The 61,827-nt window shown below is 38.3% G+C and overlaps 2 protein-coding genes across 5 annotated transcripts; both read right to left on the reverse strand.

Moving 5' to 3' along the window:
* Positions 1-25,686: 25,686 nt before the first annotated feature.
* On the reverse strand, positions 25,687-35,341 carry LOC141500034 (lymphocyte antigen 6H-like). 3 transcript variants are annotated; one of them, XM_074202903.1, is made up of 4 exons: positions 35,318-35,341; positions 31,650-31,720; positions 31,169-31,285; positions 25,687-26,533 (listed from the first exon to the last, which is right to left on the reverse strand). In XM_074202903.1, the coding sequence occupies exons 2-4, from the start codon at positions 31,699-31,701 to the stop codon at positions 26,298-26,300; spliced, it is 405 nt and encodes a 134-aa protein (XP_074059004.1). In that variant the 5' UTR covers positions 31,702-31,720; positions 35,318-35,341; the 3' UTR covers positions 25,687-26,297. The 3 variants fall into 3 exon arrangements, with proteins under 3 accessions (XP_074059004.1, XP_074059003.1, XP_074059002.1); XM_074202902.1 differs by lacking the exon at positions 35,318-35,341 and adding an exon at positions 34,970-35,172; XM_074202901.1 differs by lacking the exon at positions 35,318-35,341 and adding an exon at positions 34,395-34,591.
* A 7,656-nt stretch (positions 35,342-42,997) lies between these two features.
* LOC141500056 (lymphocyte antigen 6H-like) lies at positions 42,998-58,692 on the reverse strand. 2 transcript variants are annotated; one of them, XM_074202942.1, is made up of 4 exons: positions 55,932-58,692; positions 54,753-54,844; positions 53,860-53,976; positions 42,998-51,438 (listed from the first exon to the last, which is right to left on the reverse strand). In XM_074202942.1, the coding sequence occupies exons 1-4, from the start codon at positions 56,078-56,080 to the stop codon at positions 51,224-51,226; spliced, it is 573 nt and encodes a 190-aa protein (XP_074059043.1). In that variant the 5' UTR covers positions 56,081-58,692; the 3' UTR covers positions 42,998-51,223. The 2 variants fall into 2 exon arrangements, with proteins under 2 accessions (XP_074059043.1, XP_074059044.1); XM_074202943.1 differs by having other exon boundaries at positions 54,753-54,822; positions 55,932-56,008.
* Between the last annotated feature and the right edge of the window lie 3,135 nt (positions 58,693-61,827).

A 61,827-nucleotide genomic window follows, 5' to 3' on the forward strand; every position in this document is an offset into this window, starting at 1 on the left:
GCTGTGTACTTTCCAGTCTTGGGTCCTTTTAATTCCAACCCAGGCTCCTCTTCTGTCCAAGATCAGATTAATGATGTGTGTTGAACATCAACCCATCCTGAATCCAAATAATTCAGTTCATCCTTGAGTCTAATCTGTGTCTAGCCAAGCTCTAGTCTCACCTCGTATTTGACCTTACCTATCCTATATCCCCAAGCTCTTCCCAGGTCCATCCTCTGCCTATTAAATCTTCACCTTCTGCTATTCCTATATCGTCTCAGTTCATTCCATGTTCAAACTCAGCCTGTTATTTATCCAGGTTCAGGTATCTAAACCTGGTCCCTCCTCTGTCCAACTTTGATCCATCCTATGTTTAGCCTTGATCCCTCCTTTATCTGACCTTAGACGCTTCAATGTTCAATCTCAGCTTCTTCAAGGTCCAAACTGGTCCCAACCCCTTTTCTTAATAGTCTGATCCTTGCTCAACAACATAACTGTCTCAGTCTCTACCTCCATGTCAGGAAAGTTCCCCTATTTAATCTCCAGATAGCAGTGCATGCCACCTGACTCTGTTTAACATTTAGAACTAAATGCAAACTCATACTTATCCCAAAGGTTATGGGTTCCATATATGAATATTCAGGAAAAATGTCAAGCTCTTTGTTATGAAGGCCTATAAATTTTGTGTAACAACATTCTTTCTGCTTTCATTTTTTTAAAGTAAAAAGTTATGGGGCAAGACACTATTAAAATAATTTATGCAAAAAAGGCAAAACAATTTATGCAAAATTCCAATAAATTTAAGAATTTGTAGTAAACAAAAAATCTTAAATAAGGAAAAAACAGTGTAACATATATTTATTTAGTGATAAAAATCCTTTACATTTTCAATTTTTAGAACATAAAATATTGGTCATAATAATAAGATGAATGTAATGAATATGTTTTTGAATAACACAGAATTTCTCAGATTGTGGTGATATAGCTGATATTACTTCCAATTAATAATGAATGGTATTGTGTCTTTATAACAGGAACAGAAATATACCCTATTCTCAAAAAATAAGATGTAATGTATAAAATGTATAGCTTTTTTATCCATATGTTGTATAAACATAATATTTTCCATTTGAAGCATTTTGCTCCCATGTACTATCACAAACAAATCTATCAACCATTCTTATTGACATGGAATAAGATCAAAAGTATTTGTCAATGGTAAATGAGTTCTTGAACCATTCATATTTAGACATACATGTTTTTAAAATAAAATATTACTTCTGCATACAAAGTGATTAGCCAATTTTTGCTTTCTCCTAAGACATTTTCATGGAAAATATTTTTGAAATATTTTAAAATTTTTATTTTATAAATATATTTATAAATATATTTTATAAATATATTTATAAATATATCATCAAAATTCTTATTTTTTAACTCAAAAACCTTTTGAAGTACTGGGAAAGAAAATCATCACACTTACAATGTAGATATGTCATATGCTCAGCAGCTTGTCACTGAATTTTATTAAAATGACTTCTTTTTAATGTGATTTTAAAAATAAAATTGGTGATCCTTCCAAAAACTTTAAAACTTCTTATAATACCTTGATTCTATGCTTTCATATAAATGCTCTATTGAGCACTGGCCTTGGAGTCAGGAGAACAGAAGTTCAAATCCAGCCTCACACAACTTACAAGCTGAATGACCTTGGGCAAGTCACTTAACCTTGATTGCTTCTCTTCCAGGGCAGCTCCAGGCATCCTGATTCATACCTGGTCATTGGACCCAGATGGCTCTGGAGAAGAAAATGAGGCCAGTGACTTAGCACAACCCCCCTCACTCAAATTCAATTCATGTGCTTGTCATGGCATCATCTCCCTGATGTCATGGTCTTCTTCAAGAATGAAAACCAAAACATTAATCATATAAGTGATCATCTATGAAGCATTCATTTGCCCAAAGTGCATGAAGTGTCACATTTTTAACAGTACTTACAAACAGGTATTTCATCATGATGGCAATTGAAATCTTACAGTCCAGAATCCAAATAATTTTCCTTTATATCATTTTAATTTTTAAAATCAACTTGAGGGGGCAGAGCCAAGATGGCAGCGTGAAGGCAGCATTTCCTGGGAACTCCTTCCCCAGGGAACTCCAAAAGCCATCAAATTATGACTCTAGCCAAAATTTAAAGGGGCAGAACCCACAGAAAGTCTGAGTGATACATTTTCCCAGTCCAAAATAACTTAGAAGTTCTATAGGAAAAGTGTGTTTCACCAGGACTGGGAGGTGGAAAAATCCCCAGTTGCAGCGCAGATAGGGAACAGCTTGAAGGGGTGGGGAGAGAATTCTGCTAGACCAGAATGAGTGTGGAGTGAAGAGCACCAGTGGCAGAACCTGCAGTGAGAATTGGGAGAAAGTCTGCACCTCCAGAGTACAGCCCACAGATGGTAAGGGGGTCAGAGGAAACTGCAGAAATTTCTCTGCTCTCCCTGGGGGCAGAACTGTGCTGTTTGCCCACACTCAGATCCAGGTTGCAGTTTGGGCTTCCATTCTAAAATAGCCCAGCAGGGTTCCTCCTTAAAGCTCCAGGGCAGAGCTGTGGTCAATCACATATCAAAGCACAGGCAAGAGAGCTTAAGACCTTGGAGGAATAAAGGTCCCAGTGGGGTGTCCCAAAAAAAACCCAAAGCCTTGGAAGTGTTGTAGATTACTTTTGGCCAGAGGAAATGAGTAAACAGTAGAAAAAGAAGAATCTGACCATAGAGAATTATTTTAGTCCCATAGAAGATCAAAACATATACTCAGATGATGACAAAATCGAAGCTTCCATATCCAAAACCTCCAAGAGAAATATAAAATGGGCTCAGACTATGGATGAACTCAAAAAAGACTCTGGGGAGGTGGAGGAAAAATTGGGAGGAGAAATGAGAGTGATGCAGAAAAATCATGAAAACCAAATCAACAGCTTGGTGAAAGAAATACAAAAAATACTGAAAAAAAATAATATGTTAAAAACCAGTTTAGGTAAAATGGAAAAAAGCAAAACAAAAGGCAAATGAGGAGAAGAGTGCCTTAAAAAGCAGAATTGATGAGCTGGAAAAGGAAATAAAAAAGAAAATAACTCCTTCAAATGCAAAATGGAACTAAAGGAAGCTGATGACTTTTCAAGAAATCAAGAAGAAATAAAACTCTTTCAAAAAAGTCAAAAATTAGAAGAAAATGTGAAACATCTCATTGGAAACACAACCAACCTTGAAAACAGATCCAGAAGAAATAATTTAAAAATTATTGGGTTACCTGAAAGTCATGACCAGGAAAAGAGCCTAGACTTCATTTTTCGAGAAATAATACAGCAAAATTTCCCTGAGATCCTAGAAGCAGAGGGTAAAATAGCAATTGAAGAAATTCAGCAATCACCTCCTGAAAGAGATCCCAAAAGAAAAACTTCCAGGAATATTATTACCAAATTCCAAAACTCCAGAATCAAAGAGAAAATTCTAAAAGTTGCCAGAAACAAACAATTCATAGTCAGGATTACACAGGATCTGGCAGCATCTACATTAAGGGCTCATAGGGATTGGAATATGATATTCCAGAAGGCAAAAGATCTTGGTTTACAACTGAGAATCAACTACAGCAAAACTGAACATCTTCTTTCAGGGGAAAAGATGGACTTCCAATGAAACAGGGGACTTTCATACTTTCCTATTGAAACAACCAGAGCTGAGCAGAAAGCTTGATCTCCAAGTACAGGACTCTGGTGAACCATAGAGGGGGTGAATGAAAAGGACTAACTATGAGGAACTTGATAATATTGAACTGTTTGTATTCCTGCATGGCAAGAAAATATTGATAACTCATATGAACTTTCTCATTTATAAGAGCTGAAGGAATGGAATATAATGGTACAATATAGTAAAAAGATAGAGTAAATGGGTGATAAAGGAAAGTACTGGGAGGAAGGGAAAGGAGATGAAGAAGAAGCTAAGAAATTTCACATAAGAGTCAAGAAAAAGCTTTTTCAATGGAGTGGAATAGGGGAAGACAAGGGAATAAGTGAGCCTTGATTCTCATCAGAAATGACTCAGAGAGGAAAGAACATACACATTTAATAGGGTATAGAAATCTATCTTACCCTAGAGAAAAATGAGAAGAAAGGGATGGAATAAGGGGGAATGGGGGGAGGGAAGGGGGGAATAGGTGATAGAAGAGAGGGAAGATTGTGAGAGAGAGTACTCAGATACAACACACTTTTGGACAGGGCCGGGATGAAAAGAGAGAGAGAGAATAGAATAAATGAGAGTAGGGAGGAATAGAGTGGAGGGAAATACAGCTAGTAATAGCAACTGTGGGGGGAAATATTGAAGCAACTTCTCTGGTAGACTTATGATAAAAAAAAAAAAGCTAGGGGCAGCTAGGTGGCACAATTGATAAAGCACCAGCCCTGGAACAGGAGTACCTGGGTTCAAATCCTGTCTCAAACACTTAATAATTACCTAGCTGTGTGGCCTTGGGCAAGCCACTTAACCCCATTTGTCTTGCAAAAACCTAAAAAAAGCAACTCACCCCAGAACCCCAGAGATAGAGCCATTGAAAACTGAACACAGACTGAAGGACATTTTTTCTCTCTCACTATTCTTGAGGTTTTCATCTTCCTGGGGGAGGGGGATTTATGTCTACTCATAACAAAATTATTGCAATAATATAAAATAAATCTAGGAAAAAATAAATAAATAAAAGTAAATATTAAAAATCAATTTGAGAAGTACTGCAAGTAATGAAAAGAATTTTTGCAGAAATTCATTTTGGACAAACACTTTATATACCAAAACAAATTCAAAATATATATTTGACCTGAATATAAAAGGTCACACCATGGAAGGAAGGAAGGAAGGAAGGAAGGAAGGAAGGAAGGAAGGAAGGAAGGAAGGAAGGAAGGAAGGGAGGAAGGAAGGAAGGAAGGAAGGAAGGAAGGAAGGAAGGAAGGAAGGAAGGGAGGAAGGGAGGGAGGGAGGAAGGGAGGGAGGGAGGGGAGGGCAGGGAAGGAGAGAGGGGACAGAGGGAGGGAGGGAGGAAGGAAGGAGGAAGGAAGGAGAAAAGGAGGATTTATTAAGCATCTACTACATGCCAGGCACTTTATAAATAATATCTCACTTGAGTCTCACAATACCCCAGTGAGGTAGTACTATTATGGTATTAATTTTACTGATGAGGAAATAGGCTAAGTGACTCACAGTTAGTTAGTGTCTGAGGTAAAATTCATATTCAAGTCTTCCTGAATCCAATTGCAGAATGCTATTCACTATGCCAGCAACTTTTGATCCTTTAATGGTTCCATAATAGAATATCAGTCCTGGAGTCAGGAAGACCTAAGTTCAAATGTGGCCTCAGACACTTACTAGCTGTGTGACCTTGGGCAAGTCAGTTAACCCTGATTGTCTTTTAACCAGGGTCATCTACAGTCATCCTGATTCATATTTGGTCACTGAACCCAAACGGTTCCAGGGGAGAAAGTGAGGTTGGTGACTTGGCATAGCACCCCATCTCTCAAATACAATTCATGTGCTTTTCATGGCATCACCTCCCTAATGACATGATCTTATTCAAGAACAAAAGGAGCAGGTAAGTGGCACAGTGGAGAGAGCACTGGCCCTGTAGTTAGAAGGACCTGAGTTCAAATCTGACCTCAGACCCTTAATCATTACCTAGCTGTGTGACCTTGGGCAAGTCACTTATCACCATAGACTTGTTAAAAAAAAAAGAATGAAGGACAAACAACAACAGTGTAAGCTATATTTTCTTTTGTGTTATTTCCACCTGAGCCCTTTTGCAAATCCTCGGAAGGACTTGACTTCAAATCCAGCATCAGATTCTTATTGGTTGTGTGAACCTGGGCAAGTCATTTAACCTTTATTTGCCTCAATTTGCTTAGTGATAAAATTTGGTATGATAACAGCACTTCTCAGAATCAATTAAAATATTTTTCCCTAGCACAATTTAAGTGACTAACAAATGCTTATTTCCTTCCTTCCTTCCTTCCTTCCTTCTTCCATAAAGGTCAACACACAGGAGACCTTCTCTTCTTGGGAATAGGCTATAAACATCATGTTTATCCTCCATTTAACTCTCAGATTTACTCTATGCTTAGATCTTGGAGCACTGACAAGAGTGCTAGAATTGTAAATTGGGAATTGGGTCATTACCTTAGGTTCCTTAAGAAAGTAACTTCCCCTTTGCAATACCAAAGATTGAACAACTAATCTATAATGTTGTTTCCATCTTCAGTTCTTTGATAGCAAGCCAAGCAAAGTTCACAGCAAACATCTCTGGATCCTCTGCTACCTCACCCAGGTACCTTCTCATTTGTCTTTCCTCCTCGCTTTTAAACTTGGTTCCCAATCATTCTTAGCCCCTACACTGAGTGTTTACACAAAGCAACATGAATCGCTTTTTATCATCTTTTCCCCTTTTTGCCAAACAACTACTTGCTGAGGTCAGTTCTCCACCAATATGGAGGCTAAGTGCTTCAGTTCCCCCATTTATTTTTTTAGGTATTTTTTGTAAGGCAAACGGGGTTAAGTGGCTTGCCCAAAGCCACATAGATAGGTAATGATTAAGTGCCTGAGGCCAGATTTGAACTCAGGTACTCCTGACTCCAGGGCTGGTGCTTTATCCACTGCACCACCTAGCCACCACTGTTCTCCCATTTATTAAATAAAGAGATAGGAGTCTGTAAAATAAAGAGATATTTCTAAGGCTTTTTACAAATCTATACCTTATGATCCTATAATCCTAGGATGTGGTAGGGAGGAAGAGAAGACCAACTCCATAGAGGTTGGGTGTTTTAAGATTGTTTGAAATAGGAGACCAGAAGACAGAATATTTCCATCTAATCACCACAGAATATAAACGTCAAGATTTTGGACAGAAGTTTGAAAATCTATGTTGCCAAGCATTATTTCTAGTTCTTAGTTCATAATTCACTTCTGAGAAAAATTCCTTTTTAATAACTCATTCTCAGCCCTTTGACACAAACACACAGGATGTTTGGGTATTTTCACTCTAAAGAGGCTTTCCCCCCGCTTTTTAGAGAAAGAGTAGATTTCCAAGATAGAATTAAGTTGTGGGAGAGAAAATTCAGGTTCAAATCTCAATTTTTCCACCTATATTCCTATATGACTTTGGGCAGGTCACTTACTTCCCTCTGGGCCATATCCTCATCTGTAAAATGAAGGCACTGATCTGTATGACCTTAAAGATTCCTTCTAAGTTGAAAAAACTACTTTTCAATGTAGTGAGTTTCTTATTATGAGTATATTTAGCAGAAGGATAGATAATCACTATTATGGGGATATCATAAAGGGTTTTTCTCACTTAGATAAAATGTCTTTCAAAATCTCCTCCATCTAGAAGCATCAGTCAATACCAGTCTTCTAGTGGTATACTAAAAGTGGTTCCTTCCATCAAAGTTTTTCCATAGTATCTGATGCAGGCAAAGTCTTAGACTTACAGGGAAAGTTGTTTTGCAACAGAGAATCACAGACTTTCAGAGCTCAAAGGAACCTCAAATGTTCAGACCTGAACAGGAATCTCTTTAGACAGGTGGTCATACAGTCCCCACTTTTAACTCTGTAGTGATAAGAAACATATGTCCCCTGAGGCATCCTATTCCATTTGTGCATACATTGAATTAGACATTATTCCTTATATCAAGCCTCTTTAAACCTGCAAGCCATTGCTCCTGGGTCAGCCCTCTGAAGCCAAGCAGAATGAATTTAATCCTCCTGATCCTTTAAAGCTAATCCTTCAAATACATGTACGGAGGGATCATGTTCACCCAAGTCTTCTCTTTTCTAAGCTATACATAGCAAGTTTCCTTTACTGATCCTTCTGTGTTACATGAGCTGTAATAGTCTCTTTCTCAGAGATTACAGATACTGTTACTGTATCTTTAAGAAGCAATCTAATAATGAAAGAATGTTGATTTAACTTTCATTCTGGAGAGAATGTTACACATCATGACTAGAGAAAGACTGTGAGATTACTGTGAGAATTGAATTTGACCCTTACATAGTGAATAAATAAAATAAAAAAGAGGATTCTTGAGATACTTTGACTATCCTGAGAACCAAATAGTAGGACTGTGCTCCAGAAATGAGAAGTCGAAAATAGCAATGATCATTGGAAATGACTGGTTAGAATCAGTCTTACAGCTGAAAAGTAAATATTCATGCCTTAGTTTCATTATTGCTACACTGTTAATAAAATATATACAAATATCAATTTTGATGTTTATTTAAATCTAAAAGAGGTTTTGATATATAGAAAGCAATGAAAACTATTTATTAGACAACTATTTGCTGCTGCTTGTTGATGTTTTTGTTGGACTCAACATTGCCACTCTCTCTACCTCCTTCAGTCAGTAACCTCCCCTCCTCTGAAGTTCATGATACTCATGTTCACTAGTCAAACAAAATTCTGGTACTAGTTATCTACTGACTTCCAAGATACTTTCCATCTTTCCTCCATGAGTTCAGAACTTGGCTCACAGTCTCTCCTCTTCACCTCCTACCCTCATATTAGGTTCTTCAACATCCATTCTGAAATGTCTTCAAACACCCTAATGAACCACTTATTCAACTTACCTATTTCCTATGACCTACTCCACTCTGCCTAAAATAATCCCAGAGATAGTCATACCCTTGATCCTGCTGGTACCTACAAATGTCCCACTTCTATTCTCATGAACTCTCACATTCCTTTATCCAGTCATAATTGATTGTCTTTTCACATCTATCTCTTCCTTGAAACCCCAATCCCTGTTTTTAATGCTCCATACAACCTTCAATTGCTCCACTACTCATATATTTCTCAAGCTTCTTCATCTTAACTCCTTTGTGAGTCACTTCACCCTACACTATCTTCTCCTATGGAGTCACTTATCCCCTTATTCTTTCACTGATCTTGCCAAGTCAAGCCTTAGCCTTGGTTTATTCTGATCATCTATTGTCTTTGCTCTTACTCATGGACTACTGAATAAGACTGGAGAAAATCATGAAACCATGCTTACTGTCTATTATAGCTTTATGCTACATATCCTCAAATAAACCTTCATGCTTTCAAGGCAATCCTTTTTAAACCTCTGTAGTAAACTCAATATCATTCCCCACGGTGCCTTTTCTAAATTTTTTTCATTTCTCCCCACCCTTTCATGACTCTCAGTTACTAAATTTATCTCATATTTCAACATCAACAAAAATTAAGGTACTTTACCATGAGCTCCTTCTTATCCCTCCCCTTTTATCTCAAATCATCCAGATATCCTCCTTTGTCTCACAAAAGTAATTCCATATAAATACACAAAGCTATCCAGCCTTCTCCCCTCTACCTTTCCTACTCCATCAATTAGCTTCAATCTCCCTCTATCTAATGACCACTTTCCTATTGTTCATAAACACATCTCTGTCTCTTCCATTCTCCAAAAAAAAAAAAGCTCACTTAATCTATCCATTCCCACTAAGTATCATCCCACATCTCTCATGCTTTTTGTGGCTCCACCCCTTGAGAAAGATATCTACAATCAAGACCTCCACTTCCTTTCTTCTCACTGTCTTCTTAACCCTTTACAATCTAGCTTCCAACCTCATCATTCAACTGAAACTGCTCTCTCCAAAGTTATGGCTGAGCTCTTGATCTACAAATCTAATGGCCTTTTATTCATTTTCATCCCCTTGACTTCTCTGCAGTCTTTGATACTTTCAATCATGCTTTTATTGTCCCTTGATACTCTCATCTCTCTAGGTTTTCATGACATTACTTTCTCCTGGTTCTCCTCCTTCTAGTTTGACTACTCCTACTCAATCTCCATTGTCTAATCTTTATCCAGGTCATAAATACAAACTGTAAGTGTCCCACCCTTTTTTCTTCTCCCTCTAGACTATTTCACCTGGTGATCTCATCAACTCCCATAGATTAAACCATCCTCACTGATAATTCTTAGATCTATTTATTCAGTACTAACTTCCCTCCTAAATTCCAAGCTCTCATTTCCAACTGCTTATCATATAACTCTAAATAAATGTCCTTTATACAGGCATCTTAAACACATGTACAAAATTGAATTCATTATTTTTCTCACCCTCTTCTGAATGAGAGTGGGAGATTGTTCTCATCCAAAAGGGAAAATGAAAAGATGACATTAAAGCACAATCCCTTAGGGACTAGTATTAAGGTGCAACATGGGTCTCACAATGAATTTTGTCTGAGAAAAAAGTCACCCTGAGAGTCTGCCTTCTTTGAACAAAGATTTTATTTCCTAGGATTGTATCTCACCCCTGGAAATACAGATAATCCTAACCAAGGCTAGAAAATGACCATTTCTAAGGATGTGTTGTCTCTTACCTCTCTGTTTAGGGAAGAAAGCAATGAATATAACCAAGGACTCAGATTCACCTTACTTCCTATCGCCACCATTGCCAAATAGAATGAGAAAAGGAAGAGAAATTATTTCTCAACCCTGACTGGACAAACAAGGGAGAAGTACTGAAAAAGTTCAGAAAACAGAGTTATCTATCTCTCTTTAGGTCTTCTAATATCTATCAAATAAGCAGTTTTTCCTGACCCTGAGATGAATCATCTTCAATGAAGCTCTCATCTCACGGATCAGACAAAGGCAAATCTCCTGATTTTCAAGAAGTAGAAAAGAATTAATTCTATAGTCTATTTACTAGTGACCCCAGTGGCAATTTCTAACAAAATTTTAGAATGTAGAGACAGCTACAGGTGGCACAATGGATTGAGTACCAGTCCTAGAGACAGAGGACCTGAGTTCAAATCTGAACTCAGATACTTGATACTTACTAGCTGTGTGACCTTGAACAAATTACTTAACCCATTGCCTTGCAAAAAAAAAGAAAGAAAGAAAGAAAAAGAAGAATTCTATAATGTACTATTAAGGGGATGTTTAGAAAACTAGAAAAGGAAGCAGGTTTCACAAAAGGCGACTAGCATTGTTTTATCAAAAATAGGTTATGCTGGACTAAAATGATTTCCCTTTTTGGATAGGGTTATTAGTCTGATAGAACAGAGAATAACTTCAGTGATCATTTGCCAAACTTTTAGGAAAGTATAAGGGAAGGAAGGAAATAAACAATTATTAAGTGCCTATTACTAAACTAAGTCAGGCAGAGGTTAAGTGACTTGCACAGATCACATAGCTAGTAAGTATCTAGGTCAAATTTGAAATCAGGTCTTCAGGTCTCTAGGCCCAGAGTGCTAACTACTGTGCCACCTAGTTGCTAAGTTAATAATTTACATTTCTTCCTTTAAAAACTCAAAAGCATTTAAGGCTTCCCAGTATTTAAAACTGTCTGACCCACTCTATAGGAGGGGGAAAAAATAAAACAAACTAAAAATAGTTGAAAGAAAAAATGTTATTTTTTAAAAACAATTTATTTCTCTCAGACAGAAAGTCTGATCCCAAAGGATCTCTGAGAACATGTGGAACTCTCCCAACTGACACTGGGGTCTTGTCGCCACATTACTCTCAGGAGAAAAACTAAAATGATCTGGGGAAAAAAAAAATGTCTCCAATTTAATCCCTTCAGCACACAGGACAACCCATACATTTGCTCAACAAATACTCTGCAAATTCATAGAGAAATTCAAAAGCAGATCCAAATAAAATTCCTTCAGGGATCCCTGCAAAAGAGAAGTAAAACAATCCTTCTCCAATGAATCCCTATAGAGTAAACACATAGTAATGCTTGTGGACTGACTAATTTACTTCTGAGCACATCTAGTCAAACTTGTGTCTTAGTAGAAATTCTATTTACAACATAATTGACAAGTTGTCACCCAGGCCTTCACTTAAAAAAGTTCAATTACTAGTAACCCACTATCTCATAAGACTGTCCATTTCAATTTAGCATAACTGTCAAGGAATATGGTTTTTTTTTCCTTACATCAAGATTAAATCTACATCTCTGAAATTTCTTTTTTTTTAGGTTTTTTTTTTTTGCAAGGCAAATGGGGTTAAGTGGCTTGCCCAAGACCACACAGCTAGGTAATTTTTAAGTGTCGGAGACAGGATTTGAACCCAGGTACTCCTGACTCCAGGGCTGGTGCTTTATCCACTGCGCCACCTAGCCACCCCTATCTCTGCAATTTCTATCCATTGCCCCTTATTCTTCCCTTGGAGATCTGAAAGCATAAGCTTTATCCTTCTATCATATTATAGTCCTTTATATTTATTAATAAAAACAATTATCATGTCACCCCTCTATATTTCCAGTTCCTTCAACTGATCCTCTTATGGTAGGGTTCCATTCTGGTGCCCCTATACATTTGAACATGCTCAGCTTGTCATTATCCTTCCTGAAGGAGGAAACATCAAGACTGAATCTAATCGTCCATGTAGGGGTTTGACTGGTAAGTAGAGAGCTGTACCTGTCTCAGGTACTATATCAAACTGTTATCTCATAGAGAGACAGCTAGGTGGTATGGCAGAGAAAGTTCTGGGTCTAGAGTCAAGAAAAATCCAATTTGGGGGGGCGGGGCGGCTACGTGGTTCAGAGCCTGGGTCCTGAAATCAGGAGAACCTGAGTTCAAATCCAATCTCAAATGAACATTTACTAGCTGTTGGACTGTAGGCAAGTCACTTCACTCTGCTTGCCTCAAAAAATAAGTAAATAAATTCATAAAACAAAAAAAACTCGAGTTCAAATTCATCCTCAGAACTTAATAGCCATGAGACACTAAACCATTCATTTAACCTCTGCTTGCTTTAGTCTTCAACTGCAATATTGAGATCATAATAGATAGGACCTGCCTCCCAGGGCCATGATGAAGATCAATTGAGATTACATTGGTAATGTGCTTCACTCTGTGCTTAGTTTATAATAAGCACTAAATAAATGATTGTTTCCTTCTTTCCTTCATCCCCCCAAACTCCCCTAATACTGTTTATAAGCCTTGCCTTTCATGTGATTATTTTTTAATTCATATGTAAGGCTTTAGATTTATAAGCAATAAATTTTACCTTATGAGATTTGGTCAAGGGTCCTAACTTGCAAAGATCTTTTTGGTATTCTGATTCTATCAAGCAATATTTTGCCTATTCTCCCTAGTTCATGGTCATTTAAGAGGTGGCTAGATGGGGCAGTCAATAGAGCATGGGGCAAGAGGTCAGAAACCAAGTTCAAATCCAGCTTCAATTAGCTGCTTGACCCTGGACAAGTCAATTAACCTTTGTTTACCTCAGTCTTCTCATCTATAAAATACATATAATGATAATAGTACCTACCTGCCAGGGTAATTCTAAGGATCTAATAAAATATTATCTGTAAAGCCTTTTTATTATTGCTCAGTCATTTATCAGTCATGTCTGACTCTTTACACAATGATATTGTTAATGTGTATAACGTTCTCCTGGTTCTGCTCATTTCACTCAACATCAGTTGATGCAAGTCTTGCCAGGCTTTTCTGAAGTCCATACACTCAATATTAAATATTTTTAAAAAGAAAATAGCAATCATGAATCTCTTCTCACCCTATTCTTCCAAAAATATTTTCTTCACCCAGTATAAATGGAGCCAGTTTTTTTTGAGCAATCATTTAGAGAGATTAAAGGTCTTTCCCAAGAGTGTAAAACAAGTCAGTATTAGAGACTAGACTAGACTCATTGCAATGTCCTTTACATTTCATCTCAACCAAACAGTCTCCACCATCATCAGCAGTTTTGAGTTTGACTGTGGAGATACAGAGGAATTGATGTAAAGAAGACATCTTCTTTATAGGGAATATATGATAGGGAAAGAAGTGAAAATATAGAGTCATCAACAAATTAAGTGACATATATTCCAACAAATTCTAGAGGGTCCCTATCACAACACTTTAGAAACAAATATCAAATCCTCTAATTGGCACTTAAAGATTTTTATAGCCAACCCTTACCTATGCTTCCAGTCTTCCTACACTACTCCCCTCACACATTCTATGACTACTGTTCCTCAAGAATGAGAATCCATCTCTGGATTCTATGTATTTTTTTTAAATAAAAGGAAGATTTTATCTATTTTGAATTTTAAAATTTTTCCCCAATCTTGCTTCCCTCCCCCCACTCCCCACAGAAAACAGTCTATTAGTCTTTACAATGTTTCCATGGTATGCATTGGTCTAAGCTGAATGTGATGAGAGAAAAATCATATCCTTAAGGAAGAAAAATAAAGTATAAGAGATAGCAAAATTATATAATAAGATAACGGGTTTTTTTAATTACGGGTTAGTCTTTGGTCTCTATTCAAACTCCGAAATTCTTTCTCTGACTACGGCTGGTGTTCTTCATCGGAGAGAGTCCAAAATTGTGCCTGATTGTTGCACTAATGGAATGAGCAAGTCCATTAAGTTTGACCATCACCCCCATGTTGTTGTTAGGGTATGCATTGTTCTTCTGGTTCTGCTCATCTTGCTCAGCATCAGTTCATGCAAACTCCCAGAATATTCCTTTTTCCTCTCCCCTGCTTTTCAATCCCTTTCCCACCCATCTCATTGCTAGGACCTTCATTCAATAATATCTTCCATTTAAATTGCTTCTTGAATATACAAAGTTATTTGTATGCTGTCCCTTACATTGGTATGCAAGGTGTTTGTAGGAAAAATTATTTTTATTTAACCTATTTTTATATACCCATTGCTGGTATGATATTTGGCATATAACAAGCACTTAGTAATTTATGTTGACTGAATTGGCCAATGAGGGCAACATAGAAGAAGGACATCTTTACATATATATAATTCTAAAGCACTTGTGATGGAAAATACCATCCACATTCAGAGAAGGAACTATAGAGTTTGAATGCAGACCAAAGTATAATCTTTACAATTATTTAAAATTTGTTTTATGTTTCATGATTTTGTCCCTCTCATGATTTTCCCCTTTTGTTTAGGAAGGAAACAGAGGGAAGGAGAAAACTGTGGAACTCAAAACTTGACAAAAAAAGTTGAAAACTATCTTTGAATGTAGTTGGAAAAAAGATTTTAGTTCCAAAATCTAGCTCCCCCTATCTTTCCCTGAATATACATGTGTAATTATATAATATACAAGTTTTATAGGTGTACAGTGCTGTAAAACATTTCCATATCAGTCATTTTGTACAAGCAGACTTGAATTTTTAAAACCCTGAGAAAGAAAAAAAGTGAAAATAGCAGGCTTCAGGTTGTATTCAAATAGTATCAGTTATTTCTCAGGAGGCAGATAGCATTCTTCATTAGTTTTGTGGGATTGTGTTAGATCATTGTATTGCTGAGATTAGCTAAGTCATTCAGAGTTTTTTACCTTATAACATTGCTATTACTGTTCTGGTTCTGCTTATTTCACTTTGCATCAGTTCATGAAAGTCTTTCCAAGTTTTTCTGAAATCATCCTGCTTATCATTTCTTATAGCACAACAATATTCCATTACAACATGATTGGTATTTTCAACTATTTCAAGGACCATTTGGTCCTTGGGGAATATATATGGTAAACAATACATTGCTCTGATTCCATTGCTTCTCACCTTTTCCTTAATACTGGGCTTCTTTGTTCTCCATTTCCTAGTCTAAATTGATTGCCTTGTATCCAAGGCCATCTCCAGGCATCTTGATCCATATCTGGTCACTGGACTCAGATGGTTCTGGAGGAGAAAATGAGGTTGATTACTTAGCACAGCCCCCCCCCCCACTAAAATCCAAACCATGTGCTTGTCATGGCATCACCTCCCTGATGTCATGGTCTTCAAGAACAAAGGACAACAAAAATCAAAACAAACAAACTGACTCTTTATGACTCCCTTTGGAGTTTTCTTGGAAAAGATGTTGGAGTGCTTTGCCATTTCCTTTGCTAGCTCATTTTACAGATTGAGGAACTGAGGCTACAGGGTTAAGTAAATAGTCTTCCTAACTTCAGGTACAGCAATTAATCCATTTAACTATTACAACCTTTATATAGGCTTTAATAGCTTCAAGCTTTCTGGGACACCATGTATTTATGTATATGGATAAGTATATATGGAGAAGGAAATGGCAAACTACTCCAACATCTCTGACAAGCAAACCCCAAATGGAATAACAAAGAGTTGAATAAAACCAAAACAACTGAAAGTCAAATAGTACATGAATACTTATGTATACATATATATGTGTATGTATATATATATATATATCTCCATAGAGATATACATATATGCATATAATTAAATACTATTCCCCCAAAATAGAAATATTTCTCAAAAGAAGAATTGCAAACTATAAACAGCATATGAAAGAATCCTAAACACTAATAATAGGAAAAATATAAATCAAATCAAGACTGAGGTTTTATCTCATATATTGCAAATTGATAATGATGACCAAAGAAATAATCGATACTGGGGTGGCTAGGTGGCACAGTGGATAGAGCACTGGCCCTGGAATCAGGAGTACCTGGGTTCAAATCCGGTCTCAGACACTTAATAATTACCTAGCTGTGCAGCCTTGGGCAAGCCATTTAACCCCATTTGCCTTGCAAAAACCTAAAAAAACCTAAAAAAAAAAAACTCTACTGGTGGGAGACCTCAACCTCCTGCTCTCAGATTTATATAAATCTTACCACAAAATAAGCAAGAAGGAAGCTAAGGAGGTAAATAGAATATTAGGAAACCTAGACATGATAGACCTGTGGAGGAAACTGGGGGATAAAAAGGAATATACTTTTTTCTGCAGTATATGGCACTTACACAAAAATTGGCCATGTACTAGGGCATAAAAACCTCATAATCAATTGCAGAAAGGCAGAAATAGTGAATATATTTTTCTCAGATCAGAATGCAATAAAAATCACATGCAATGTTGGGCCAGGGAGATATAGACCCAAAACTAATTGAAAACTAAATAACTTCATTTTAAAGAATGAGTGGATCAAGTAGCAAATTATACGAAGAATTATTTCATCCTAGATAATGACAATAATGAAACAACATACTGAAACTTATGGGATACAGCCAAGGTAATTGTCAGTGGGTATATTATATCTTTAAATGCCTACATGAATAATTTAGAGAAAGAGGAAATCAATGAACTAAACATACAACTAAAAAATTAGAGAAAGAACAAATAAATTAAAAGCCCCCAATTAAATACTAAATGAGAAATTCTCAAAATTAAGGGAGAAATTAATAAAATCAAAAGCAAGAAAACTATTGAACTAATAAATAAAATTGAATTGGTTTTATGAAAAAAACAATGACATTGATAAACCTCTGGTTACTTTGATTAAAAAAAGAAAGAAGAAAACTGAATTGCTAGTATCATAAATAAAAAAGATGAACTCATCACCAATAAGGAGGAAATTAAAGTAATAATTCAGAATTATTTTGCCCAACTCTATGCCAATAAATTTGATAATCTAAGTGAAATAGATGAATATTTACAAAAATATAAGTTGCCCAGGTTAAATGAAGAGGAAATTAAATACCTATAAATACCTATAACCCTATCTCAGAAAAAGAAATTCAATAAGCCATTACTGAACTCCCTAAGAAAAACTCTCTAGGGTCAGATGGATTCATAAGTGAATTCTATCAAACATTTAAAGAACAATCGGTTCCAATTCTATAAACTCTTTGGAAAAATAGGTGAAAACAGAACTCTGTCTAACTCTTTCTATGACACCAATATGGTGCTGATACCATAGGAAGAGTTAAAAACAGAGAAAGAAAATTATAGCCCAGTCTCCCTGATGAATATAGATGCAAAAATCTTAAATAAAAATCTCAACAAAATGATTACAACAAGTTATTACTAGAATAATACATTATGAACAAGAAGGATTTATCCCAGGAATGCAGGGTTGGTTCAGTATTGAGAAAACTTTGATATAATTGATATAAATTTGATATAAAATTGAGATATATAAATATATATATAATTGATATAACTAATTATATCAATGACAAACCTATCAGAAATCATATGACTATATTAATAGATGCTGAAAAAGCTTTTGAAAAAATACAACACCCATTCCTACTAAAAACAGTAGAGAGTGTAGGAATAAATGTATTGTTCCTTAGAGTAATAAGCAGTATCTATCTGAAACCATCAACAAGCATTATATGCAATGGGGCTAGGCTAGAGGCATTCTCAGTAAGATCAGGGGTGAAACAAGGATGCCCATTATCACCACTACTATTCAATATTGTATTAGAAATGTTAGCTTCAGTAATAAGAGAAGAAAAAGAAATTGAAGGAATTAGAATTGGGAAGGAAAAGGCAAAACTCACTCTTTGCAGATGTTAATCTGATGGTAAAAAAATTATCTAAAAAATAATTAGTAACTTTAGCAAAGTCACAGGATAGAAAATAAACCCTCATAAATCTTCAACATTTCTATATATGACTAGCAAGATGCAGCAGAAAGAGATAGAAAAAGAAAGAAATCTCACTTAAAGTAACTTCAGACAATATAAACTACTTGGGAGCCTACCTTCCAAGGCAGACTCAGAAACGTTTTGAAAACAATTACAAAACACTTCTCACACAAATAAAAATCAGATTTATAACTGGGCAAATATCAACTGCTCATGAATAGGCCAAGCTAATATAATAAAAATGACAATTCTACCTAAATTTAACTACTTATTTAGTGCCCTACCAATCAAAATTCTAAAAAATTACTTTAATGAGTTAGAAAAATTGTAAGTAAATTCATATGGAGAAATAAAAAGTCAAGAATTTCCAGGGATTCAATTAAAAAAAGTGCAAAAGGAGGTGACTTAGTCCTATCAGATCTAAAATTATATTATAAAGCATCAGTCATCAAAACTGTCTGGTATTGGCTAAGGAATAGAGTGGGAGATCAATGGAATAGACTAGGTGCTATAGTAGGAAATGATTATAGTAATCTGCTATTTGATCAACCCAAAGAGTCCAGTTATTGGGATAAAAACTCTCTCTTCGATAAAAAACTATTGGGAAAATTGGAAATCAGTATGGCAGAAACTTGGATTAGACCAACACCTCACACTCTACACCAAGATAAGATAAAAATGGATACAGGATTTAGATATAAAAACAATATTATAAGCAAACTAGGAGATCAAGGAATAGTTTACCTGTCAGATCTATGGAAAAGGAAGCAGTGTATGATCAAGGAAGAGATGGAGAACACAATTAAAAACAAACTAGATAATTTCAATTACATAAAATTACAAAGCTTTGGCAATTGCTCTAAATCACTACTTCTTAGAGAAATTCAAATTAAAGCATCTCTGAGGTATCACCTCACACCTCTCAGATTGACCGATATGGCCAGAAAGGACAAAGATCAATGTTTGAAGGGATGTGGGAAATCTGGGACACTCATCCAACCTTTCTAGAGAGCAATTTGGAATTATGCCCAAAGGGCAACAGAAATGTGCATACCCTTTGATCCAGCAATACCACTACTGGGTCTATACCTTAAAGGGATTATGAAAAAGGGTAAAAACATCACATGTACAAAAATATTCATAGCATCCCTGTTTGTGGTGGCAAAGAATTGGAAATTGAGTGAATGTCCATCATGGGAAATGATTTAATAAACTGTGGTATATGTATGTGATTGAACACTATTGTTCTATTAGACATCAAGAGGGATGGAAATTCAGGGAAGCCTGGAAGGATTTGCATGAACTGATGTTGAGTGAGATGAGCAGAACCAGAAGAACATTGTATACCCTAAAAGCAACATGGGGGGGTGATGATGAACCTTAATGGACTTGCTCATTCCATTAGTGCAGCAATCAGGCACAATTTTGGGATAGCTGAGATGGAGAATACCATCTGCATCCAAAGAAAGATTTGTGGAGTTTGAACAAAGACCAAAGACTATTACCTTTAATTTTAAAAAAGCTGTTAATCTTATGTAATTTTGCCATCTCTAATACTTTTTTTTCCTTTAAGGATATGATTTCTCTCTCTTCACATTCTACTTAGATCATTGTATACCACGGAAACAATGTAAAGAAAGACTAAGAGACTGCTTTCATGGTGGGGGGTGGGGGTAGGAAGCGAGATTAGGGGAAAAATTGTAAAATTCAAAATAAATAAATTTTTTTTAAAAATCTGTGCTCGCAACCCTGAATTCTAAAAGAGGAACTAAATGAGCAGAAAAGCAACCTTTGGTCACCATTGAACTTCAGGTCAGGAAGTTACATTTCTGTCTAAAATGGAAAGGATATCTGCCCCCTACTTCCCACAGTACAGAGGCAAAGTTGGTGGCCTCAGGAGTCCTATCTAGTAGATTAATCATTGTTTCAAGACTAAGAATTATACCTCCAAAAGTAGGCTGAACTTGGAAACAGGAAGCCCCCTGGTTTCCTCATCTATAAGAGTCTTGTTTTTAACATCCTTTATGATGACTCAATCATCTTGAAATCTATATTTCTGAAAGGTCAGTAGAAAATGTGCAATTTGGTCACCCAGCCGGTAGCAATATCAAGATTTGAACCTCGGCTCTTTCCCCTGTCCCCATGTATTGTGAACTTGGGGAAATTGAGAAGCCAAAAGAGGAGACTGAACCCATAGCCAGATCACTAGGACACAAGATAGAACATGATAAAACCCATGTAAGTAAGAAGGACTCAAATGTCACCCATGTCTGAAATAACTTGGGTTTGCTGGAGCTTTTTTTTTGTATTCCCCTGAATAATTACTGTTTCTGAATCCTAGACAATGTGCCTATATTGGGTTGTTATTGTTTTTTTATCTCTGAGGTCTAACCTAATTGGAGCTTGCCAGAAAGGGCATGCCATACACAAACCAATAAGCCAGAAGAAGAACAGAAAAAGATGCTGGGAAAGCCAGGTGTCACAGCATTCCAAGACAATCTGTACTGCATCTCAGGTTTGCTTCTCTTGAGGTCATGGCAGAGGAAAGGCTATGAGTAAAAACCTGGAGTAGATTCTGGGGCAACTAAACAAAGGTTCATTTTTACTAAGATTAGAGGTCAGAAGAGGAAATAGGTGATATTAGACTGGAAAATCTCATCTGAAGACAATTCTGGGAGAAAAAAAGGAAAAAGGGAGAAAGTTCGTGGGAGTCATCTTTAGCAAGAAAGAAGGTAGGGAGAGGATGATATCCTTGACTTGCAAAAAGGAAAACCTAGGTGAAGACTTGAACATTAATCCATCCCTACTTACCCATCCCTTATCTGAGCTAAGACAACCAAAAATCATGAGGTCTTCTTCCTTTGTTGTCCAGTGAACCAGATGAGACCTAGGCTAGGATTAGAGGAGATCATGGAAGGCAGGGGGTCTAGTATCATGAGAGATACTAGAAAGAGAAAGAAAGAAAGAAAGAAAGAAAGAAAGAAAGAAAGAAAGAAAGAAAGAAAGAAAGAAAGAAAGAAAGAAAGAGAAAGAAAGAAAGAGAAAAAGAAGAAGAGGAGGAGGAGGAGGAGAAGAAGAAGAAGAGGAGGAGGAGGAGGAGAAGGAAGGAAGGAAGGAAGGAAGGAAGGAAGGAAGGAAGGAAGGAAGGAAGGAAGGAAGGAAGGAAGGAAGGAAGGAAGGAAGGAAGGAAGGAAAGAAAAAACATTAAGATTATGAGAGAAACTGGGGCTAGGGAAGAAACTTTAGAATTTGAGGAAAGACTCTGAAACTGGGGGTGGGGTGTGAAGGGGAAGATTCTGACACTGAAGATAATGTCCCTTGAAGTTGAAAGAGGGGGAAAGTCCTTTGGACTGAAGGGAGAGCCAACAAGGAGGAGGAAAATTTTCAAGCATTGGAGAATGGTCTTCTATCCATCCTCCATATGGGGCAAGAGGGGTGCCTGTGAGCTAAAGGAGTGACAGCACCCAAAATATGACCCTGCCCTATGGGGAATAGGAGGAATTAGGGAGGAATGGAGGCTAGATGAGACTGAGACAACAGTCTACAGTTGTTTGGGGAAATGATTTTCTTGGGGTTGCAGCCCTGGTCTAAGAATAGTGAATCAGTGTGTCTATCTGGTATGTACGTCTTAGTTCAAACTGACTTTCTGTCTGCAAGAAACCAGTTTAGAATCCTCCAGAAGAAAGCTTTCTTAAAAGAAGAGGTGGGGTGAGGGGAGGGAGAACTCTGTCTGGAAAAAAATGAGTGAAGGAAGTAGAGTTTCCACACATCTCCAGAAATCTAAATTGCCCCACTTAGAGTTCTAACTGAAGCTCCTCTGGAGAATTCTCCGCTCCACCCTATTATTTCCTATCTTAGGCCTGAACTCCAGGAAGGAAGAAAGGGTGGGCATGTAGTTGATGGAAATATCTGGAAAATTTTTCTGGGGTTCTTTTAGTTATAAAGGAGAAACATCAATAAACACTAATCTTCAAATACATACCCCACCCTCCAGTCCAGGAAATGACTATACATGAAATCTTAAACTGGAACCATTTTGCAGTTTAATTTAAAAGCATGCATATTAATTTTCACATGGATGTCAAGGTCATACTTTTATTTATAGCCCCTTCCTTTCTGTGTTTTCTGTATATTTTCCAGATTTTGTAACTGCTTTGCTTATTATTTGCAGCATATAAACTGATATTTCAATTGCACTTCCTTACTCTGCCTCACCCTAGCTCCCTGGCATCCAACAGAAAGTATCCCAGGAAGGGAAAGGATGGGTATCTAGAATTCTCCAGTTTTACCCTGTCCAAGATGAGGGCAAAAGTTCTAAGTCATGTTCTTCATCTAAGGTGCTGCTCCTCCATTCTGTTTCTATGTCTAGCTGTCTCCATTGGTCTGTCTCTCTCCATGTGTTGGTCTGTCTGCCAGGTTATCTCTGCTTATTTATCCTCCTACCTGTCTGTCAGCCAGTCTATCTGCCTTTCTTTGTGTTTTCAGCTATCTGCTTTGCCTGCTGTCTGTCTGTCTGCCTACTTGTTTGTCTGCCCCTTTGAGTCTGTCTTTGTTAGGTTGTTGTTCTAATGCCCTTGCCCAGGCAAAGACATACTGAAATGTTGAAACTTCAGGCTCCTGATCATTCAGTGAGGCCCATAGAACCAGTCCACTAGAAAATTCACCCAAATCTTTTATCCCTCAGAGCTCATAGAAATGGAGCTAAACTTAATGAAGAAACAGGAGTGGAGTCCACAATAGACAAAACCAGTCAGAAAACTAAGAACCAGAACAATTTAGTGTCCAAATCTTCACAAGGAGGCACCCATCTGACCAGGGATAACTGAGTAGGAAAATCCAATCACTTGAAATATCGCTCCTAGAAAAAAAATCAGTGACCTTTTCACGGCATTAGAAGGCCTAAGTTTAGTACATTCCTGGGTCCTTCCATTTTATTAATGTCTTCTGGGAAGATAAAAAGCTAAGAAATACCCCCCCCCAGGGATCTGACACTTTTGTATATTAATAGCATGTGCTGATTTGGGCAAATCAATGATCCAGGTTAATCATTTGTGCCATCTGAATACCTGTGCTTAGGACAGCTTTCTGAAATATGTCCTTTAATTGAGGGATGGTTAAATTGTGGCGTGGGAATGGAATGGAAAATTAAGGGTAAAGAATTCAGAAGAGCATGAGATTTGTATGAATGGACACAAAGTGAATTAAGCAAAGCCAAGAAAACAAGATATACAAAACCATGTGAAAAAACTGAACTCAGCCATCCCCAAAATACACCAAAACCCCATAAACTGAACATTGTGCAATTAGAATAATCAATGTTGGCCCTGGAGAAGAAATGTGAAAATGTATCTCTCTCCCTTCTCTTCAGAGGTTGGGGGGGGGGGGGTTATGAACATGAATCATGGTTTAATTGTTAATCTTATTTGAATTGTTTTTTTTTAACTCTTCCCCTTCTTTATTCTTTGTTACTGTGAAAGCAATAATAATTTCTCATTACTATATTGTGAAAGAAGATTAATTCCCTTTAGAGAATATTAGGCCTGTATCAGATAAAATTGTTAATCACAAGTTTAGGAGAACAACACTCAGGATGTAATGAGATCATCCTCCTCCTAGGAAGAGACAAAAGAAGAATTCAGGAAGAGAAACAGAGACATGATAATCTTTGTAGAACAATTTCAGATAGAGATATTGTACAAATTCTTAAATACAAGTCACTAAAGAAGTTAATTATTTTTCCTTTTGACCAAATGGTATAAAGTTTGTTTTTTTGCCCAGGTTTTGGTGATCATCATGAAATGGACTCCATTACTTACAGGTTTTGTTTGATAAATTCCAGAGAATAAAACTTCATGTCTTCTCCATATTTTTTCTGTTTTGTTTGTTTTAACCACTATGTTTTTGAAGTTCTTTCAATTTTAGGGTTCACATTACCAAAGATTGTTCTTTGGGTATGATGGGGGATGAAGAGGGACACTTTTGGAAATGAAGATGTTTTTATAAAATATATATTAATCAAAAAATTTAAACCCTAAAAGTGACATAGCAATGGGAGTTTCTCTGATATCAAGACAGAACTCCTCTGCAACCCACAGAAGGGCAACTAGCTGACCCCAGTGACTAGAATGCTATAGTTAAAGTAGGGATAGCCTCAATTCACATCCTTCCTCTAATATTTCCTCACCCAGGAAAGCCGCTTTCATTCTCAGTTTCCTTATTTGCAAAAAGAAAGGACTGAACTATGATTTTTTCATGACTTTTAAGGTCTCTTTCAGCTTCAGATCTATGATCTTAAGTCAGTAAGAGATTGAAGGAGGCAGCTAGGTGGCCCAATGGATTAAAATAATGGACCTGAGTTCAAATCTGACCTCAGACACTTAATAATTGCCTAGCTATATGATCTTGGGCAAGTCACTCTTAACCTTATTGCCTTAAATAAAAGAGAGAGGTTGATGGCAGTTACAAGATAATAAAAATTCACATTTCCCTAATGACTTAAAAGTTTTCAAAGCAACTTTCTCCCCACATCTGAGTTCAATAGTGTTCTGCAGATGAGGAAACAGGATAAGAGAGACAAATTTATTTTCTCAGTTTCATACATTTAATAAGGAATGGGTGGATCCCCATCTGAACATGAATGTGAAAACAGGGACAGAGTTGAAGCAGATAAGAACGCATAGAGAGGCTGGAGGCTGCAGATATCATCATTGAAAGGAACTCCCAAATCACTGAGCCCATTTCTTTGAATATTTTCATATCTCCAGTGACAAACACAATGTTTGGGTGGGAGGAAGGGAAAAGTTGTAGGAAATATAGGGAGACTGTCACTAACCAGCAGAAGATCCTTTAATTGGAGATTAAACATCATTACTACCATCAGGATGGTAAGGCCATTACCATCAGGATGCCCTTAGTAGAAGCATTTTTCCTCCTCCAAAAAGACTTGAGAATGTTGGGAGAAGACTCCAGTACACCAAATGGGCTCCTATCATTTCAAGAATGGCACTATTGTTGTTCACTTGTTTCAGTCATGTCCTACTCGTCATCACCCCATTTGGGGTTTTCTTGGCAAAGGTATTGGAGCAGTTTGCCATTTCCTTCTCAAGTTCATTTTAATAAGGAAACTGAAACAAATGGGGTTAGGGTCTGTGGTCAGATTTGAATTCTGAATAAACCTTCCTGATTCCAAATGCCCAGTTCGCTACACATGAATGGTACTCTAGGAAACAACAAATAAAAATAATCAAGACACAAAAACAGATGAGAAATAGTTAGCAGTAAAAGAAAAATAATGAACACAATGACAACAAAAATATTAAATGGAAATAATTTTTTTAAATGAAACCAAACATCATATTATAATGCTTGATTGTGACCCAGAGAAAATGCATCTCCCTCCTTTCTTTGGAGAAGTAGGGTACTCTGAGTATACATCTGCTAAACTTGATCATTGTATTAGGTGATTTTGCTGAAATACGTATATTTATTGGATGACTTTCTGACTAGAGGAGGATAGGATGGATATACTATGAAAAGGATGCAATATAAAAATAAAAGGCATAAATGAAATTTAAAAAAAAAGAAAAATAACCGGATCTCTGAGGAACCCTCCACACATACCTCCAATAGGGGTAGAGTTTAATAGTTTCTAGGTAGCTCCCACTGGTAGGGGAATGCAGAGGCTTTGAAAACCTCATGGAACAGTAAATGTCTGCTCATTTCTGTGCAACTGTCTATATAGATGTCTGTCTGCTATGTGTCCTCCCACATGCAAGTATGTCTATCAGGATGGACAAAATTCTGGTAAATTCTGCTTGCAATTGGTCCAGGAGCAGGGGAGGGAAGGTGCAGAGAAAAGTTACATATCTGTTCCTGAGGCAAAAGAGAAATCACAAGGCAGGACCCACACGGAGATGGCCAAAGCCCTCACACAAAGACCCAGAGGAAGGCAGGTCCGAGGCTGAGCAGGAGTGCCCCCATCAGGGCCAAGGGACTGCCCTTGAAACCATCTGCCCCATTACACTGCTCCTTCGCACAGCAGGTATAACCCACTTCGATGAGATCTGCAGGGATCTCCATAATGGCCTTACGCAATGACTCCATGAAAAAACTTTCACAGTTAGTGGCACAGCCCTTGAAGTATATCATTCTGTTCTCTGTCCCTGTGGGAAACAGAAAAAGAGAGAGGTTTAAAACCATCAGGCAGAAATTCCTTTTCCCCTCAACCCCCACAAAATAGTCTTCTCATCATTACCTGTACATCATAGGTTCATTGATGGTTCTTCCTCCCCTGTTCCGTGTGCTATCCATCTCTCCCAATCCTCTAGACCCACCTTCTTCAGGAAGACTTCCCTAAATATGCCAATCCTCAAAGACTGCTCCAAACCTCCAAACTCCCACTATAATTCCTACTTTTATCCATTTATATAACTACCATCCCAGCTGGTTCAAAGCTCTCATGATCTCTCGCTCAGAATATTCTCATCATAAATGTCTCCCCTGAGTATACTCTATTTTCCACCAAACTGGCCTATTCACTGTCTCCTGTATAGGGCATTTTATCTATGCCTCTCTCTGTACAATGTGACCCCATATCTAGATTATACTCCTCCTTGACCACCAAGTCATGAGTTCAGGTCTCATCTTTTACAGGAAGACCCCACTCCCTCCCTCCTGAATATTCTTTGTACTGAATTTGTATAGATATAGATCCATAAAATTTTCTCTGAGCATGCTATTCCCTCTCAATAGAATATAAACTCCTTGAAGGCAGAGACTGTTTTGTACTCTATCTCCGTATCTCCAGCATGTAGCAGAGTGTCTGGCTTATTAAAAGGTGCCTAATAAATGTTTGTTGAAGGAATGCTACATATATATTTCATAGAGCATTTGACTATAACATTGTGAACATAGAGCTAGAAGGAACCTTAAAGACCATTTAATGCAACTCCTTCATATTACAGTTGAAAGGAAGGAGAATAATCATTTCTATGGTTCCTATTATGAGTATGTCCTAGATACCATGCTAAATGATTTTTACAAATATTATCTCATTTGATCCTCACAATAATCCTGAATGATAGCTACTATCTTACTATCTTCCCCCACCACCATTTTACAGTTGAGGAAACAGAAGCAGTTATGCAACTTTCTCAAAGCCATATAATTAGTAAATATTTGAGGCCAAATGTGAAATCATATCTTCCTATTACTCAATGAACAGCATCACAGGCTGCCTCAATGAGACAATGAGGATGAGGGAAAAGGTTAATTAACTGAAACCATTTGCCAAGAGTCAAATTGTAATAAGCAGCAAAAGATAATTTAACTTAGAATCCTAGAATATAAGGGCTGCAGAGGACTCTAGAACATATTCACAAGGTTCTTCTACTATTTTTCTTCTACTAGTGACCTGACAGAGGAAAGTGTCAGACAGTGAGGGGGGTTTCTAATGATCAGTCAGTGAAACCTTTAGGAATGGTGAAAGAGATGGCTGAGAGGTCAGGGACTGATGTAAAACAAAGGGTGCGGTTCACCGCAAGAATGACAGAATCCAAGAGGGAAATATCTTTCTTCTCCAAGGAACAGGAAGGTCTAGAAGCAGCACTGAGTTTGGGGTTGAAAGATCTTTATTTAAATCCTAATTCTATTGCTTACTAACTTTCTCAAATTACTTCCTCTCTCTAGGTCTCATTTTCTTCTGTAAAAATTAGGAAATCATTAATGTCATTTCTACTTCTAAAAAACATACTAATTCTAATGGATGTGAAAAGAGTTTGTAAACATTTAATAGTCTAATTCATGTGAAGGTATGAGTTCCGTATTCTATAAAGCTCTTCCTCCATCATATTCTCAATTCCCTCTCAATAAAGTTTTATAGATGTGGAAACTGAAACCCAAGGAAATTTAGGCATTTTGTTCAGAGTCACAATCACAGTAGGTAGCAAAGGTTCAAACCCAATGTGGAATCCTAGAATACTAGGACTGGAGGAAGGCTTAGAACACAAAACATCAGGACTAAAAGAGGGTCATGAAAGGAGGCAGCAGTAGGTGATGCAGTAGATAGAGGGCTAGACTTGAAGTTGAGAAGATTTGAGCTTGGATCCTTTCTCAGACATTAACTAGTTTTGTGATTCTGGGCAAGTCAATTAGCCTCTGTTTACCTTGGTTTTCTCAGTCTCTCCAATGGAGTTAATTATAGTGCCTACCTCTCAGTATCCCCATTGGTAAAATGATCTAGAGAAAGAAATGGCAAACCACAGCAGTATCGTTGCCCAGAAAACCCCAAATGAGGTCAGGAAGTGTTGGACACAACTGAAAAAATGACTCAACAACCTCTCAGTGGTTTTTGATCCTCAGTGAGGATCAAATAATATTTGTGAAGCACTTTGCAAACCTTAAAATGCCATATAAATTCTCATTTTTTTCACTTGTTATTTTTCATTTGTGTCTGACTTTTTGTGACCCCCATGGACCATAATATATCAATGTTGCTTATGGGGTCTTCTTGGCAAAGATTCTTCAGTGGTTTGCCATTTCCTTCTCCAGTGGATTAAGACAAATGGAGGTTAAATGACTTACCCAGGGTCACACAACTATTAAGTATCTGATGCTGGATTTGATCTCAGATATTCCTGAATTACAGATCCAGCTTTTTCCACTGAGCCACCTGGCTGCCTTCTATATAAATTCTAGCTATTATTATTTCACCAAGTTCAGGGTCTTACAGGAGTGTCTGCCACTGAATTTCTGCAGAAGTATTAAAAATGATGATGATGCTGTTTGTTCTTCATTTTCAACAAGACCATAATATCAGGGAGGTGATACTATGACAAGCACATAAATTGGATTTGAGTGAGGGGGTGCTGTGCTAAGTCACCAGTCTCATTTTCTCCTCCTGATCCAGTAGCCAAATATGGATCAGGACAACTAGAGAAGGCCCTGGATGATAAGCAATCAGGGTTAAGTGACTTGCCCAGGGTCACACAGTTAGTTAAGTCAAGTGACTAAGACCGAATTTGAACTCCAATCCTCCTGATTCCAAGGCCACTGCTTTACCCACTGTGCCAAATAGTTGGTGGAAAACAAAGGTGATAGCATTCATTCAAGAGATAAGTGCTAAAAATGACAGCCTAATGTAAGCCTCTCCTCAATTCTCATCAAAAAACAGTTATTTCCTCTGCATTGAGGAGATGTCCAATTGAAGTTCTTTTAGGAGAAGCCAGATGACAAGGCTGGTATTTTTTACTCGCATATAAACATACACAGGTGTCGAACAGATGTCAAGTCCTATATATAGTCAAATTTTTGTGAAACACAAACTTTTCCCAAAACCTTCTAGTAGATAAATGATCCACATGAACCTAAACTAGCTCTCTTCATCTGTCCACTGAAATCTAGGATCCAATTCATGCCTCTGACCTGAGAGAAATTATGATTTTCTATTATATTAATAATCAGTTATTAAATAAGGGTTGAAGTTTTTCCTTTCTATTTCCTCATTCAGGGACCAGCCCTTGCAGGTCATTCAGTCAGTCTCTGAGGGACATTACTTTTACTGATAGATTGCCCAAATTCTCCCAGTTATATGCTCTTCAATTCTGGGGGTGGGACTATACTTAATGAGAAGACCTTACAGATAATCTAATCAAAATGAATTCTTGCCCTTAGGAAGTAAGTCTATGCCCTTGCTGCCCCATTGTGGTTTGGGTAGCCCAGTTTATGAAGGAGAAATCCAACCAGAGCAGTATGGGTAGGGATGGATTCCTTTGTCCACATTGCTGGGGCAAATGAGATCAAGTCACATTCTCAGAAAGAAAGAGTTTCTGAAGACTTTAAATCCATTTCCTCATTAATATGTTTGCCCCCTCATAAATTGTTCATCAATTAGGGTTGATTTTCACCTGCCAGGGGACCCTCTTTTTCCAAAGGTATTTAAACATTCAGGCATCTCCATGGTTATGTCTTTGGTTACCAGGAAAAGTCACTAATCATCAATTCATGGATTATTAGCTAGCTTAATTAATAAATTGATTTTTTATGACCCAGAAATCTGTCTCTCTGGCTTTTCAATTCATCTCAGACCTGAACCCTATCTCCTAACTCTTCACCTCAGTTCCTTTATCTCCGATAACAGATTCTTGGATCTACATGATCAAGCGAACTTTCTAGATGCTCCATCAGCAGAAATCTCCCATTTGAGACTCTTCTTACTCTATCTCCCAACCAGCTTTTGAAGTTGGTTCAAAATGGAACTGTTCCATTGATCTATGGGGAATATCTGTCCAGGTATGAAAGAGAAACAAAGATGGAGTAGCAGGAAAGATCACTGGGCTTAGATGAATTCCAGAGAGCAAGGGTTGGGTTCAGGCTCCTCTGTCCCATTTACAAGATGTGTTCCTTTGAGCAAGCCACTTTTCATCTCTGAGCTTGAGTTTCTTCATGTGTAATATGAGAAGGATGGATTAGGTCATCTAACCCAACTGGATCCCTTCCAGCTCTGAAAATCAATACTTAATGTTAACTCCCTTCCACTAAAAAAAAAAAATAATGGTGTTGAACTAAAATATTACTAAAGTTCCTTCAGCTCTAACACCATAGAATGCTGTGAATTCCAAGTACCAATTCACCTGAATGGGGATAAAGAATAACTCTTTCAAACTGGTCATCAATGCTGGTCAAACAATTCTCATGACACGGAGATTGGAGGAGACAGATCCCTCCCCTTTAGCTCCATATGTCTAAGTGACCCACTGAGCCTGGGATTTGAATATTAACTAGGCCCTAGTAGGACTCACAACTTTTTTCCTTAGCTTCCAAGCTTCCACAGCGAGCTGCTGACCCTGCGCAGTGAGTGAGGCTGCATTGACTGGATTCCTTTATCCCAGTACAGTTGTAGCATTTGAGACCAGGAACTGTAAAGAAGAAATCCTTTTGGTTAGATGAATTGAGGAGGGATACAATGGGGAAAGCATAAAGATCTAGGTGCCCACCCCTATGCCACCCGAGGCTGAAGCAAAGCTCTTTATCTCACAGCTCCTCAAGGGTCAGAGTATTGGGGAGAAGGAGATCTTCCCACCACACACCGGTATTCTCCCCTACCACCTCCAACTCATTTCTCCTAACTGACAGATGCAATTCAACAGACCCATAAACTCACAACCACAAGCCTTTGAGTCCCAAAACATAGAAACTACTCTCCCCTGATACTAAGGTTCTCCTTCTTCCCCAGTCCAGATTTCCCTCCCCCCACTACTCCCCAAGGTCCCAGGGTCTGACCTGGTTCTATATAGAGCAGGATGCTCAGCAGGACTGGGAGGAGGACCCTCATGGTTCTTGGCTCTCTTAGTCTGAAGGAAGAACAAGACAGAGTATTCTTAGTCAAGAGTATTCAATCTCCTTAAGTATCTTCTCTAGTACCTAGGGCCTCCCTCCTGCTCTGGAGTATCTCCCTTCTCTCTCCTTCACCTGATCTTTGAATGTCAGTGATTGCATTCTTCACTACCACCAATCCCTTGTGATGTCTGTGGCCCTCCCAAACCTCCCATTCCACTCCTTGTCCTGGGACTTCTTCACATTCCTCCCTACATGAAGAGTCCCCTCAACCCATCCACAATTAACAGTCTATCAACGAATCAAGTAAGCGTCTATTCAATGCCAGTCATGGTGCTAGTCTCTGAGGATAACTTGGACAAGGGTAACAATATGAATGTGTGTAAGTCTATAGAAAAGAAATCCAAGGTGATTTGTCAGGAAAAACATGATGATGAGTGGAAACAGAAAAGACCTCAAACCGTACCTGAGGCTCATGAGCTAGAGATTCTGAGAGGGAAAGGGGTAGAGGAAATGCATTCATTGCTATGGGAATAGTCAATTCAAAGACATGGCAATGGTATGGATGAGATGTTTTGATAGCAAAGAAGGCCAATTTGTTTGGGACACAGTGAGCCTGGAGGAAAAGATGGACTGGGGTGAGATTGAAAAGGCCTTTCACTGCCAAACAGAGGAATTTGTACCTTATCACAGAGGTAAAGGGGAGTCATTGGGATTGGTTGAGTAGGAGTATGTGATGATCAGATTTATACGTTCAGAAACTTAGTTTGGTAATTATTTGGTATTGGATTGAGGGGATTTTGTAATTTTTTTTTTGCAATGTATTTTTGCTTTGTATTTTTAGCAATTGGATTATTGAGAGGACAGACAAAACAGGAAAACCAATGGCTAGTGCTATGGTCCAGGTAGAGTGAGTGAGAGTGAGGAGATAAGGATAATGATAAGTTTGTGAATTTGAATGACTGATGGTGCCCTCAACAGAAATAAAGCAGTTCGGGGGGGGGGGGGTGGATGTGGTGCAGTGTCTAGTTTAGAGCATATTGAGTTAATGAAGTTGATAAGGTCATTTAAGTAAATATGAAATATATTTAAAATAATTTGAAGGAATATTCCTGACTCGAAGAGGAAAGAGATCTAGAGATCCAGGCTACTCTGCTCCACCTTCCTCTTTCTCTTTCTCCACCTCCATCTTCCTCTTTCTACCAGGAACAGACTAGAACACCAGCCTCCACCCTGTGTCACCACAACTAAGAGACCCCAAACCCATCACATTGCCCTCATGCCATCTCCCTGACAAGCTGAGATGTACCTTTTCCACCTCTCACTTCACCATTCTTCTCATTTCTAGGGTAATGGTATCTGGTATCACTAATCAAACAACATGATTGGTAAGAAAGGTGTGTCAATGAATTGACCTAATAGCACCAACTTTCCTGTGACTTCTTTGTTCCAAACCCTTTCTCACTCCACTGTCCCCAACCCCCTTCTCGGGGCACCATTCCAGTCCAGGGAGATGCATGGGCAGAGATGAGCTTCCTTTTCATATCTGTTTTCCCATCATTGTGTCTGGCATTCAACAAATAGTGGACACTTATCAGTGACTGATAACAGAATCGATGAGGAAAGCAAAGTATAAGGAAGGTTGTAAAGGTAAGAAGGGGGAGGTTATGGGGAGTTTTAAAAACCAAATACTTAGTAAAAGCTTTCATATATTCGTGAGTCATTTACTAGAACTGGAAGCTGCTGTTCCTAGAAACGAAGAAGGAATCTGATTCCCTGCCCTTTTTCCTCCTTCTCCTCTCAGATCTATCCCTGCACACATAGTTCCGCCCTCCGTTATTTTTGACCCCACCTTCTTCTCAAAGCTGGCTGGTCCTGCAGAGTGATATATGAGTCAGTCAAATCCCCTTCCTATGCCCCAAAGTGTGATCTTTCTCATTGCGTGGGGTGGAGGGTTGAGAAAGGGAGGGAAGGGAGGGGAGAAAGGGGAGTAGGGGATGGTGATGAGGGCGTAGAGGTTGGGGGGGGGGGGTCATTGTAACTAAGGATTCTAAGCTGGAAGGTGTTTTACTGATCACTTAGCCTAGTCCATTAATTTTGCCAAGTCCCTGAGGGTCTGAGAATGTCGTCGACCCAAACTCAACTAGTTAACAGCGATTGGTAGAAGAAGCCACATCCCAACTCAGTGCCCACGGGGAATTCTGAAACTCCTGGTTGGAAAAAAAAAAAAACCCACCAGGTTGAACACTTTCCATTCCCCGACTTGCCACCATCACCGTTACCTAAGGTGTGGGTCTAGGAGGAAAAATGAATTTCTGAGACACTCCCTCTCCTGCAGAAGACACTAAGAGGGGTCAAGAGATCCAGAACCTGGGGGGGGGGGGGTTAAGGGAGAGCTAGGCTGTTTAGAGCACCAACCCTGGGGCCAGGAACCCCAGAAACTGCCCATTCCCCCATTTCACAGATTAAGCAGCTGGGGCCAAAGGGGAGGTGATTTGTCAGAGCTTCCCCAGGTTAGTTAGGGCCAGAACTAGAAGCCAGGGCCCTAGATTTCCAAGGATCGCAATGCTCTTTCCAGGAAGGGTTGTTGTGGGAGGATGAAGCCGAGCTTGCCCACTAAGAAGGCCTCCACCCCACCTTTCGTCCTCGCTCCCTCGGGCTCCTGCCCAGCCGTTTGGGGGGCCCCCTCACCTTCCGGACAGCCTGGTCTGACCGAGTCAGTCTTTGTGCTCCCGTCCTAGCCCGAGCTCTCTTCAGAGTGTGCTCTCCTCCTCTGCTGCCACCCTGGCTCCGGGCATCTGGTTTCAGCTAAGCCTGGGAGTGGCACTAGCCCCGAAGCTCAGCTCCGCCCTCCCTGCCAAGTTGCCAGGACGCCCAACGCCAGCTCTTTCTCTTCTTCCCTTCCCCCAACATCTCCATCCCTGGCCAGTGGACCGTGGCCAAGTCCAGGGCGTTTCCTCCCCATTGCTCCCCGCTCCTCGTGATCCTGGACCCCTTGGGCTCGCTGGGCTCCGCGGCTTCTAGTGGGGCCAGACCAGCCCCGCTGCGGGTACCTCAAGCCTCTGCTGGGAATGGACCCCAGAGCCAGCCTAAGTCCGGGATCCAGCTGCCCAGCTGCTGCTGCTCGGGAATTCGATGGGGGGGGGGGGGGGGGCCGCCGTGCTAAGTCACCGGCCTCATGTTCTCCTCTCGATCCAGGGCCCAGATTTGAATCAGGATGACTGGAGATGGCTCTGGATGTGAGGCAATGGGGTTAGGTGACTTACCCAAGGTCACACAGCTAGTGCGTGTCTGAGGTCACATTTGAACTCAGGTCCTCCTAACTCTAGGACTAGCGCTCTATCCACTGCACCACCTAGTCGACTTAGTTAAAGTCCTGGACTGGTATCCTGGACTCGCCCTGGTCTTCGACTTGGCCCTAGTTCCAATCCAGGTTCAGAACAAAGCCGGGGTCGTAGCCCTGATCCCAGGTTCAGAGAAATCCCCCCCCCCTCGCCCCCAGGCCCGGGTTTAGACCCAGCCCCTTCCCCCAAACCCCACCCCGGCCTGCTCCATCCCACTCTAGCCCAGCCCACTTTGGTTCCAGGTTGTAGATTCAGACTTCAGTCACTCACCAGCCCCAGCCTGTGCTGCACCGTTCCCCAATCTGACCTCGTCCAACTGGGCTCTAAGCAACAAAAGGCAGAAAGAATGGAGAAGGGGGGGGGGGGGTTGAGGGGGAAGAACCAGGGGGAACTAACTACCTTAGAGCCCATAACTTTTGTACGTGAGTTTTGGGGGGAGAGGGAGGAGGGTGACAAGTTGAAGTGTAGGTTAGGGATGAATCCAGCACCCTGATCCGGGTTGAATTAGTTTGATTTCTGAAGCCTGGCCAGATCATGTCCAACTTTGGGCATGAGAAACTGTGAGTCAGCTCAATATTATGAGTGCTGGGAAACTGGTGGGGAGGAGGGGAGGCTGTTGTTTTGAGAAAACACTAGACCCAGAGAGATGGAAAGAGGCCGTGGCTGGGGACTCCAGGACTGAAGGGATGAAAGGGAGGGAGAGGGAGAGGGGCAGAAATTACTCCCTTGCCTAGGCTTGGGGGATTGGATTCTAGAGTTTGGGGGCTGTTCACTCTGGTGCTGAGGAATTTTAGTTTCATGGTTAATGGTTTCTTAGTGTTTTGTTTCTGAGCTGGTTTATTCTTTTCCTTGCTTGGGGGTGAATAGGGGACTAAAAAGCAAACTACAGAACCCTGGAGGGGTTGGAAACAAGGAAGGAAGAAATGGGGTATCTGACTATCTGATCCATATGTGAGACCATGCTGATGGCATATCCTTATCTTTCCAGTTCTCAAGTTCTTGAGTGTTAAAATCAATCCCACTTCTCTAAATCCTATGAGCCTAAAATCCTGGATCAGCACCAGGGAGGGCCTACCACCCAAGAAGCTCTGAGGGGGTCTCAGGAAGTAGTTCAAGGGGGAGTGAGGAAAAGCTGTCTGGGGTGACCTGGAGGGACTCAGCTTGCAGACCCCACATCTTGCCCATCAATTAGCAGTTTCTTGAAATTCCAGATAATTCAACAGATATTTATTAAAAAAACCTGCTATGTTACAAGGTATTATGCTAGCTGCTAGGGGCATGAGGCCAAAAGAAACCAGCTCTGACCACAGTTTATGTTCTTTTGAGGATGATAAGGGGAAATTATATTTATATTACATATATAATACAGACAGATAGAGAGAGAGATGATAGATGGATAGATAGATGGATAGGTGGATGAAAATTTGAGGATATGACCCTCTCTAGTTTATGAAGGGGAGGAGAATGAAATTAAAATTGTAAAAAAAAAAAAGGTGGGAGCCAAATTGGAATGAATTTAAATGCTAAGCTAAGGAGTTTGTATATTATCTTATTTAGGCAATAGGAAGAAACCAAAAGGTTATTTGAGTTTGGGGGTTTTTTTTTCAGTTAATTCAAAGAATGCTTTTTTTAAAGGAAGAAGGATATGAAAGCTGAAGTTTTATCTCAAATTTAACATAATAATCTCTGGTTACCCCCTAAGTTCTACAGTGAACCTCATTTCCTACCTTCTTTCAATTGCTTCTGTTCCTACACCTTTTGGTTTCATTTCCACCATGAACCATGCTTTCTATTACCATATCTATGGAGTTAAGAGGCAAAAGAGATGTTACCTTCAGTTAAGAAAGATGTTAAGAGATCATGGATGGGAGGGAAAGGATAAGGAAATGAACAGAAAAAAAGTTTGAATAAGAGTGAAAACAGGCATTGAGTTGGAAGGTAGAATCAAAGTAGGAAATTGGGTGAATGTATAAGAGAAGGTGAGTAAAGAATGGAAAGAGTGGAGATAAAGAAAGTAGATCAATAGGTTCATAGTTGTGGAGTGGGGAGTAGAAGAGGTAGCTAGTAAATATGAACAGTTGAATGACTAGTAATATGAGCAATATGAATAATTGAGTGGCTAGTAAATATGAACAGTTGCTTAGTGACATAAAAGATGCTATAAATTCTGGAAAACTAAGACAATACAGAAGCATTAAAAGGAGGCAGCTACATGGCCAGTGGAAAACCTGTGTGCAATCTGCCTCGGACACTAACTAGCTGTGTAACCTTGGGCAAGTCACTTCTGTTTGCCTCAGTTTCCCTATCTATAAAATGGTAGTAGTAATAGTACCTATCTCACAGGGGTATTGTGAATATCAAATGAGATAATAATTATAAAGCATTTAGCTCAGTGCTGACTCAAGATAAGCACTCTATAGATACTAGCTATTATTATGATAGATAAATAGATATATTTTCAAATCATCCAGAGAAATTGTGCTGTTACTGCTAAATTACCAGTTATTCTGAGTAATGGAGTTGCTAAATATTTCCTGTTCTGCAGTTCAAGGCATGGTAGTAAAAATGAACAACCCTTTATACAATGAGATTAGTCAATTATTCAGTATGTTTTCTGGGAAAAAAAGAAATTGCAAACTTCCGATGGGAGTCCAGCAAGCCAACATTACATTTAGGCACTCTAAAAGTACATTTCAGATAGTTACAATAATGATTCTGGTAATACCAACTGTTTATACACACACACACACACACACACACACACACACACATACATACACACACACACACACACACACACACATACACACACACACACACACACACACACACACACACACATTCACATAGCCACAGTTTCCTAATAGTTTAAAAAACCAAACTTGCTACTTTATTTAAAAAAAAATTGTAGGACAGTTTTAGCAATATCATCACCCCAGTGACAGAGTGCTGATGACTCAGTTCAAACAGAAGTGGAAGTTTCATCTTACAAAGATAGGTCTTCTCGGCACTAATTCAAATTAAGCCAAAAAAGATAGGCAGGGTTTGGCAAGGTTTGAATTATACAAAAGAACAATGACTCATCTAATCCCCATTAATCCACTTTATGCCCATTTCCAGGGCAAACTCCTCAGAGAAGCTTAAATGATTTGTTCAAAGTTTTTAAGACTATGTAATAATACCCTCAATCAAAAGAAATGACAAGAGGAAGAGATTCAGAAAAACTTGGAAGGATTTGTGTAAACTGGTGGAGAATAAAGTGAGGACTGGTAGAGCAATTTATACAATAATTACAATATTGTTAATAAAAACAACTTAGAAGGACTTGAAAAATTCCAATTAATGCAATGACTAAACATGATGATGATGATGATGATGATGATGATGATGATGATGATGATGATGATGAATCATTCTCACATCTTGGCAGAGAGATATGAGCTCAATAAAGATTCTCAGTTAGGAATAGCTAAACAAATTGTGACACATGTACATAATGAAATAATACCATGCCATAAGAATGGATGAAGATGATGAATGGATAGAGTACTTGTTCTGGAGTCAGTAGGACCCGAGTTCAAATCTAGTCTCAGTCACTTAATTACCTAGCTGTATGACTTTGGGCAAGTCATTTAACCCCATCACCTTGCAAAACAAAAAAAAAAAGGATGAAGATGATGAATACAGAGAAATTGGAAAAGCTTTTTTATACATTGATACAAAAAGAGAGAAAGGGAAGAAAGGAAAACAGACAGAAAGGGACACAGAGTGACAAAGAGGGAGAGAGAGAAAGTGAAAAAGAGAGACAGAGAAAAGGGGAGACAGAAGGACACAGAGAGACATAGGAGAGAGTACAAGCACAGTTACTTCTTATATGGTTTACTGAGTGACTGCATCTGTAGCCAGTCCTCTTTGATGGAGCTATATACTACTGATAAAGTCATGGGGCAGAGTTAGTGGCTCCGTGCTAACATGTTCACATCCCACCTTTTCTGAAGAACTGGGATGAAATTAAACTCTTTTAATCAAAACAAAAATACTAAATCTGTGAACCACAGAGCTTTTCCAGCTCCCTTAGCTGGTCTCTGACTTGACTTTATCCTATTTCTGCATCAATAACCCCAATAAGCATGTAGTATATAGAGCTTTTCCAGGTTGCCTTCTTTAATTGGGCTCTGAGGGGTTTCCACATCTTGGGCAGGAGTTAGCAATCCAGGGAAAGAAAGGTTAGTTAGGTCTTCCAAATCACAAAGCTTTTATCACCTCATTGCAACAGCTGATGTTGGTACAGGTTCTGAGATCTTGCTGTGACAACTCTCAGTACTCATCTCAGATCCACTCAGAAATGGGATTTCTCAGGGAAAGGTCTGCACTCTGTCAACCTTACTACCTCCAAGCAGGGATCTCTTATATGAAATGACTCACCTCTGTCTTAGAGTGAGAAATCACTGATCAACATTTCTGTCAACAATACACACAAAGAGGTAATCTACAATTACCCCCATGATCATCAAATAGTTCTAAGTATGAGGATTTTCTAATTTTCAATCTCAAAATCATTTGGTCTGTCATAAGTAAATTCGATTCTGGGAAATAGGACACCAGCAACCTTACTCTGATTTAATATCTTTTGTCTATGGGGTAGTTACTTCACTATTACTCACGCAAATGATTCTTTCTATTCCTTCCTGCTAAGAAAATTGTCCAAATCAGAAAGAAGCACAACCTTACATTGTGTGTTAATCTAGATTTCTAAGTATTTTATAGGTCTATCAGTCTATTTTCTAATGTAATTACTGATATGAGAAAATATACAGAATGAATAAACTTAAGATAAGTATCTTTTATAATTTTAGCAAGGGATAGATAATTTTATCTGCGTTTAATTTGAGAAGCACTGGTAATTCACCTTATATAGAACTGTTGTATCATCTAGCTCACTGATTATTTTATAAAAATTAATTATATGTGTCTATGTGTGCTTTTTAAGTTTTGCTATTGTTTTATTACTACCAGCTATAAACTTATTGGGAAAGTAAGTTCTAAAATGAACCACCATGTAGTGGTAATATCTGTATATTTGTATATATTAATCATTAATTGAAAATCACTGAATTATGATAATCATCTAATCATTCATAAAAATTAATAATTAAAGGAAAAATATTCATTCTAATGTCCTGTCTAATGCTGATAAGTAGCTAGGTGACAGTGAATACATTTCTGGATCTAGAGTCAGGAAGACCTGAATTCAAATCTAGCCTCAGACACTTACTAGCTATGTAAGCCTAGGCAAGTCATTTAATCTCTGTCTGACATAGGTTCCTCATTTGTAAAATGGAAATGATAGCATATATCTCTCATAATTGATGTGAGAATAAAATATTATTTATAAACTACTTTGTAAACCTATTATGTCTGTGTATGTGTCATTGTTGTTGTGTGTTTTCAGTCATGTCCAACTCTTCATGATTCTATCTGGGGTTTACTTGGCAAAGATTTGAGAGTGGTTTGCCTTTTCTTTCTTTAGCTCATTTTGCAGATAAGGAAACTGAGGTATATAAGGTTAAGTACTTGCCCAAGATCACACAGCCAGGCCAGATTTGAAGTGAGGAAGATAAAGCCCAACACTCTATGCACTATGGTGCCACCTAGTTGCTACATATACATATGCATTTACATCTACATGTTCCTGTGCCTTATACATATATGAACATGTGTGTGTGTATATATAATATAAATTCTATGTGTTAGCTATTGTTACTCTAGAATTATAAATTATTTACCTCTATTTAATTAAGTGCTCCATGTGGGCACAGTCAATTCAGGATCAGGAAGAATGAGGAGGGGTCTCTATGGGGATGGAGTATTGAGAAATGACTTCTTAGAGGAGATGAGACTTAAGTTGGTCCTTAAAGAATGTGTCAGGAAAACAGAAAAGAGTAGGGAAGATTATACCAAGTAGAGTAGACAGTCTAAGGAATAGAGTGAATAAATAAATGGCCCTCACATATCTAGGAAGGAATAAATGATTGACCTGCCTGTGGTGTTAGAAGTGGAAATGTTATTGGGGAATGGTTAACATTTGGGAGATGAGGGGGAATGCAAATTGTGTTAGACTGTGCAGGGCTTGAATACCAGGTTCCTATTTTTTCTCCAAGAGGGACCAATGTGCTACTAAAAAAGAGCTGCTCTTATTCCTGTCATTTTAAGAAGTTCTTTGAGTAAATGCAAATAATAATAATAATAATAAAAACAACAACAGATCAGTAGAATTAGTTTACTATGTAATGGAGTGGTTGGGGGGGGGGTCAGGAGCATCACCTGGACCCTATTAAAGGGACTCCTGTTCATCCTAGGGAATGTCTTTCACTTGTTATGACTATGATGTTCCTGAGTCCTTCCTTAACCTTCCTTTCTCTCATCCCCTTCCTCAGTCTCAATCCAAGAAAGATCTTAAGAAGCAAATTGACTGGGAGGGAAAAGAACCTAGGGGAGCCCACAAAATGCCTGGGAAATGTAGTTTACCTCACCTTTCCTCCTGGTTTCACCTGATGATAATGTGTTTCCTTCTATCTTGAAGAAGACCATTACATCAGGGAAATAATGCCATGGCATGGATGAGAATTGGATGTAAGTGAGGGGATGTCACCAGCCGCACTTTCTCCTCCAGAGTCATCTGGATCCAGTGACCTAATATGAACCAGGATGACTGGAGATAAGCCCTGGATGTGAGACAATCAGGGTTAAGTGACTTAATGCAGAGTCACACAGCTAGCAAGTAACAAATATCTGAGGCCAAAGGTGAACTAGGTCCATCTGACTCCAGGGCTAGTGTTCTATTCACTGCACCACCCCTCTATCCACCTAATACATCTAGTACTGTTTATATTAGTATTTATATTCCTTCATTTTTCTATAAGGTCTTTAATCATAATGTAGCATTGATGCTTACGTCTTTTAATCATGTCTAGTCTAATGATGCTTTGACTGAGATCATTAATGCTATCTGTGCTCTTTGAATTCTCTTAAAGCATAATAAATTCTATTCCAGTCTCTATATGAATCCTTATATTATAAGTGTACTTCTTATAACCAACATATAGTTGGATTCTGTTTCATAACCCATTTTCAAGTCTTTCTCTGTTTTATGGGTAAGTATCCATTTTGAATATATAGTCACAACAAAAGAAATTCTAATATCATTCTTTTAAATAAATAAAGTGTTCACTCCATGCATCTTTTTTAAAATATTGTTCCCTTTGGGATAAGGAACAAAAAAAAAGCGGAAATGGAGATAGTGAATCATGTGTCTCCAGACTCATAACTCCAAGAAAGAAAAAAGCAGAAAAATCCAGGAGCTATTATTCCCTTGAATCTTCTCGTCCCTACTCTAACTGCACAGAACTACTGAATGTAATAATGATATTCTTATTTAGGGTGTTTACCAATTCAGTTTCCTGACCAACTTTAAGTAGCAATGGTAAATGTTGTTTTCACACGTTATATTTTCCATTGACAACCTTATTGAGTGCACTGATGACATCCCTTGGGGGGGGTACTTCCAATTGGTTCCTATTGGGGGGCAGCAATGAAAAGTGCCATTTTATTTCTGAGATTATTCAGAATTCATTAATCTTCTTTCTTTTTTAATTATATAAATATTTCATTTGTTTTCCAATTACACATATGGGTAGTTTCTACCAATCATTTTTTGCAAGGTTTTGAATTTTACAATTTTTTCTCCCTCCCTCCTTTCCTTCACCCCTTCCCCCAACAGAAGGCAATCTGATATAGTCTTTACATTTTCTTCCATGATATGCATAGATCAAAATTGAATGTATTGAGAAAAGAAATAGATCCATAAGGAAGAAAATATTAGAGATAGCAAAATTATGTCATAAAGACAACTTTTAAAAACTGAAGATAATAATCTTTGGTCTTCATTTAAACTCCACAGTTCCTTCTCTGGATTCAGATGGTATTCTCCATCACAGAACCCCTAAAATTGTCAATTGGTTCAAATTGTATGGAGCCACTGCTGCTGCTGAACCAAAATCGGGATTCTTGGTGAAGAATTTTTTGTTGTAGTGGTGGTGGTGCTGGTGATAGTAATACTTAACTTTTCCCCCATTTCAGAGAAATTTGTGAAACTGAAGTGCTGAGGTCCCTGGTCCAAGAGATTTCTCTCTGCCACACACCCCCCCAATCACTAATAGCCACTCTGGGTCAAGAGCACCCAAAAATTGCAAGTTCACAAAACCACATAGCCTAAGAAGAGAGTTTGTAGATTCTAAAATCAAGAAAACCACCTTCTATAAAGAAAAGGAAGAGTCCCTTAGCAATACCAATCTCAAGGTTTCCTTTCTGGAACCCTCAAGAATAGCTCTTGGGACCTAATCTCACAGAGAAAAATGAGGAGACCCTGAGCAATAACAGTGTTTTCTGGAAAAGCAAATCATACTTCTGGGCCTTGTAATTTTGAAAAACAGTAAAAGAGTAAAGCTACAGAATGAGAGAACAAATGATGTAGACTTTACTTTCTGCTATTTTTTTCCCTTTACCAAACTTGTGATTTCATCTATGTAGGGAATTTGTTGTTCAGTTGTTTCTTACTCTTCATGGTACCATTTGGGGTTTCCTGGGCAAAAATACTGGAGTGGTTTGTGATTTCCTTCTCCAGAACTGAGTCAAACAGGGTTAAGTGATCTGCCCAGGGTTAGTAAGTGCTGAGACTAGTTTTGAACCTGATTTCTACCTAATATTTTATCCATTGTGCTATCTAGGCATTCTATGCTGGAATTACCAGGAGGGCATTTTCTTAACCAGTGAAAATCAGCACTTTTCTACACCCTTAAAAAGTTGCCTCAGACACTGAAGAATTTAGTGTTTTGAACAGGGTCATACAATCAGGATATGTCAGAGGCAGGATTTGAACTCTGGTCCAAATTTTGGGAAGCCAGTTCTCTATCTACTATTCTATGGTACCTCTCACTGAGTAATTAACTCTGAATTATTTGGACAGTACCAGAAAAGTGTCTCCTCCTCCCAACCTTCTCCAAAGATTTAAATTTCTACCAGGAAGCTAAGCAAAAAATTAGAGCCAGAGACTGGTCATTCTGTCCTTCCCACAGAGAAGGGATACTGTGCTACAATTCTATCTTCTCCTTTAAACATTTGTTGGGGATATAATTTTTAGATTTAAGATAAACTCCTACTTTTTGTTGCATAATGAGTAAAGGGGAAGACTAAGCTTTATCCAAAAGCTTGATTCCCATCCTACCAAATATCAGTTTCACAATGAACACACATAACAAAGAAATCTATGTATACAAGTTGATAGCAAAACAAAAATCAGAGAGTGTGTGTGTGTGTGTGTGTGTGTGTGTGTGTGTGTGTGTGTGTGTATTTATCAAGCAATACAAATTGGAAGGGCTCTCTCACTGGGAATGAGACACCAGCTCAAACAAGAGGGAGAGTCCCAGATCTCACCCAAGTAGAAAAATTCCCCAAAGTATCTAGTATAGCAAGCTGAGGATAGGATCATAATAACTGCCAGTTCTTCCTTTTCAGCATTACTTACTGTTTGTCTTCCAGATATTCTCTTCTCTCTAGGTTTTTGTGACTTTGACCTCTCCTGGCTCTCTTCCTACCTAACTTACCACTCTTCAGTATCCTTTGCTAGTTCTCCAACCATGTGATGTCCACTAATCATACTTGTCCCTTGAGGCTTTATCCTGAAGTAATTTCTCCTTTTGCTCTATACTATCTCACTTCATGATCTCATCAGATCCCTTGGGTCCAGTCATCATTACTATGCACTTGGTTCCTAGTCCCCTAATAAATATAATGAACAAGTCATGCTATCATTCACTTGATGTCATGGTCTTCTTCAATTACAAAGGAAACAAGCAATCAATCAGAGATATGGATAGATAGATAGATGATATAGATAGATAGATAGATAGATAGATAGATAGATAGATAGATAGATAGATAGATAGATAGATAGACAGATGGATTAGATGGATAGATGGATAAGTTAAGATAGTTAAGATTCTTAGAGTAACCTTGAGGCTCAATAGAGGGTATATGTCTATGAGCTACCACCATTGTATTTCCCAATGTGAGGAATACCTAACCTATTGGGTGACAAAGTAAGGATCCAAAAAAGGATTTAGAAGAATGAAACACTGAGCTGAAATTAATAGTATGAAATTTAATAGAAATACATGTAAAATCTTACACTAGGGATCAAAAAAATCACATTGACAAGAAGATGGAAAAGATATGGTTTGTCAGTAGTTCATCTGAGAAAGACTGGGGAGTTTTAATGAACTGCGAACTCAATATGAATATGGATGAGAAGTTTGGTTTATTTCTTTCAATTCCACTAGTTCAGCAAAAAACAAATTACAAACAAACTTTAACAGAACAAAATACCTTTAGCAAAGTAACTATAAAAGGAAACCAGAATTGCTCTAACAGTTCATATAGTGGTATTCTGTCTAGATGGCAAATTTTCATCAAAAACTTTGAAAATTCAAACAAGGCCAAAATATTACAATATAATCAAAATTAAGCTACTTTTTCATAAAGTAAAAATGTAGGTAAAGGAAAACTACAAAGGGACAAGGGCACTGTATTGGGCCCCCAAAAAATGTTTTACATATCTTAAAGTAGCCTAACAAAGAAAATACTGCTCCTACTGTATTTATGCCTTTAGTGTTAACGGTATAGTTTAGACACCATGTGGAAGAGACAAAAACTGCACAAAAAAGATAGAATGCATAGAATCTATATGAATGGATAAAGTACCCACACAAAGCAGATAATGAAGACAATTTTCAATTAGTTCTTCCTGAACAATAGCTGTACCCACCAAAGTAATTCTTTTCTCTGCAAATCATCATAACTACTTCCAATTTCTCTTCACTACACTGACAAATCTTCTGCAGCCTTCTCCTAGGAAGAACTCAACACCCCCCTCCTGAAGTATACAGCAATCTTAAAATATTTTAGCATTTAATATACTCCTAACAAAATACAAGAACTATGTGTATAGTACTTACTTTACTCATATAAACACTATGCTCAGCAGAATAGAAAATAGAAAGGGAGGACTTGTACACAAATGCTAAAAAAAAAAGGATTGTCTCAACAAAATTGAACATGCCCACATCAACAGAACAAAATTAGGATGGACTGTGGGCCCTAATATGCAAAGTCTCATGAAGGACTTAGGGATTACAACTAGATTCTCTAATACTAGATTCTATCAATATGATATTAACTGCAGAAGTACAGCTATTAATTAACATTAGAACCGAAGAAGTCAAATAAAACTACAAAAACCAGCCTTTCAACTTAATGATGCAAAAGTGCAAATGAACTTGCAATGTCAAAACCACAAAAATCTCGATGTTACATTTCTATTTCAACTTTTGAGCATGTTAACACTGACTTCTCTATCACAATCATATAGAACGGAATTAAGCATGAGTATCTGCTTTATAGCTAGGTCTCCTGAAAAGGCTAGCAGCAACATAAAAAGGACCTGAAGGTTCCATTAGTACTCCTACTTTCAACAAAGAACAGGAAATGGACTTGTGGATTCACCCTTTAAAAATGTACCAAATCTCAACAGGCTGGCAAATTTTGTAACATTGTAAGAATTACATTTCTTATGGAACTCTTTAAAGTCAAGAGTCCTTTGGTAGGCAGGCTCTTAAAAGCTCAATCTGTAGAAGAAACCAATGAAAGTAAGATAGTGAGATAATAAAACGTTGTGTCACCTTTTAAAATTTGTATAAATGTTTGAAATGCAATGCTAATTATAAAGGCAATTTATTACTTGAGATTTCAAATATACTACTCTGAGAAATATACCTCTTCTTAAAAAAATTTAATTTTTGTCTATACCTAAGGAATGTACTGCTGTAACTTTTTGAAAGATTACAGGAACACAAATCTTAAGTATCAACAGGCACAATTCTGGATAGGACAGGAAATCTAGATTCTGTTTGGTGAAGAAGCTTATTTGGTTTGAATTGGAAAAGAACTGGGAGTGGGAGGTGGGGAGAAGAGAGAGGTTGTGCAAACAATTGAATGTACATCACAACAGAGTATTATTGTAGCTCAAAGTAGGTCAGGCCAGGTGCTTAAAATTAAGTGAGCTACATTGGTTTAGAACTTAGTGGACTACTATTTACATTTTAAAATATTAAGACTCTAATTTGACCAAAAACTGGATAGAAAGGAACAAGAATGCTTAGGGTAGTCTTTTTAAAAAATTGTATTTTCTTTTGTTTCTTTACTCAAAGGGAATGTAATCTGATAAAGTGCTTTCAAGATGTTGCCCCTAATTTAGTGACTGATGCCAAAATGGTTCCTAGTTGTACAAAAAGACTGATTCTCCTTGTACAGTGTCAAGCACTGTTCCCGAGTACTGTACTTGCTTATTTATCCACAATAAACTAGAGCTTTTTTTAAGTCCATCTAAAATGTACACAAAACAATGAATTCTGAAACACCTAGCACAAAACACTCATGTAATAACATTTTTTTCAATTTTTTATCATGCGTGAATTCTAAGTCTACAGTAGAATTTTAGAGCTATAAGGAAATAAGAGTAGCTCATTCACCCTTTCAAATTACCCAGCATGCTTATTATGAATAATCTCCCCCCCTTCGATTTCAATCTGCTCATAAAGCCATTTTCTGTCCCAGCGGCATTCGGCTCCACATTTGTTAGAGCCACAATTGGGACATGCATAGAAACAGCCCAGGCAGTCTTCATCAAGGCAGTCACAGAGATCCATTCCACTGAGTATCAGGAGGCCCTGACTGTCATAGACTTTGCTCTTTAGTGGAATCACTTGTCTGTCTGAATTGGTTGCCATGGTTTGCCGCCTTTTTTTTTCTCTTACCAGTTTCTGGAGTAAATTCAGTTTGCTTTCCTGGATTTGCAAACTGCAAGAACCGCAGGGCTTTTGCAGTCCTTCCCTTGCCCGGGGCTTTTCCCAGCCCCGAGCCTCAGCCCCAGGGCCCAATGAAGCCATGAACGCACTTCCAGCCAAGTCCCTCAATATGAATGTCAGCCAAGAAAACTAATGCAGTCTTCAACCATATTGAGGCAAGCATAATGTCTATCTTCTAATTCCTGTCTTCTTTTACCTGCCCTCCATCCTCTTTTTTGTTGTTGTTGTTGTTTCTGCAAGGCAATGGGGTTAAGTGACTTGCCCAAGGTCACACAGCTAGGTAATTATTAGGCGTCTGAGGCTGGATTTGAATTCAGGTCTCCTAGATTTCTATTACCAATTGAGTATGTAGATATAGTTTTCTTCTTTGAACCAATTTGGATGTGAGATTCCAGTGTCACCTGGATGCCTCCCACCATTTCCCCCTCCACAAGAAAAGCTCTTCCTTGCACACTTCTTCTTTGTGAGATAATTTCCCCCATTTTCCCTCTTTCTTTCCTCTTCTCCCAGGATATGCCTCTTCCTCATTTATCTGCTTTTTTTTAACAACATCCAATATAATGGACTTAATCCCATATCCTCTTTCTATATAGAACTCTTCTAACTGACATAATAATGATAAAGTTCTTTAAAAATATATGTATCATCTTCCCATATAGAATGACAAGCTGTTCAACTTTATTGAATTTCTTATGATTTCTCTTTCTTCTGAACCTTTTTATGCTTCTCTTGGGTCTTATTGAAAGTCAAAAACTTTCTATTCCATTCTGGTCTTTTCATCAAGAATGCTTCACAGGGAGGCTAGATGGTGTAGTAGATAGAGCACCAGCCCTGGAGTCAGGAGTACCTGAGTTCAAATATGGCCTCAGACACTTAATAATTACCTAGCTGTATGGCCTTGGGCAAGCCACTTAACCTCATTGATTTGCAAAAAAAAAAAAGAATGCTTCAAATTGAATATCCATTTTTTCCCTTGAAGATTTATATTCAGTTTTGCTAGGTAGGTTTTTCAGAATATCATATCCCTCCACTCCATTAACAACATGGTAGACCCTCCCATGTCTCACCAATCTCTCTTTCCAACCTCCTATGTGATCTTGGACTGGAAGAAAGTCTTATTCAGATTGTTGACTTTGTCACAAGATAATTCAATTTGAGTCTTATTTTAATGCTGTTTGGAGGAAAATGTTGAGAAATTTCAGGTTTTTTCTGCTCCACCATCTTTGTTCCTTCCTTGCTTGTATTCTTATTAGTTATCTGTTGCCTTGTGACTTAAGGTCTTAGAATGAGTTAAAATGCTCTAGACTAAAGGCAGACTCTAAATCAAAGAATCATTAAATTTTAGATGAAAGGGACATAACTGACCCTCTAGTACAATCCATACTTTTGCAGAAATTTCTACTACAACAATTCTGACAAGAAGTCATTGAATCTGCTTGACGACTTGCAAAGAAGGAGAACCTTTTATCTATCTTTAGTGGCAACTCATTCTACTTAGATAGATAATTCCTAGGCTTTCAAACTACAAGCCTGTCTAATTCTCTCATGAAATCCTCCTCTATGTCCAAATTGCTGGTACAACATATAACAGCATGCCTTAAGAGGATAAATGGAAGGAGTTGGGCATATTTAGGCTAGAAGCAATGTGAAACGACATGAACGATTTCTTGGGGTACTTGAAGAGATGTCATATGGAAGAAAGAATTAACTTGTTCTGCTTAGCCTCTGAAGGAAGAACTAAGAGTAATGGGCAGAAATTGCAAAGGGGTAGTGGTAAGGAAAAACTCCTTAACAATTTAAGCCTCGAAAGAGTACAATGGGCTGCCTTGGTAGCTTATGAGTTTCTTATCATTGGAGGTCTTCAAGCAAAGACTAAATGATCCCAGGAGAGGATACTTGTTCAGGTACAAATTATACTAAATGATCCCTGAGGTCCTTTTCATTACAGAACTTCTGTCATTTGCAAGCTCTATGATATGCCCAGATATTATTCTGCCTTCCCTCCCTCCTCAAATTAGCTTGTGTTTATATATTTTTGTATGTATCATACAAGCATATTCACCATCACCACCCCTAAGCAGATTGTAAACTTGAGAGCAGGCGGTTTTTCACTTTAGTGTTCACACTCTCACTGCCTTGCACAATTTTTAAATTCATTTAAATCTGAAATTCCCTTCCATATACCCAAGGGCTAATTTCTCCCATTATGCAAAACAGTGCCTTAAGGATGAATTTCAATGTTTCTTAAGTAATAGGACAGTTGATTTGTTGATATTACCTCCCAAACACCCTCTGGCCTGGACTTAGAATCTCTAGATTATAAAAGCAAGCTCCAAGTAGATTTTACCAAGAATTGCTCCAGTCATGCTTCCCAGCTGACAGTTCTTTAGATCAATTCTAGCATTTCTAGCCCCTTCCCAAGTCATTGATCCCAGATAATCCTACCATCACCCTCAGTCAGAGCATTGATTTCGCTATATAAAAACATGCTCTCAGAACAAACATTTATTGATAAGTTTATTTATATGTTATGATGCAATTGCTAAAGAAGTTAAGATATAGCAGGGACAGAGCTCAAGAGATCTTGAACCTAGACTAGAGGTTTTTAAGTTCATCCTTCTCCCAATTCCAAATTCTTCTTTCTCTAATATCCTGACACTGTCTTTTCTATCTGGTGCCTATAATTTCCTTTCCCAAGTTGCCCAAATAAAACCCTACTCTTTGGTCGCTAAGGTCCAGTGGCCTCAACTTCTCATTTTTCTCTTTTTTTCTCCTCTGTCCAACTCCCAAATGCCTGAACTCCTCTCCCTCCATTATTTGCTGGGACTGATGATCCTTCTTCTCAAAAAAAGAAAAGAAAAGAAAAATTAACAATTACTCTCAGAGCTGTAATACCAAAGCAAAAAAGAAGGAAGGAAGAAAATCTTTCCCAGGGATATATACTAGAACAAGGGAGGAACTGACTTTCTAGGAGCTAATGAGGAATTCTACAAGAAAAAGAAGGAGAAAAGGAAGGATGATTGGATAAGAGTGAGGGAATCTTTATGTAGATTTCTTTCGGAATGCCAGAAAAAAATGCAGAAGCTCTAAATCTAAAGTCTAGGCTAAGGAGAAACTAGAATAAGAGCATTAGCTTCATGGGCTTGGAACCAAAAAGAAGACCTAGTAAGAAGCAGCTGGTGAGGAAGGCAGGTTCTCACAACCCAGCCCAGAGAATGGCAGGTATCAGACTGAGGAGGAAAGCCCCTGCCAGGGCCCAGGGGTTGCCCCTGACCCTACTCATCCCATTACACAGTTCAGTGGCGCAACAGGACACATCCATCTTGAATCCATGGGATGGTGTATCCAAAAACGATTTTTTGAAATCTTCACAGGAAGTAGCACAATCCATGAAATAGGATTTCTTAAACTCTGTGGAATAAAGGAGAATGAGCATTTAAGGCCTCCATATCAGTATGATCCCTTGTTTCCTTTTTTGTATTCCTTTACTCTTTTACCCTTCACACTAGCCAAGACTAGCTCCTAACTGTACCCTGAAGATGGTAACTATAGGTGACACAGTAGATATAACTCTGAGCCTGAAATCAGGAAGAACTGAGTTCAAATACAGCCTCAGACACTTACTAGCTTTATGACCCTGGGTAAGTCACTTAACCCGGTTTGCCTCAGTTTTCTCATCTGTCAAATGAGCAGGAGAAAGAAATGATAAAGCACTCTAGTATCTTTGTAAAAAAAAAACAACAAATGAGGTTCTAAAGAGTCAGACACAACTGAACACAACCACAATCCCCTGAAAATGCCAGATTCATTACCTCTGAGTCTTTGTTCATGGAGAAGGTATGGACCTTCTCCACCACCTAGTTCCTCCCCACCCATTTCGAAGTTCAGTTCCTTCTTCTTCTCTAAAGTACCCCAGAATCATTCTTAACCTATATTTACTCCTGTCTCTTTATCTTTTTCATTGTATTGACCATGTCTCATAGAGATTTTCCTGGAATAAAATCACAGAATGACAGAGAATGAATTCAAAATGTTTAGGAGCTTATTATACTGAATATTAGCTTTGGAAGGGAACTTAGAACACAGAACCAGAATATGAGATCTGAAAGTCAACTTAAATATGGGATTTTAGAGCTTGAAGGGATCTTAGCATATAGAATCAGTGTCAAAGTTGTGAGAGACCTTAGAAATTATCTAGTTCAATTCCTAGAATGGTTTGTGTTTCAAAAGTTGTTTTGAAGACAACTGTTTGGAATGTGAAGCACATTTTCCATTAGACAAATGTTATACGTAGGTATTAAGCTCCCATAACAGCTAATGCATATAAAGAATGCCTCTCCCTTCCTGGAAGGGAAGAAAGGTGCAGGAAGCTAGCTATCTTAAGATCAGTAGCAAGGAGACAGAAGCAGAATAATTGTAATTAGTTAATATGATTACTGTTTCACTGGTGGAGCCTGGCAACGGTTTGCTAACTGCTAACGGAAAAAAAGCAGATGAACCAATAGTTTGATCTTGAATAAATTAAGTCTCAGTGCTTTCAGACCACCTTTCCAGCTCTGGATATTTAGGGTTCCATAAAACATCAACAGAAAATGGCTTAGTCAGATCCTCCCTCCAACTATTTATTTTTTAATAGAGGGTGAGGCTGAAAAACCTTTAAGACACAAAGAAATTACTTTCTCAGATTGGAACTGAAAATAGAATTTCTCTTTAATAGGGTGGGGGAAGAAGGATTTAAGATCTGTAGTTTTCCACAGCACTGATTAAGTTATTTGGATCTTAGGTGAAGAACTGATGTCTTTGTCCTAGGCTGACCCTATTTGGAGACTAGTCTTCATATACAGATGTCTTATTTGAGGAAGAATGCTCAATTCCTTTTAGAAGTTAATTCCTTGACAATAAAGATCATTTCCTTCTTTGCCTTTGTATCCCTACTGTGAATCTTGCCAAGATACCCAGAACTTTGTAGATACTTAATTGTCAATTGATTGATTGACACTGGCAAACTGGAAAATAGTCAGATGAGGAAAATCTAACTGGGACTAGAAAACTCCTAATAGATTTTGTGCAATAGCACACATGTGTAATAGAGCAGGGTCATGTAGCAGTCAAAAACAAAAAGCTTGTCTTGGGCTACAGTAGGGAAAGTCTAATCAGGGTAAAGGAGACAATTGTTGTACTTTGCTCTTAGACTTCATCCAGAGGACTTTTCTAGATTCTAGACTATTCTAGAGGGCAATTCCAGAAGCCAAAATTTTTAAAAGGACATCGAGAAGCTGGAGAGTATCCAATAGAGGCAACCTATGACCAAATTCTTATCACATGAGGATCAGACAAAAGAACTATGGGTGTTTTTAGAACCCAGAGGGGAAAAAAAATGCTTGTCTTCAAGCATTTGAAGAGCTGAGGATAGCTAGGTAGGACAGTGAAGGGAATGCTAGCCCTGAAGTCAGAAAGACATCTTCCTGAGTTCAAATCTGGCCTCAGACATTTACTAGCTGAGCAATTCTGGGCAAGTATGCTTGTTGTTTAATTGATTATAATCAAGAATAGTCCAATACTGGAATGGCACTTTGGGGGGAAGGAAGGTCCTATTCCTGAAGGTCTTCAATGGAGGTTGGATGACCAATTATTAGGGACGATCTAGAGAACATCCTGACCTGCTCAGTTGTGGGTGGGGTTGAATGTTCTCTGAGGTCTCCACAAATTCTGAGGCTCTATAATGCTATGAGATTCAGGACTGAATTCCCTCTAAGGTCATTGGATAGCTTTAAAGATACCCTCTCCCTACCCAAAAGCTCTGAACTCTGGACAGACTTTAGCAGGACTTACCGAAGTGTGTAGTTACTACCACCTTGGCACAGGTGTATTCCCCACTTCTGCATTGCTTAACCTTACAGAGGTTAAGGTCGTTGACCCCATAACACTGGAAACATTTCTTGCAGTGAGCTGCAGAGGAACATATATTTATCAGAGCAGCAGCCTTGCCTGTGAGAGAACTCAAAATCCCAGAGGTCCCCATAAGGATGCTGGGCAAGGGCAACCCTAAGTCCCTAAACCCAGAAGCAAGGGAGAATCTATATGAAAGCTGCCACAACCTGACCTCCAGGCTTCCTAAGGTTTGGAAGAATGTCCCCAGCTCACCCATCCACCAGCACCATAACTCACACTATTCACTGGGTTCACAAATGCAGGACTCACTGGGCTCACAAATAATTCCTTGAGTGTCCAAATCTAAGAGTGGATGGACAGACAGACAGACAGACAGACACACACACACACACACACACACACACACACCTCACTTCATCCATCTCACAAGTACACCAGCTGTCAGAAAGCAAAACACCACTAATCATGTACATAGCCACAGGATAGCCAGGCATGCCAACTGAACCCACAAAAGCACAGTTAGCAATGAGTGTTCCCTTCCCATCTCCCCTAGTGCCCTTTCCCAGTTGCATGCCAAAAAAGCAGCGGCTGCCCCTCCAATTCAACCCTGATAAACAGGCTGCCTTCAACCCTCTGGAAGTTGCACCTCAAATTTCCCAGAAGCTTCCAGTGTTTCTAGCTCAACCTCTCCCAGCGCAATCTGACCCTAGCTTCGAATTCTTCCTCTTTTTTGGATTCCCTTACATCAAAGGGAAAAGGAAGAGAGCATCCTAGCAATCTGTCTGCCTCCTTCCAAGTCTTGGCATCTCCCATCCAGAGTACCAGTGTCTTACCTGACTCCACAAATAATATGGTTCCCAGCAAGACAGAGATGAGAATTTTCATGGTTTTCTCCTGGCTCCACTTGGATATACAAAAGGAAAAACTGAAATTCAAGACCTCAACTAGATTTCCCTTCCAGTTTCAATAGCCCCAGAGCCCAACCTAGGAAACATCATCATTGTGGGACTCTCCACTCTCCCTTGCCTACACCAAAGCTAAGCCTCTCTGCTCCCTTTTGTTGGTATCTTGAGACCTAGCCTCTTCAGTCCCACCTATTCCTTTATTCTCTTTCCCTCAACTTCTTAAGGACCTCCTCTCATTTCTTCCTCTCCTCTATCCAGGGCTGGGTGGGGAGAAGTGGAAGGGAAGTGGAGGTTCCCAAAAAAACACCCTGAAGAGGGAATAGGATGAAGCAAAGAGGGGTAATAGGTTTACAATCAGATTTACAAATTCCTTTCTTCACAACTACCCCATGTAAGGATTATTCTCCCTATTTTACAGATTGCAACACTGAGAAAAAGACTAGAGAGCAGTCAAGCTCATCTGCTATCTGGCCAGCACTGTTAGTATTGTTTCCTACTTTTCTTTCACTATCTTATGTTGGATCAGTCGCCAAGACTTGATAGAGAATGTAGAACTGAAAGAAACGTAATAATTTGCTTCAATTTATTCCATAAATTAAAGATTTTTAAAAATTTACTTCAACTCCTTCACTTCATAGATAGGGAAACTGAAATATGAAGTTAAGAGCTATACCTATGAAGTTTAGAATTAATAAACAGAAGAGTTTCAAACCCAAGGTCTCCAGTCACAATTTCATTAGTCCAAGTGTTCAACTTCATAATAACTCATGGATCAATCTCTTTCTCTCCACTCCCAGGATCACTAACCTAACCCAAGTTCTCATTACTTTTCAGCTTGACTATTCTAACTTACCTCTCTGTCTCTAGTCTAGCTATTTTCCTCATCCATCCTGTGCCCCCTGCCAAAGTTACCTTCCTAAATCTCAGTTCTGTTGAAATCCTTCCCCAGTCCAAAAAAATCTTCAATGGCTCCCCATTGCCACAAGAGAAAATTGAAATTCCTCAGAGTATTAAGAACCTTCTCTTATCACAGAAAGGAATTGCATATGAGTACAAATCTTTATAACAGTCCTAGGTCTCTCTCCACCTAATCCTCACAAAGCTCACCTGGAAAGCAATCTCCTGTCTGGCTCTTCACCTTTGTGTTGTGTCTTAAAACAAAACCTCAAATGTGTATTTATCCCACTGGCCTCTGAGTCTGCCTTCTCTGGCTCCACCCTAAGGAACATGGACTTCCTCAAAGTCAAACTATTCATTCTGATTCTACATCCCAAGCCAAATTCTCCAGAAAGTCAGTTTCCAGATCTTACCTTCTCACTCCATATCAAGGTGATAATAATTCAAAAGTAATAATAACTCCTGCTTCTGAAACACTCTTAAGTTTTACAAAGTACTTTCCTCATCTCAACCCATGTCAGGTAAATAATCTGAGTATTGTTTTACTTTGATAGATAAGACTTAGGAACATAGGCTGATCTGTCTATAATCACATAGCCAGCACTGAACCCTGGTCTCCTGATTCCGTTTCTGGAGTTCTTTCTTTTGTTATTGCTGTCTCCATTAGTTTTTATTTTATTTCCTCCAGTAGTTTCCCTGTTTTAAAGCTATGACCTAAACTACTCTCCACATTCTAGATAGATCAATAAACATTCCTTCTCCCATCACAATGCATCTAAGTGATGAAGAAGATAAGAGCATTGACTGGAGTCAAGAAAACCTAGGATCAAATCTGCTCAGACACTTACTAGCTTCGTGACCCTGGGCAGTCATTTAACTTCTATCTGCCTCAGTTTCCTCAACTGTAAAATTGGGATAATAATACTAAGGGCTTTACAGGATCACAGGATCAGCATATAGTAGATGGAGCACCAGCCTGGTAGTAAGGAAGTCTTGAGTTCAAATTTAGCCTCAGATACTTACCGTCTGTATGACCCAGGGCAAGTCACCTAATCTTTGCCTCAATTTCCTCATCTATACAATGAGCTGGAGAAGGAAGAAGGAAGAAACCAGTCCAGTATCTTTGTCCAAAAAAACCAAATATGGTCAACACATTGGTTGAACTTAACAATAATACAGGGTTACAGAGGGTCAAATGAGATAATATTTATAAAGTGCTTAGGACTGTGTCCCAAATAGAATCCCATCTTCTTTCCTCTTCACAGTCTCTTCCCTGTGCCTGGAATGTACTCTCTATCACTCACTCTTCTTGCAACCTTTGGTTTCTTCAAAATTCATTCTAGATGCCACATGACTCAAGGTCTTTCCTGATCTCTCATTGTCATTAATGTTTTTTTTGGGGGGGGTAGGTTTTTGCAAGGCAATGGGGTTAAGTGGCTTACCCAAGGCCACATAGCTAGGTAATTATTAAGTGTCTGAGGTCGGATTTGAACTCAGGCACTCCGACTCCAAGGCCGGTGCTTTATCCACTGCACAACCTAGCCGTCCAACTGCACCACCTAGCCACCCTAATGTTTTGTTCTTTCAGAAAGATACAAAATGCTGTTATATTTGCCTGTGTTTTACATGTAGTATTTCCCTGGTAGAATTTAAGTTTCTCAAGTCCAGGAACCATTTCATTTCTGTTTCTACATGCTTAATATCATCACTAATAGTGATGCTTAATATCATCACCTAGGGTCAATAAAATTGAACAGTTTTGAAAAATAAATTCAATAGAAGGGAAAAGGTTGGAGAAAGACCTCAGACCTTGGGTACAAGGTCCTATAGAAGGAAAGACCTTGGGACACCTGACTCCTCTAGAATTGAGGGAGATTGGACAAAGGAAGAAAGTTTGTCTTGGTCTCCTACATTAACTAGTGTAACCAACAACTCTTGGAATTAATATAGAAATTTGGCAGGATAAGGTGTCTATCTTCAAGCCAGGTAGACTACCAAGCATTCCACAGGTTCTTGTGAATTTGTCTTACCTCTGAACAGACTCCCTAAAGAGAATCCAAAGAAGGCAGTCAAGGAAGGAGATGTAATCATTCTGGAGAGATGGGGCTCAGAAAGAAGTCCCAATTAGGTTGCCCTGAACCTCACAAGCAAAGAGCCAAGTAATGACTGGTAGCTATGGCATGAACCTCAAATGAAAATCATGGTGCCCAAGTCATAGAGGAGCCTGTAGCTGAGAAAGCTACAGCTCAATCCAAATTGCAAACCAGAAGAAGGAAGGTGGGGCAGGCAGACTTTGGGGCCAGTGAGGAATTAACTACTTGATCAGAATCATATTTCTTTCCCCTCTCTATTCCTTCCAAGGGAAAAATCATTTTCCCATTTATCATTAAATCATTCTCATCAATATTCATGATAAAAAAACCCACTCCCTTTCAAGACTGCAACTCTAAGCGACAAGCTTTGAGACAAGTTATTATCTGAATGCTTGTTTTGAATATTTATACTGTTAAAATAAAAACATGATTTCTATTACCTTGATCTTGTTTGTATTTTTTTAACTGAATGTACACAGCAAGAATGAGAGGAAGGAAGCCAGACTTCAAGGGAAAGGAGATTTGTTTTGCTAAAGGGGAACTGGTGGGACAGGAACCAAAAGTGCACAACCTAGCAGCCCAACTGCACCACCTAGCCACCCTAATGTTCTGTTCTTTCAGAAAGATACAAAATGCTGTTATATTTGCCTGTGGTTTACATGTAGTTATTTCCCTGGTAGAATTTAAGTTTCTCAAGCCCAGGAACCATTTCACTTCTGCTTCTACATGCAACATTTTCATAATGTTGCAGAATACATATGAGCTTTGATTGCATGCTAAACATAAAGAGACTCATATAAACTGAGTCAAAAAGCTCAGTGCCATTGGAAAAACAACCATAAAACAGAAGTTGATAACAGAATTCCTTAAAAAATGTTATATTTTTATGTAATTTTACTATCTCATACTTTATTTTTCTTCCTTAAGGATATGATTTCTCTGTCATCACATTCAACTGAGATCAATATATAACATGGAACAATGTAAAGACTAACAAAATGCCTTCTGTGGGGGGTGGGGGAAGGAAGCAAGAATGGGGGGAATTGTAAAACTCAAAATTAATAAAATCTTGCTTAAAAAAAAAGATTGGGTTGTCTGATTATTCTGTCCTCTTCTGTTAATCTGGGAAATTTACATTTTTGTAAATATTCATTCTTTTTACCTAGTCATTTTACTGACATATAATTGGGCAAAATAACATAATTTCTTTAATTTCATCTTCATTGCTGGCAATTCTTTTCATTTTTAATACCAGTAATTTTGTTTTTTTTCTTTTTTTAAAAAATTAAATGATTATTCATCTATTTTATTGCTGTTGGAGTTTTTTCATAAAACCACCTCTTGGTTTTATTTATTAGTTCAAATCTTTCTTCTCTTTCTTTTGCTGATGTACATGTTTAGAGATATAAATTTTCCCCTATTGTTTTGACTACATCCCACAAATTTTGGTATGCTATTTCATTGTTGTGATTATTCTAAATTATTGACTATTTCTTTGATTTGCTCTTTGATCCATTCATTCTTTAGAATTAGATTATTTAATTTCCAATTAATTTTTAATTTGTGCTTTTCTACCTCCCTTTTCTGAATGTAATTTTTTCCATTATAGTCAGAAATTATCATCATTGTTGTTCAGTTGTTTCAGTTGTATCTGACTGTGTGACTCTAGTTGGGGTTTTCTTGGCAGAGATTCCAGAGTGATTTGCCATTGATCAGGAAAGGGTATGACAGCGACCCTATGGAGAAGGGTAAAAATTGTTAGTTCATGGGCTTTGACAAGACCCTGATTGTTTTTAGCTGTCAAATTTCCAAGATAGATGACTCCTGACATTGTACAAGTGTTCCCCATGTTATCTACCTAGTTAGTCTCGCCAACTCAATGCTAAGTCCCATTGTTTCTACATGGACTACCAATGTCCCCCAAATTTCAGTATCCTAGGACAAAGTCCTAGTCTCCATACATAAGGTATTGTTTTACATATAAAAGATACCCAATATGGGTTTGCTGAACCAAATTAGTGGTATTTCAGACACTGTGACTTCTCCAGGAGAGAATTATTTTCCCCCTAATATCAGCCTGCTTCAAGGTGCCCTGAATTCATTCCCTCTGAAGTAAGATAATTCTTTTCAGAAGTGAAGAATGCAATCTATCTGTAACCTAGAAGTCCAAAAATGCTAATGCCAGGTATACAAAGGCAAATGTGGAAAAGTCCCTATCCTCCAGAAGCTTACATTCTATCTATTCAAGTCTTGGATATCAAAGTCTTAGACATCAAAGCTTTTTGCTCATAGTCACATAGCTATTAAGCATCAGAATTTGAATGTGGATCTTCCTGACCCCAAATCCAGAATGCCACACTGCCAGGAGATACCAACTTACAATATCTTCTATAGTACAGTCTACTCTATGTGAGCCATCCTCCAACTCCAATAGTCATTCTACAATTGGTAGATAGATCCTTCCAAAATCCTAATGGATTGATTTTCCATCTGCCTTTTCTTCCCAATCTCCAAAGAGATCAGGAATTGGCTACTCCCGGGTGACAACAGTTGTGATCCATTGTCTTGGCAGAGATTCCACCATTCTTTAGGACTATTTGTAGACTACTCAATTTGAAGATTGTAGATGGTCTAATCTTTCAATTACTTAATACAGGATATCTCTTCATTGGTCTATTATCTAACTTTTCCCCTAGACACCAGAATTGCTTAGCAAAATTCTCTCTCTTGCCTGGAATCCCTGATTGCACAGTCAAACCCCTCTGAGACAATAGCTCAGTAATTAGTCTTCTTCAATTAATTTTTCAGCTCCCAGTTAGCCTGCATTCCTTTTCCAATTGCATAGGTAGAAAAATAAAGAAAATAATTAGAATGCAACCATCACTTACACATGAAAGTCATATAATAAGCATTTTTTGAATCACTTGGAAACTACCATCTAATAATCAGGAACACTCCAATCCACATCCTCCCTTCTTAAAAGTGCTTCACAAGATTCTATGGATTCAGGTATAACGGATAGAGGAACAGTTGGTGGGTGTTGTTCACCAGAACAAACCTCATTATTTGAAATAATTTTAGGAAAAACAATATGGCAGACCCCCTTCTTATTCCCCAAATAACCCTCCCTTGTAACAAAAAAATAAAGTTATGCAAAACAACACATTAACGACTGCTGAAGTATACCCCATTATGCATTAATGTAAGAAACAGAGTGAGAAATACCAATGTATAAATTTGTGCTTTTCAGTTTAATTATTTGACATGAGAGGATTTAAAAAACTATTTTGGGGGCAACAGTGGAGCCAGGAAGATCTGGGTTCAAATCCAGACTCAGACACTTAAAAAATACCCAGCTGTGCAACCTTGGCCAAGTCACTTAATCCCATTGCCTTGCAAAAAAAAAATTGCAGGGGATTTGGGAGGGGAGAGGCAGTTGCATGTAATTATATCAAAAAAAGAAAGAAGGAAAATAAGGTCTTTGACACATTTAAAAAGACAGAGAACAGAATTGAAGGAGATATAGTCAAGGGGGACAGTTTTAAAGCATCCTGAATTTATTTTAACTTTAATAATTTTAAAATAATTTTTAAGTTAATAAAAACTTGAGTTTTCAAATATAATCTTCTGTTCTACTTTTCATATGAGAATGTTCATGTTAATTGGTATTTGCCAAATGCAGATTAATAAAAAAAGAAAAAATTCTTTAAAAAATGACTTGAGGGGCAGCTAGGTGGTGCAATGAATAGAGCACCAGCCCTGGAGTCATTGCAAATATTCATTCTTTTTACTTAGAGTTCAAATCTGACCTCAGACACTTAATAATCACCTAGCTGTGTGGCCTTGGGCAAGCCACTTAACCTCATTGCCTTGCAAAAACCTAAAAAAATAAAAACTCTGAAAAAGAAATAGACTCATGGATCAGTGAAATAGACTAAGTGCAATAGCAGGAAATAATGATAGTAATCTGCTGTTTGATAAACCCAGAGTCCAGCTATTGGGATAAAAACTCT

Source organism: Macrotis lagotis, chromosome X (assembly GCF_037893015.1).
Source record: "Macrotis lagotis isolate mMagLag1 chromosome X, bilby.v1.9.chrom.fasta, whole genome shotgun sequence".
In the NCBI taxonomy this organism is placed as follows: Eukaryota; Metazoa; Chordata; class Mammalia; order Peramelemorphia; family Peramelidae; genus Macrotis; species Macrotis lagotis.

Excerpts from the sequence above, each read along its gene's own strand:
- LOC141500034 (XM_074202903.1), bottom strand. The coding sequence starts at position 31,701 with ATGAGGGTCCTCCTCCCAGTCCTGCTGAGCATCCTGCTCTATATAGAA. Across the intron at positions 31,286-31,649 it reads CCTGCTCTATATAGAACCAG|TTCCTGGTCTCAAATGCTAC; the intron begins GTCAGACCCTGG and ends TCTTCTTTACAG. Across the intron at positions 26,534-31,168 it reads GGAAGCTAAGGAAAAAAGTT|GGACAGAGAACAGAATGATA; the intron begins GTGAGTCCTACT and ends TGTTTCCCACAG.
- LOC141500056 (XM_074202942.1), bottom strand. The coding sequence starts at position 56,080 with ATGAATAGTTTGACTTTGAGGAAGTCCATGTTCCTTAGGGTGGAGCCA. Across the intron at positions 53,977-54,752 it reads CATATTATTTGTGGAGTCAG|CTCACTGCAAGAAATGTTTC; the intron begins GTAAGACACTGG and ends GTTCCTCTGCAG. Across the intron at positions 51,439-53,859 it reads GGTAGTAACTACACACTTCG|AGTTTAAGAAATCCTATTTC; the intron begins GTAAGTCCTGCT and ends TTTATTCCACAG.